This window comes from Triticum aestivum, chromosome 1D (genome assembly GCF_018294505.1).
Source record: "Triticum aestivum cultivar Chinese Spring chromosome 1D, IWGSC CS RefSeq v2.1, whole genome shotgun sequence".
In the NCBI taxonomy this organism is placed as follows: domain Eukaryota; kingdom Viridiplantae; phylum Streptophyta; class Magnoliopsida; order Poales; family Poaceae; genus Triticum; species Triticum aestivum.
This window is the reverse complement of record NC_057796.1, coordinates 52,397,907-52,469,995: the sequence shown is the minus strand read 5'-3', so window position 1 is coordinate 52,469,995 and position 72,089 is coordinate 52,397,907. Positions and strand designations below refer to the sequence as shown.

The 72,089-nt window shown below is 46.1% G+C and overlaps 1 long non-coding RNA gene across 1 annotated transcript; it reads left to right on the top strand.

Annotated features, from left to right (window-relative positions):
• Nucleotides 1-22,480: 22,480 nt before the first annotated feature.
• Nucleotides 22,481-27,276, top strand: LOC123180225 (uncharacterized). The gene is made up of 3 exons (XR_006490781.1): nucleotides 22,481-24,827; nucleotides 25,052-25,777; nucleotides 25,901-27,276. It is a non-coding gene; the product is annotated as an uncharacterized lncRNA (long non-coding RNA).
• Nucleotides 27,277-72,089: the final 44,813 nt, after the last annotated feature.

The following is a 72,089-nucleotide window of genomic DNA, read 5'->3' as shown; positions in this document are numbered from 1 at the left end:
AAGCCCATTTTCTGTCATGATTTTTTGTCATAGAAGTAGGACCCCACCACATCTATGATGATACCGGGTTTTGTCACAATTATCGTCATAGAAGTGTCATAAGTATGACAGAAAAGATTTTCGTTCGGCCCAAAATGTCACGGATGTGTCTGTTTTTTGTAGTGAATCAGATGATTTTTCTCCTGATAAGTTAATTCGGAGCCATCGGTGTAGTGGGTTTTGTCCACCATCTTCCGCACATTCTTTGAAGAATGAAAATAAGCTGTCAACTATTTTGAAATAAACAATATAAATTAGTTAATAACTATGTTTGAGAAACTCACATAGTGGTAGAATTAGAGGCGTATCAACAAGGACCCAAATGTCCATATTGTCTTGCTCGATTTCAGGATCACCAAGATCCATGGTGACAAGCATATCCTCATGAAAACTATACATCTTGCAAAGTGCTTCCCATTTTTTGCAACCAAAATGGGTCACGCTCTCAGAATTGTACAGTTTTACTTCGAAATCCATACCATGATGGGTGCTTAGGTGAATTTTCTTTGTTTCCATCCTTTCATGGTCTTCAAAACCCATCCTCTCCAAGACATAGCTTCTTGCCTGGCATGGGATAAGCTAGTCGAATTGTAAAAGATGAAAATTACACGTTGAAATAGTTGAAGTCGTGCTTTACGGAAAAAACACTTGTCTTCGTTGCGTACCGTTTCAACATCGAAGGTCTCCTCAAGCTTAATGCTGAAGCACCGATCTTCGTCTAGGTGAGGCCTATCGCACAGACCTCGGTCGTTGTGGCACCAGTCGCACTCCCCCGGGAGACTTTCGTTGTCCGAGTACGACATTTCCTATGTTCATAATTCAAATATTAAACTTGTACAATTAATCAAATGCATACTCCTTGCATAGTGCTCTCCAATTTTAGCATTCAAAGTAGGAGTAGTTTTCCTATTTGAGCATTCAATAAGCAAAACCAAATCGTAAAATAAAGTAGTATTCAAATTAGCATGCATTCAATTATAAGCAAAACTACATCATCTATTGCGTCCGTACATCGTCGAATATTATCACTAATACACCTCGAATACTATCATACATATAGCATCGCTAATACAGCTAGAACCGTAGCACCCGACAGGTATCGGCGCGGGCGGTGGACACCCAAAGAGAAAGAACCATCACAGGATCATAGCTCCAGTGAGATCCCTGAAGAACCTGCCAGGTATTGTCGAACCTTCCCTCCAACGCAACCATGTAGAGACGGACGTGCTCGTCCTCCTCGCTGACACGGTGACGTACCACCTCCGCGGTGTCCGGAAGCCTCGACACCGTCACTGGCCCACGCGACCGCCACCAAACAAGGATCGGGTCAACGACGGGCTGGCTCCTCACCAACCTACGCCCCCCGGAAGGTAGCACCTCCCAATACCAGCCCGGCGGAGCCCAGTCCCGGACATGGCCCCTCTGATCAAGCCGGCCTCCTCCGCCGAGTCGAGTCCTCCTTATGAGTTGGTGACGGGTGCCAAAGACGGGCTTCTCCATGTCAGCACGGCACGTCGCCTGCCTATGATTCCACCCTTGTTTTATTTTTGATCTTTTACCCGATAAATTCTATACCTTCCACTAACTTGCATATTTTATGATGTTTATCTTTTTTATTTATTTCATTTGCATTTCATCGTTCCATCAAATAATTTACACCAAATTGAAAATATAAAAATTTCCCAAAAAAATCATTTGAGACTTCCTTCTATTTTATACAATTACTTTTCCAAATTCCTTTTGTGTCATTCCAAAAATCCCTTGCCTTTTTATACGTCAATTTTTAGTTATCAAACTTTGTCTTATTATCCTTTTTTACTCTTCCTCTATTTGTATTTAATAAAAAAGAGAGGAGAATTAGGAGATGGAGAGAGAGGGAGAGACCATCCTAGCAACTAACCCAGGCCGGCCCATTTGGCCTAAGGCCCAGCCCAGCTGCACCTAACCCTAACCTAGCCCGATCGAACCCTTTGCTCGTCTCTGCCGATTGATTCGATCCCTTTCTCCCACCTTGCGCCGTCAGGGGAGGCGCCGCAGGTGCGCGCCCGATCCCCAGCATCCGCCGGCTCCTGCCGACCCCGACGAGGCTGCATCGCCGTCGGCCTCGCTCTTCCTCACCTCACCTCTGTGCTCGTCCTCTCCCGCTGCATCGCGCCGACCCTGCCCGAGCCGCTCTACCTCCGTCCCCATGACGCCCAGTGGCCATTGCCGCCGCAACGGCACCGTGCATCGCGCCGCCGCACCTCCTGCTCGCGCTGTCGTCTGCTGCACCAAGCCCCTCCTTTCTTCCTTCTTCTCTCCCTCACCTCCATGTCTCCTTTGTGCCCATGAGTCATGGATGCCATGGATCCGCCCGGGAATCCACTCTCCGGCCTTCATCATCGTCACCGGCGACCGCCGCTTCGCCTCCCGCTTTTGGATCCGCCTCCTCAACCGCTGCAGTGCACAGATCGGTCCCTGCAAGCTCCAGCCCTTGCCGACGATCTCCGTCGTGAGTTCTTGAAAAACACAGGGTTCTCCATCGATTTGATTCACGCACCCACATCCACCCATCCAGGCGAAGCGAGGTTAGGAGGAGGCAATCGATTTGCTAGAGGGTGACCGTGCTTTGTGGAGTTTTCTAGAAGGAACGATTAGTTTCCAGGGTGGCAGGAGCACTGTAGGTGGCGAATCCATGTGACATGAGCCGTTCGATCCAATAGCATGGACAGCTATAAATGAATTTATTCTTCAGGCGTCGGGTCAAACAAGTGAGATAAGGGTAGATTCAAATATTCAAAAAATGTGTACTATGGTAGTAGAGATATGGTAAAATAAAGTAGTTTTATTAAATCAACTAGTTCAACTACTAAGCACTTACTATAAATAAAATAAAGTAGTACTAACTAAAAATAAACTAGTTTAACTAGTTCTATTATTTATCGACCCCCCCCTCATGTCGAAGTTATCGGGGAGGCGGTATATCGACAACGACATACCCGATAAAAAATAAGAAGAGGAAGAAGAAGAAAAAAAGAGGAGAAGAAGAAAGGAATAGAGGAGAAGATCGAAGAAAAAAAGAAAAAAAAAGGAGAAGAAGAAAGGAATAGAGTCTTCTCCTCTATTCCTTTCTTCTTCTTCTCTTTTTTTCCTTCTTTTTTCCTCTTCTTATTTATTTCTCCACTTCTTCCTCTCCTCTTCTTCTCCTTCTTCCTTTTCTTATTTTCCTTTTTCCTCTCCTTCTTTTTCTTCCTTCTTCCTTCTTCCTCTTTCCTTCCTTTTCATTATTTTACTTTTTCCTCTCCGATCCACTAACCTAGAATCTACTATCCTAAAATGCACTAACCTTAAATATGCACATAAAATGCACTAAATCAACTAACCTTAAATGTAACTTTTGCAACACAATTTTTTTTCTAAATATGCACATATATATGAAGATATATTTACATAAATTAACAAAAAAAATTCTATGAGCAAAAAAAGTCATACATCAATGCATACATATCCATGGATCATACATACATCTGCATATATATAAATATACATACAACATCCATATATACATACATCAATGAATTACAAAAAAGTGTACGAAAAAAAACTAGAGTGCAGGCCGGGGCGGTGGCGCGCGGCATAGCAGAGCAGGCCGGGGCGGTGGCGGCGGCGCGCGGCAAGCAGAGCAGGCAGGGGCGGCGGCGCGGGGGAAGGGAGGGGGCTCACTGCGCGGCGGCGACGAGGCGCGGCAGAGGGCGACGACGGCGAGGTCGGGGCAGAGGGCGGCCACGTCGGGGCAAGGGTGGCGTGGGGCAGCGACGGGGTCGGCGCGGCGTGAGACGGCGTTGGAGGGGCGCGGGACGGCGTGCGGCGACGACGGCGACGGCGAGGCAGAGGGCAGCCTGGCGGCGTCGTCGGGCGGGATCGAAGAACTGAACGAAAATTTTCACAAGCGCTGTTTATATAGACAAAGCATTGGTCCCGGTTGGTGGCACTAACCGGGACCAATGCCCCCTTTAGTCCCGGTTGGTGCCACCAACCGGGACCAAAGGTCTCTTTTCAGCAGCCCAAAGGGCGGGAAGCAGAGGCCTTTGGTCCCGGTTGGTGGCACCAACCGGTACCAAAGGAGAGCATTGGTCCTGGTTTGTGGCACTAACCGGTACCAAAGGTGGGCATTGGTCCCGGTTCATGCCACCAACCGGGACCAATGGCCTTGCACAGCGGCGTGGTGGTGGGAGTTTAGTCCCACCTCGCTAGTTGAGAGCGCCGAACACCTGTTTATAAGCTTCGTTGCCTCCTCTCTCTCGAACTCCTCTGATCTGCAGGCCTATGGGCCTAATCTGACACTATTTGCCTGTGGGCCTGCTGGGCCTTCTGTGGGCCTGAATCCTGGCCCAACTAGCTAGGTTTCTAGTCGTATTCAGACCGTGGTGGCCCAGTAGGTGGCATTTTTTATTTTTTCCAGTTTTTTGTTTTCTTTGTTGCTTTATTTTTTATTTTGTTTATACTTACAACAAAATACTTACTGTTGCTATTTTTATTTATTTTATTAAGGTTTATTTATTTTATTTTATTATAATTTATTTTATTTTACTTTGTCTTATTTTCTTTCTACTTATTTATTTCATAAAATTTTATTTTATTTCATTTTATTTTGTTTCTACTTATTTATTTTATTTTATTTTATTTTGTTTTCTTTTGTTTCTACTTATTTATTTCATAAAAACTTATTCTATTTTATTTTGTTTATACTTATTTATTTTATTTTCTTTTTTGCTTTTTGTATTTATTTTATTAAAATTCTTTTTGATTTTAATGTTTTGAACAGAAAATACTTTGATAATTTTAGTTGCATAAATTCTTTGTAATTTTAGTTTCAATAATACTAGAGGTTTATAAAATGCAACATTCAAAGCATTTCAACAGGCATTTCAACAAAACATTCAAAGCATTTCAACAAAACGGACAATCTGTTTCGAGATATCAGGGTTTCACACGGAAACTCGTCTGTTACAACAGGCATTTCAAATGAACTAGGAAAAGGTTGAAAGTTGGCATGGTATCATCATAATAGTTGTGGAGAGAAAGTCTTCACTTTTTCTTCGGTTGTGTCCTTTACTTATTGCGCCGTAACCATGGATAATCTTCATCGTTTATCAGGATGCTTGGGTCAGCCTTGACTTTGAAGGGAGGAATTTCATGAAACTTTTCATAATCTTCGGACATGTCTGTCTTGCCCTCCACTCCCACGATGTCCCTTTTTCCTGAAAGAACTATGCGGCGCTTTGGCTCATCATATGATGTATTCGCTTCCTTATCTTTTCTTTTTCTCGGTTTGTAGACATGTCCTTCACATAGATAACCTGTGCCACATCATTGGCTAGGACGGACGGTTCGTTAGTGTACCCAAGATTGTTCAGATCCACTGTTGTCATTCCATACTGTGGGTCTACCTGTACCCCGCCTCCTGACAGATTGACCCATTTGCACTTAAACAAAGGGACCTTAAAATCATGTCTGTAGTCATGTTCCCATATTTCCACTATGTAACCATAATATGTGTCATTTCCCCTCTCGGTTGCTGCATCAAAGCGGACACCGCTGTTTTGATTGGTGCTCTTTTGATCTTGGGCGATCGTGTAAAATGTATTCCCATTTATCTCGTATCCTTTGTAAGTCAATACAGTCGAAGATGGTTCCCTGGACAACAAGTACAGCTCATCACAAACAGCACCTCTGAGACGTGTTTCCAACCAACTGCTGAAAGTCCTGATGTGTTCACATGTAATCCAGTCGTCACACTGCTCCGGGTGTTTGGAGCGCAGACTGTTCTTGTGTTCATCGACATACGGGTCACCAAGGTAGAGTTCTGTAGGACTGTGTAGTGTGCTTGAGACCAAGAATGCCCGTCCCTGCATATTATTGAGTCCCCTCCAAGCGTGCTTTTTCCAGTCATTCTCCCCTCATACTGCGATTTAGGGAGACCTGTCTTCTTAAGGCCAGGAATGAAGTCAACACAAAACCCAATGACATCCTCTGTTTGATGGCCCATGGAGATGCTTCCTTCTGGCCTAGCGCGGTTACGAACATATTTCTTTAGGACTCCCATGAACCTCTCAAAGGGGAACATATTGTGTAGAAATACAGGCCCCAGAATGACAATGTCGTCGACTAGATGAACTAGGACGTGCGTCATGATATTGAAGAAGGATGGTGGGAACACCAGCTCGAAACTGACAAGACATTGCGCCACATCACTCCTTAGCCTTGGTATGATTTCTGGATCGATCACCTTCTCAGAGATTGCATTGAGGAATGCACATAGCTTCATAATGGCCAATCGGACGTTTTCCGGTAGAAGCCCCCTCAATGCAACCGGAAGCAGTTGCCTCATAATCATGTGGCAGTCATGAGACTTTAGGTTCTGGAACTTTTTCTCTGGCATATTTATTATTCCCTTTATATTCGACGAGAAGCCAGCCGGGACCTTCATACTGAGCAGGCATTCAAAGAATATTTCCTTCTCTTCTTTGGTAAGAGCGTAGCTGGCAGGACCTTCATACTGCTTTGGAGGCATGCCGTCTTTTTGTGCAAACGTTGCAGGTCCTCCCGTGCCTCAGGTGTATCTTTTGTCTTCCCATACACGCCCAAGAAGCCTACCAGGTTCACGCAAAGGTTCTTTGTCACATGCATCACGTCGATTGAAGAGCGGACCTCTAGAACTTTCCAGTAGGGTAGGTCCAAAAATATAGATTTCTTCTTCCACATGGGTGCGTGTCCCTCGGCGTCATTCGGAACAGCTAGTCCGCTGGGACCCTTTCCAAAGATTATGTGTAAATCATTGACCATAGCAAGTACGTGATCACCGGTACGCATGGCGGGCTTCTTCCGGTGATCTGCCTCGCCTTTGAAATGCTTGCCTTTCTTTCGACATTAATGGTTGGTCGGAAGAAATCGACGATGGCCCAGGTACACATTCTTCCTGCATTTGTCCAGGTATATACTTTCGGTGTCAGCTAAACAGTGCGTGCATGCATGGTATCCCTTGTTTGTCTATCCTGAAAGGTTACTGAGAGCGGGCCAATCGTTGATGGTTACAAATAGCAACGCGTGCAGGTTAAATTCCTCCTGTTTGTGCTCATCCCACACATGTACACCGTTTCCATTCCACAGCTGTAAAAGTTCTTCAACTAATGGCCTTAGGTACACATCAATGTCGTTGACGGGTTGCTTAGGGCCTTGGATGAGAATTGGCATCATAATGAACTTCCGCTTCATGCACATCCAAGGAGGAAGGTTATACATACATAGAGTCACAGGCTAGGTGCTGTGATTGCTGCTCTGCTCCCCGAAAGGATTAATGCCATCCGTGCTTAAACCAAACCATACGTTCCTTGGGTCACCTGCAAACTCAGCCCAGTACTTTCTCTCGATTTTTCTCCACTACGACCCATCAGCGGGTGCTCTCAACTTCCCGTCTTTATTACAGCCCTCTCTGTGCCATCGCATCAACTTGGCATGCTCTTCGTTTCTGAACAGACGTTTCAACCGTGGTATTATAGGAGCATACCACATCACCTTCGCAGGAACCCTCTTCACATTTGGGGTACAACCCTTTTTTGTGATCCTCTAACATGTGATCGAACTTCAGCTTCTCCTTTTGACTTTCGCACTGTGTCCTTGCATCGACAATGACCCGACGGAGATCATCATCATCGGGCACATCGTCTGGTTCCTCTTGATCTTCAGCAGCTTCCCCCGTTGCAGCATCACGGTATTCAGGGGGCACATAGTTGTCATTGTCCTCTTCTTCTTCGCTGTCTTCCATCATAACCCATATTTCTCCATGCCTCGTCCAAACATTATAGTGTGGCATGAAACCCTTATAAAGCAGGTGGGTGTGAAGGATTTTCCGGTCAGAGTAAGACTTCGTATTCCCACAATTAGGGCATGGACAACACATAAAACCATTCTGCTTGTTTGCCTCAGCCACTTCGAGAAAATTATGCACGCCCTTAATGTACTCTGAGGTGTGTCTATCACCGTACATCCATTGCCGGTTCATCTGCGTGCATTATATATAATTATGTGTGTCAAAAGTAAGAAAATTAGACAAGTATCTATCTAAAGTAAGAATTCTTTTTCTTTCAGAAAGAAGATAAGAACAAGAGGCTCACCATGGTGGTGCCGGCGACGAGATCGGCGCGGGCGATCGACGGCGGTGAAGATGGGGACGGGGTGTGGCGGACCGCTAAACCTAGACAAATCTCGGAAAAAATGGAGCTCGGAGGTCGAGCTTCGAGAGGAGAAAGCTTAACTAGGGTGGCTCGGGCATTTCATTGAACACCTCATGTGCATAGGAGGTGAGCTAGAGCACCCAAATGCCCAAATGCCCTCCCCTCGCCGGCCAAAAAAACAGAGTAGTGTGGATTGCTCTGCTCGCCGGCGAGGGGGTATATATAGGCAACTCATTTGTCCCGGTTTGTGGCTGGAACCGGGACTAAAGGCCACCCTTCTGTCCCGGTTCTAGGCATGAACCGGGCCCAATGGCTGTGGGCCAGGAGCGAGGCCCATTGGTCCCGGTTCGTGCCTAGAACCAGGACAAATGGGTCCACATAAGCCGGGACAAATGCCTCCCGAGGCCCGGCCGGGCCCCTGGGTGCATGAACCGGGACGTATGCCCCCCCATGGGTCCCGGTTCTTAAGTGAACCGGGACTAATGGGCTTGGCAGGATCCAACCAAAGCCATGTTTTCTACTAGTGCTAGTAGTGTTGATTACTCCTTGTAGTTGATGCTAGTTGGTTTATTTGGTGGAAGATCATATGTTCAGATCCATTATGCATATTAATACCCCTCTGATTATGAACATGAATATGCTTTGTGAGTAGTTACATTTGTTCCTGAGGACATGGGAGAAGTCTTGCTATAAGTAGTCATGTGAATTTGGTATTCGTTCGATATTTTGATGAGATGTATGTTGTCTTTCCTCTAGTGGTGTCATGTGAACGTCGACTACATGACACTTCACCATTATTTGGGCCTAGGGGAAGGCATTGGGAAGTAATAAGTAGATGATGGGTTGCTAGAGTGACAGAAGCTTAAACCCTAGTTTATATGTTGCTTCGCAAGGGGCTGATTTGGATCCATATGTTTCATGCTATGGTTAGATTTACCTTAATACTTCTGTTGTAGTTGTGGATGCTTGCAATAGTGGTTAATCATAAATGGGATGTGATACGTCTCCAACGTATCTATAATTTTTTATTGTTCCATGCTATTATATATTTTGTTTTGGATGTTTAATGGGATTATTTATACACTTTTATATTATTTTTGGGACGAACCTATTAACCGGAGGCCTAGCCCAAATTGCTGTTTTTTTGCCTATTTCAGTGTTTCGCAGAAAAAGAATATCAAACGGAGTCCAAACGGAATGAAACCTTTGGAAGCGTGATTTTTGGAACAAACGTGATCCAGAGGACTTGGAGTGGACGTCAAGCAACCAACAAGGAGGCCACGAGGCAAGGGGCGCGCCCTCCACCCTCGTGGGCCCCTTGTGGCTCCACCGACCTACTTCTTCCTCCTATATATACCTACGTACCCCCAAACCATCGAAGAGCACCACGAAAACCTAATTCCACCGCCGCAACCTTCTGTATCCGTGAGATCCCATCTTGGGGCCTTTTCCGGCGTCCTGCCGGAGGGGGCATTGATCACGGAGGGCTTCTACATCAACACCATAGCCTCGCCGATGATGTGTGAGTAGTTTACCTCATACCTTCGGGTCCATAGTTATTAGGTAGATGGCTTCTTCTCTCTCTTTGGATCTCAATACAAAGTTCTCCTCGATTCTCTTGGAGATTTATTCGATGTAATCTTCTTTTGCGCTGTGTTTGTCGAGATCCGATGAATTGTGGGTTTATGATCAAGATTATCTATGAACAATATTTGAATCTTCTCTAAATTCTTTTATGTATGATTGGTTATCTTTGCAAGTCTCTTCGAATTATCAGTTTGGTTTGGCCTACTAGATTGATCTTTCTTGCAATGGGAGAAGTGCTTAGATTTGGGTTCAATCTTGCGGTGCTCGATCCCAGTGATAGTAGGGGAAACAGCACGTATTGTATTGTTGCCATCGAGGATAAAAAGATGGGGTTTATATCATATTGCATGAGTTTATCCCTCTACATCATGTCATCTTGCTTAAAGCGTTACTCCGTTCTTATGAACTTAATACTCTAGATGCATGCTGGATAGCAGTCGATGTGTGGAGTAATAGTAGTAGATGCAGGCAGGAGTCGGTCTACTTGTCACGGACGTGATGCCTATATACATGATCATACCTAGATATTCTCATAATTATGCTCAATTCTATCAATTGCTCGACAGTAATTTGTTCACCCACCGTAATACTTATGCTATCTTGAGAGAAGCCACTAGTGAAACCTATGGCCCCCGGGTCTATTTTCCATCATATTAATCTTCCGTCAACAAGCTATTTCTATCTTTGTTTACTTTGCAATCTTTACTTTCAATCTTTATCATAAAAATACCAAAAAAATTATCTTATCAGATCTCACTTTTGCAAGTGGCCGTGAAGGGATTGACAACCCCTTTATCGCGTTGGTTGCAAGGTTCTTGTTTGTTTGTGTAGGTGCAAGGGACTTGAGCGTGGCCTCCTACTGGATTGGTACCTTGGTTCTCAAAAACTGAGGGAAATACTTACGCTACTTTGCTGCATCACCCTTTCCTCTTCAAGGGAAAACCAACCGTAGTGCTCAAGAGGTAGCAAGAAGGATTTCTGGCGCCGTTGCCGGGGAGTCTACGCACAAGTCAACATACTAAGTACCCATCATAAAATATTATCCCTCGCATTACATTATTTGCCATTTGCCCCTCGTTTTCCTCTCCCCCACTTCACCCTTGCCGTTTTATTCGCCCTCTTTTCCGTTCGCCTCTTTTTCGCTTGCTTCTTGTTTGCTCGTGTGTTGGATTGCTTTCTTGTCACAATGGCTCAAGATAATACTAAATTGTGTGACTTTGCCAATACCAACAATAATGATTTTCTTAGCACTCCAATTGCTCCTCTTACCGAAGCTGAATCTTGTGAAATTAATGCTGCCTTGCTGAATCTTGTTATGAAAGACCAATTCACCGGCCTTCCTAGTGAAGATGCCGCTACCCATCTAAATAGCTTTGTTGATTTGTGTGATGAAGAAAGATGTGGATAATGATATTGTTAAATTGAAGCTATTTCCGTTTTCTCTTAGAGATCACGCTAAAACTTGGTTTTCGTCTTTGCCTAAAAATAGTATTGATTCTTGGAATAAGTGCAAAGATGATTTTATCTCTAAGTATTTCCCTCCCGCTAAGATCATCTCCCTTAGAAACGATATTATGAATTTTAAGCAACTTGATCATGAACATGTTGCACAAGCTTGGGAGAGGATGAAATTAATGATACATAATTGCCCTACTCATGGTTTGAATTTGTGGATGATTATACAAAAAATTTATGCCGGATTGAATTTTGCTTCTAGAAATATTTTAGATTCGGCCGCGGGAGGCACTTTTATGGAAATCACTTTAGGAGAAGCTACTAAACTCCTAGATAATATTATGGTTAATTATTCTCAATGGCACACTGAAAGATCTATTAGTAAAAAGGTGCATGCAATTGGAGAAATTAATGTTTTGAGTGGAAAGATGGATGAACTTATGAAGCTGTTTGCTAATAAAAGTGTTGCTTCTGATCCTAATGATATGCCTTTGTCTACCTTGATTGAGAATAATAATGAATCTATGGATGTGAATTTTGTTGGTAGGAATAATTTTGGTAACAACGCTTATAGAGGAAACTTTAATCCTAGACCGTACCCTAGTAATTCCCCTAATAATTATGGTAATTCCTACAACAACTCTTATGGAAATTTTAATAAGTTGCCCTCTAATTTTGAGACTAGTGTTAAAGAATTTATGATTTCTCAAAAGAATTCAATGCTTTGCTTGAAGAAAAATTGCCTAAGATTGATGAATTGACTAGGAACGTGGATAGAATTTCCCTTGATGTTGATTCTCTGAAACTTAGATCTATTGCACCTAAGCATGATATCAATGAGTCTCTCAAAGCCATGAGAATTTCCATTGATGAGTGCAAGGAAAGAACCGCTAGGATGCGTGCTAAGAAAGATTGCTTTGTGAAGGCGTGTTCTTCTAGTTTTTATGAGAATAAAGATAAAGATCTAAAAGTTATTGATGTGTCCCCTATTAAATCCTTGTTTTGCAATATGAATCTTGATGATGATGGGACTAGAGATGAGTCAACTTTAGTTAGAAGGCGTCCCAAAAATTCGGAGTTTTTAGATCTTGATGCTAAAATTGGTAAAAGTAGGATTGAAGTGGTTAAAACTTTAGATAGCAATGAACCCACTATCTTGGATTTCAAGTAATTTAATTATGATAATTTTTCTTTGATAGATTGTATTTCCTTGTTGCAATCCGTGCTAAATACTCCTCATGCTTATAGTCAAAATAAAGCTTTTACTAAACATATCGTTGATGCTTTGATGCAATCTTATGAAGAAAAACTTGAGTTGGAAGTTTCTATCCCTAGAAAACTTTATGATGAATGGGAACCTACAATTAAAATTAAAATTAATGATCATGAATGCCATGCTTTGTGTAATTTGGGTGCTAGTGTTTCCACGATTCCAAAAACTTTGTGTGATTTGTTAGGTTTCCGTGAATTTGATGATTGTTCTTTAAACTTGCACCATGCGGATTCCACCATTAAGAAACCTATGGGAAGAATTAATGATGTTCTTATTGTTGCAAATAGGAATTATGTGCCCGTAGATTTCATTGTTCTTGATATAGATTGCAATCCTTCATGTCCTATTATTCTTGGTAGACCTTTCCTTAGAACGATTGGTGCAATCATTGATATGAAGGAAGGGAATATTAGATTCCAATTTCCGTTAAGGAAAGGCATGGAACACTTCCCTAGAAAGAAAATTAAATTACCATATGAATCTATTATGAGAGCACCTATGGATTGCCTACCAAAGATGGCAATACCTAGATCTATCCTCGCTTTTATGCCTAGCTAGGGGCGTTAAACGATAGCGCTTGTTGGGAGGCAACCCAATTTATTTTAGTTTTTTGCTTTTTGGTTCTGTTTAGGAATAAATAATCCATCTAGCTTCTGTTTAGATGTGGTTTTGTGTTTTAATTAGTGTTTGTGCCAAGTTAAACCTAAAGGATCTTCTTGGATGATAGTTATTTGATCTTGCTGAAAATTCCAGAAACTTTCTGTTCACGAAAACAATTGTTAAAAATCACCAGAACGTGATAAAATACTGATTCCAATTGCAGTAGATCAATAAACAAATTATCTAGATCGTACTATTTTGGTAGAATTTTTAGAGTTCCAGAAGTTTGCGTTAGTTACAGATTACTACAGACTATTCTGTTTTTGACAGATTCTGTTTTTCGCGTGTTGTTTGCTTATTTTAATGAATCTATGGCTAGTAATGGAGTTTATGAACCATAGAAAAGTTGGAATACAGTAGGTTTAACACCAATATAAATAAATAATGAGTTCATTACAGTACCTTGAAGTGGTGTTTTGTTTTCTTTCGCTAACGGAGCTCACGAGATTTTCTGTTAAGTTTTGTGTTGTGAAGTTTTCAATTTTTGGGTAAAGATTTAATGGATTATGGAACAAGGATTGGCAAGAGCCTAAGCTTGGGGATGCCCATGGCACCCCAAGGTAAAATTCAAGGATAACCAAAAGCTTAAGCTTGGGGATGCCCCGGAAGGCATCCCCTCTTTCGTCTTCGTCTATCGGTAACTTTACTTGGAGCTATATTTTTATTCACCACATGATATGTGTTTTGCTTGGAGCGTCTTGTATGATTTGAGTCTTTGCTTTTTAATTTGTCACAATCATCCTCGCTGTACACACCTTTTGAGAGAGATACACATGATTCGGAATTTGTTAGAATACTCTATGTGCTTCACTTATATCTTTTGAGCTATATAGTTTTTGCTCTAGTGCTTCACTTATATCTTTTAGAGCATGGTGGTGGTTGTATTTTATAGAAATTATTGATCTCTCATGCTTCACTTATATTATTTTGAGAGTCTTAAAAAGCATGGTAATTTGCTTTAATTGTGAAATTAATCTTCCATATTGAGTTCATTGAATATCATGAGAAGTTTGATACTTGATAAGTGTTTTGAGATATAAAGGTGGTAATATTAGAGTGTGCTAGTTGAGTAATTGTGAAATTGAGAACTACTTGTGTTAAAGTTGGCAAGTCCCGTAGCATGCACGTATGGTAAAATTTGTGTGACAATTTTGACACATAACGTGTTCTTTTATTGCTTTTCTTATGAGTGGCGGTCGGGGACGAGCGATGGTCTTTTCCTACAAATATATCCCTCTAGGGGCATGCGTAGTAGTACTTTTCTTTGAGGGCTAATAAACTTTTGCAATAAGTATATGAGTTCTTTATGACTAATGTGAGTCCATGGATTATACGCACTCTCAACCTTCCACAATTTTCTAGCCTCTACGGTACCGCGCATTGCCCTTTCTCACCTTGAGAGTTGGTGCAAACTTCGTCGGTGCATCCAAACCCCGTGATATGATACGCTCTATCACACATAAACCTCCTTATATCTTCCTCAAAACAGCCACCATACCTACCTATCATGGCATTTCCATAGCCATTCCGAGATATATTGCCATGCAACTTTCCACCGTTCCGTTTATTATGACACGCTTCATCATTGTCATATTGCTTTGCATGATCATGTAGTTAACATCGTATTAGTGGCAAAGCCACCATTCATAACTTTCATACATGTCACTCTTGATTCATTGCATATCCCGGTACACTGCCAGAGGCATTCACATAGAGTCATATTTTGTTCTAAGTATTGAGTTGTAATTCTTGAGTTATAAGTAATAAAAGTGTGATGATCATCATTATTAGAGCATTGTCCCACGTGAGGAAAGGATGATGGAGACTATGATTCCCCCGCAAGTCGGGATGAGATTCCGGACTAAATAAAAAAGGAAAAAAAGAGGCCAAAGAAAAAAAGTGAAGGCCCAAGAAAAAAAAGAGAAAAATGAGAGAAAAAGAGAGAAGGGACAATGTTACTATCCTTTTTCCACACTTGTGCTTCAAAGTAGCACCGCGATCTTCATGATAGAGAGTCTCCTATGTTGTGACTTTCATATACTAGTGGGAATTTTTCATTATAGAACTTGGCTTGTATATTCCAATGATGGGCTTCCTCAAAATGCCCTAGGTCTTCGTGAGCAAGCAAGTTGGATGCACACCCACTTAGTTTCTTTTGTTGAGCTTTCATATATTTATAGCTCTAGTGCATCCGTTGCATGACAATCCCTACTCCTCTCATTGACATCAATTGATGGGCATCTCCATAGCCTATTGATTAGCCGCGTCGATGTGAGACTTTCTACCTTTTTGTCTTCTCTCATAACCCCCATCATTATACTTTACTCCACCCATAGTGTTATATCCATGGCTTGCGCTCATGTATTGCGTAAGGGTTGAAAAGGCTGAAGCACGTTAAAAAGTCTGAACCAATTTCTCGGCTTGTCATCGGGGTTATGCATGATGAGAACGTTTGTGTGACGATATTGAAACATTGCCTAACTATATGATTTTGTAGGGATAAGCTTTCTTTGGCTATGTTATTTTGATAAGACATAACTGCTTGGTTAGCATGTTTGAAGTATTATTGTTTTTATGTCAACATTAAACTTTTATCTTGAATCTTTCGGATCTGAATATTCATGCCACAATAAAAAGAATTACATTGAAAATTATGCTAAGAAGCATTCCACATCAAAAATTCTGTTTTTATCATTTACCTACTCGAGGACGAGCAGGAATTAAGCTTGGGGATGCTTGATACGTCTCCAACGTATCTATAATTTTTGATTGTTCCATGCTATTATATATTCTGTTTTGGATGTTTAATGGGCTTATTTATACACTTTTATATTATTTTTGGGACTAACCTATTAACCGGAGGCCCAGCCCAAATTGTTGTTTTTTGCCTATTTCAGTGTTTCGTAGAAAAAGAATATCAAACGGAGTACAAACGGAATAAAACCTTCGGGAGCGTGATTTTTGGAACAAACGTGATCCAGAGGACTTGGAGTGGACATCAAGCAACCAACAAGGAGGCCACGAGGCAGGGGGCGCGCCTACCCCCTGGGCGCGCCCTCCACCCTCGTGGGCCCCTCGTGGCTCCACCGACCTACTTCTTCCTCCTATATATACTTACGTACCCCCAAACCATTGAAGAGCACCACGAAAACCTAATTCCACCGCCGCAACCTTCTGTACCCGTGAGATCCCATCTTGGGGCCTTTTCCGGCGTCCTTCCGGAGGGGGCATTGATCACGGAGGGCTTCTACATCAACACCATGATGTGTGAGTAGTCTACCTCAGACCTTCGGGTCCATAGTTATTAGCTAGATGGCTTCTTCTCTCTCTTTGGATCTCAATACAAAGTTCTCCTCGATTCTCTTGGAGATCTATTCGATGTAATCTTCTTTTGCGGTGTGTTCGTCGAGATCCGATGAATTGTGGGTTTATGATCAAGATTATCTATGAACAATATTTGAATCTTCTCTGAATTCTTTTATGTACGATTGGTTATCTTTGCAAGTCTCTTCGAATTATCAGTTTGGTTTGGCCTACTAGATTGATCTTTCTTGCAATGGGAGAAGTGCTTAGCTTTGGGTTCAATCTTGCGGTGCTCGATCCCAGTGACAGTAGGGGAAACGACACGTATGGTATTATTGCCATCGAGGATAAATATCATATTGCATGAGTTTATCCCTCTACATCATGTCATCTTGCTTAAAAAGTTACTTCGTTCTTATGAACTTAATACTCTAGATGCATGCTGGATAGCGGTCGATGTGTGGAGTAATAGTAGTAGATGCAGGCAGGAGTCAGACTACTTGTCACGGACGTGATGCCTATATACATGATCATACCTAGATATTCTCATAACTATGCTCAACTCTATCAATTGCTCGATAGTAATTTGTTCACCCACCGTAATACTTATGCTATCTTGAGAGAAGCCACTAGTGAAACCTATGGCCCCCGGGTCTATTTTCCATCATATTACTCTTCCGTTAACAAGCTATTTCTATCTTTGTTTACTTTGCAATCTTTACTTTCAATCTTTATCATAAAAATACCAAAAATATTATCTTATCATCTCTATCAGATCTCACTTTTGCAAGTGTCCATGAAGGGATTGACAACCCCTTTATCGCGTTGGTTGCAAGGTTCTTATTTGTTTGTGTAGGTGCAAGGGACTTGAGCGTGGCCTCCTACTGGATTGATACCTTGGTTCTCAAAAACTGAGGGAAATACTTATGCTACTTTGCTGCATCACCCTTTCCACTTCAAGGGAAAACCAACGCAGTGCTCAAGAGGTAGCAGGATGCTTGTCCATGGAAGGGCAGTACCCAAGCACCGGTCCACCCACATATCAAATTATCAAAGTACCGAACGCGAATCATATGAACGTGATGAAAACTAGCTTGACGATAATTCCCATGTGTCCTCGGGAGCTTTCCTTTATATAAGAGTTTGTCCAGGCTTGTCCTTTGCTACAAAAAGGATTGGACCATCTTGTTGCACCTTATTTACTTTCATTACTTGTTGCTCGTTACAATTTACCTTATCACAAAACTATCTGTTACCGATAATTTCAGTGCTTGCAGAAAATACCTTGCTGAAAACCGCTTATCATTTCTTTCTGCTCCTCGTTGGGTTCGACACTCTTACTTATCGAAAAGGCTACGATAGATCCCCTACACTTGTGGGTCATCAGGGGGGCACCCGAGGTGGGCACAAACCACCAGGGCGCGCCAGGGCCTCCTGGCGCGCCCTGGTGGGTTGTGCCCCCCTCGGGGCACCCCCAGGTGCAACCAGGGCCCATTGCCTTTCTTCTAGCCCATAAAAATTCTCCAAAAAGTTTCGGGGCATTTGGACTCCGTTTGATATTGATTTCCTGCGATGTAAAAAACATGGAAAAAATAGCAACTAGCACTTGGCACTATGTCAATAGGTTAGTACCAAAAATGATATAAAATGACTATAAAATGATTATAAAACATCCAAGACTGATAATAAAACAACATGGAACAATCAAAAATTATAGATACGTTGGAGACGTATCAGCCATGATCATGCACTAACCGCGACAAAATCGAGCTCGCAAACTATACCGACGTTGGCTTCATCGATGGTGTCTATCACCTGGAGCAACCCTATCCACCCCCTCCCAATTATTGTGATCAAGCCGCTCGATGACGCTTTCCATCCCCCCCCCCCCAAGTCTCTACCTCTTTGTTGTCCCAAGCACCGAGTTTGACACCTAGAGCACACATGTTTCCATCCTCACCATAGCACACGGCCTTCCTCGGCCCAACCACAATGTCTCGGAGATTCTCCTCATCCTCCTCGGTATTCTTGCCGAAGGAATCGGCGAGTGAACCCTCCATTCAGTCGCGTCATGGTCGTCTTCCTCACCTCTGGTCAACCACCATCTCACCCCAATCTCCTCCTCCAGCGGCCCTAGCTTCTTCTTTTATGTTTTCTGTAATTGCATCTAGCACTCCTTGTAGGTTTTGGTTGATTTTGCCAAAAGTGATCAAGGAACTAATGTGTATTTAAGTGCATACAAAGGGATTAGACCTGAGGATTTTGTTTTAACCAAGGATTGTGACCCGTAAAATGTTATGGGAATATTGAAGGCTTCGGTGCACCCTTTGATGAATTAGCCGAGGAACTAGAATGTGAAGAGTTAGCTAGTTTATAGTTTCTTTATTATTCTTTGAGTCAATAGGAAAAACTATGCTATTGAGAGGGTCCAAGCGTTACTAAGACAGTGTGTCTTCAGTTGTGCTTAATCGAACCTATTTCTTCAGAGTTGAAGACTTGGAAATTTCCTTTTCAGGCAAAGTCTTCAAGCTTGCGTGCTGAAGGTGATTCTTTAGTACATGTGGGTTTAAATTCTTCGCTGAGGAGTTAGGGAACTGTTGTAAGTTTATCCTACCTTGGGGAATTTGAGAGTTCAAATTTCTGAATGTTGAGATAGCTCGCAACAGCATGTTGGTTGGCACATCCCATCGAACTATCACTTCGGCCCTCGGGTTGCGACCCCGGCTATAAATAGCCCTTGCCTCCACAATAAGTTATTTGGTTGCTCAGCCCGTTTCAAAACAAGTTGTCTGAGCATCCTGTCCTTTCGAAGAATTCGAGTGAATCCCAAGTGGGGAAAAACCCAGAGCCTAAAAACCTAAGTGGTTAAGCATCATTGAAGAAACTGATTGTAGTTCACTGAAGACGTGTTACTGTTGAAGATTGTGCATCTTCCATGCAGTTAGGTGTTCCCAGAACCTCCAACATGTGGACTAACTGAAGAACAAATCTGTGAAAGATTGGAGGTCGCCTTGAAGATCCACCACACGTGATTGGGTGATGTCTAAGTGATCTTAGCTCAAGGAGAACAGGGGGAGTCTTCAGTGACGTCAGAACTCTGTCTCAGCCCCTACAACTAGGCGCAAAGTTGTATCAACAAATCCATTGTCTTCATTATGCTTACAAGTTATAATTTATGCATCCTATGTTTTTTGCATATTCCAAAGAATTGCTTCTCTCCCCTCTCTGAAGATTTTACTAAATACTTCTATATTCCTCTGCGTATCACTATGTTCTGTATTTTGTGATGTTGTGCCGAAATGTGTATGCCTCTTAGTTAGACTATGCTATCCCTTCTATTACTTGGTCGTCATGCTATCCTTTGTACCGATGTCTCCATTTTCAGTTCTGATTACATCCCTACCTAAGGCTTCAGCTTGATTGTTGTATTTTTTTCTTCAGTATTTGCACTATAATTCTTCATACTTCAAAAAAATGTCATAATCTCCCGTTCACTTTCCCCTGTGGTCGATATACTTGATCTTAGAATTGTTATCAAAAAGGTGCTCCCTTGACTATGTGTCTTTTGGTTTAACCGCCTAGAGTTTTTTAGTATGTTAACTATAGGAAGAAACTACCGTGGGTCTACGCACAAGTCCATCTTGGATGGAAGTGACTATCCGTACTAGAAGCACCAAATGTGTCGGCATATCAAAGGCGTCGATGTTGAGCTATGGAGAATTATCTTTGAATGTTTTGTCATCATTGGAGAAGACCTTCTCACTCATGAGGACTGAAGAAATATTAATCGTGATGCACAAGCTCAAGATCTTCTCTGTGATTGCATGACTAAGGAGCAATTTAATCGCATCAACAAGTTGAAACTGCAAAGGGAATTTGGGATGTGATGTTTCAGGTCAATGAAGGTGTTTTCACTCGGTGTGAGACCAGAATGGTCATTCTTCATAGCCTCTTCAATCACTTGAAGAGAAATTACTATGAAAGTGTTCAAAACACATATTGAAGACTACTACTATCACCCATGAGATGCAAGGTCTTGGTACAAGGGACATCACTAATCATGATGTTGTAAAGAAGTTGCCTTAGATCCCTTGATGAATTATTTGATGCTCCTGTCCTCATGATCCAAAGCTTGTTGGACTACAAAACTATAAGGGTCCCAAATGTCCCCGAAAGACTTAATACTCATGAACTGCACATGTACGACGAGAAACCCCAACCTTACCGTCCCAACGAGACGGCGGGAATCTACGTCAGAGCTTAGTTGACTCTGTCTTGACGGAAGAATTCGAGGAGGATCGAAGCCCAAAATACCCAACTTGAAGATGAAGCGCTATCATTCGCTCGAGAGCCGTCCTCAAGGACTAAAAAAATTCCAACCTAAACTACTAGCCAGGGTCGAGGCACTAGGATTTGCCTCCCCATCACCAGCCGCCAGAGCGTCATGCAAAGGAGAAGCTAATCCACGAGCCGACCGGTGAAATTTGAAAGGGAGGTGAACTTTTTCCAGATCTCTATGCATGAGTGAAAGGAAACAACTTTGTGCATGCAGCATATACATCAACATTCATACTACACGATGATGGAAAATTGTGACATGGTCACGCAAGTAAACTGAGACATGAGAGTATCTACGGTCGGGCGTCTTAAACCCGCCTCAAACGCCCGGATGGACAGCCCGGTCAGTAGCCGGTCACAAAAAAGCAACCCAGACGGGCACCTCAAACAGGCCTTAAACGTCTGGCTGACCGACCCCCCTCATATCCATCTCAAATGTAGGGCGGATATGGGGGCGCCTGGACGCGTCTACCACGTCAGACCAGGCCCACGCTAGCCCACCCGATCTCACATATATCCATCCCCATCCGCTCACTGATCAAACCCTAGTCACTTCACTCCACTCCCCTCTGCCTCACAAGCTCCCTCCGGTGACCTCTGGCCTTCTCCGACATGGCGGACAGGGGGTGCGACCACGACAAGTCAAATCCGTCGACTGGGGTGTCGCCCCGTACGGTTTGGAGGAGGCAATGGTCATCCGCATTGCACTCTGTCGCTCCCACGAGGACTGCCCCCGACCGACAGTGGGATCTGTCCGGCATGACTCTATTGTATCGGCGCATCGGGCCCTCGGATCCTCTGGGGAGCCTTCCAATCTTCCTTTCCCCATCACCGGTTCACTAGAGTATGAGTCCTACCGGGATCGGTGGGCCATCGTGGGAAGGAGAGGATGAGGGCTGCCAAGGCCCGACTCGCTGCCGACATGATAGCAGCGGAGGCGGTGCGCTGCAGCAAAGGAGGAAGCCATCCGAGCCCGCACTGTAATGAAGCGGCAACGGAGGAACATGTGCGCCCTCGTCCGAAAGCAGAATCGGGCCTTCCGTGCCATGGCCGGACTGCCCCCCAAGGAAGGAGAAGGAGGACATCGACTGGTCAGACAGCTCCGGCGACGAGTAGATCCAACTCGATTCATACTGTGTCTTCGACCGCTATTTCCGCGAGAAGGACGGCAAGGGCGGCGGGAAAGGCAAGGGGAGCCGTGGATGATCTTCTCCATAGCTGGCATATAGTTAAACATGCCAATTTTTGATATACATACCCTGATGTGGTACGTAGTTGCATGAGTTTGTACGGATTTGAGGTGTGCTAATTGAAGTGTCCGGTTGTGAGAATAGAAATTTGAGGCATGACCGCTTAGTGTTCGCGGACGTGCCCGGGTGCATCCGTGGGTGTTTGAGGGGCCGGATTTGTCAAGTCCGGCTGTAGATGCTTCCCTTATATGCTATGCTAGTACCATTTTAAGATGAAAACACGAAATTTATCCAAATCCAGGGCAACGTGACTCCCATCTTTTCATGCGAGAGGACCAAAGTATAGAATTAGTTCGTTATATTTAAATCAGCTTTGTGTGTAATCGATGCTTGATGCACAAGTGAATTGTGCAAAACGAAGGGAAGAGCTTTTGCTCGGCCGGCCGCTTGTACAAGTTGGCTTGGAAATGACCTCCTCGCTGATGTGCCGCATCTGCCTCCGCCACCGCCGCTCCTCCTCCTCCACCTCACTGATGTGTCGCCTCCGCCTACTCCGGCGCCGCTCCTCCTCCACCTCCACCTCCACCTCCCCGCGCCCACGCCCCTGGTCTCCCCACGCCGCCTTTGCCGCTGCCACACAGCGGGTCAGCGCTGGGACGTTCAGCCCGGAACACGCACACCAACTGTTCGACGAATTGCTACGGCAGGGCACTCCGGTCCCCGATTTCTCGCTGGACGGCTTCCTTGCCGCTCTCGCCCGTGCTACGTCATCGGCGGCCTGCAGAGATGGCCCCGCCCTCGCGCTCGCCCTCTTCAACCGCTTATGCCGAGAAGAAGCTGGCCCGCGGGTGGCGCAGCCCACAATCTTACCTACGGCGTCCTCATGAACTGATGCGTCCGCACTCGTCCGCACTCGGGCTTGTTTTCTTCGGCCGTCTCCTCAGGAGGGGCCTGAAGACAAACACGATTGTCTTCAGCTCCCTCCTCAAGTGCCTCTGTCACGCCAAACGGACAGACGAGGCTGTCAGCGTGCTGCTTCATAGGATGTCTGAGCTTGGTTGTGTGCCTGATGCCTTCTCATACACCATTGTTCTAAGAGCTTATGTGATGGTAGCAGCAGCCAGCGGGTGCTCGACCTGCTCCAGATGATGGAGAAAGGAGAAGGTGTCTGCTCTCCCCTGGCGTGGTGTTATATACCACGGTCATCCACGGCCTCCTTAAGGAAGGGGAAGTAAGCAAGGCATGCAGTCTGTTCGATGAAATGGTGCAGCAAGGGGTTGTGCCTAATGTGGTGACATACAACTCGATTATTGATGCGCTGTGCAAGGCTGGAGCGATGGACAAGACAGAGTTGGTCCTTTCGGCAGATGGTTGATAGTGGCATCTAACCGGATAACGTGACATATACTAGCATGATACACGGATATTCCACGTTGGGCCGGTGGAAAGAAACGGGCAAAATGTTCAGAGAAATGACAAGCCGGGGTATCATACCAGATGTTGTTAGTTGGACCTCATTCATGACCTCCCTCTGCAAGCATGGAAGAAGCAGAGAAGCTACTGGAATTATTGATTACATGTCTGCCAAGGGCCACAAGCCTAATATTGTCTCGTACTCTATTCTGTTTCATGGATATGCTACAGAAGGATGCTTTGATGATATGATTAATCTCCTTGACTCAATGGCAACCAACGGTATTGTTCCCAATCGCCAGATTTTCAGCATTTTAGTTGATGCGTATGCTAAACGTGGAATGATGGATGAAGCTATGCTCATATTTACTGGAATGTGGGAACAAGGAGTGATCCCAGATGTATCCAGATGGGGACAAGGAGTGAGTCCAGAGTCTACAATTTTTAGGCTGGCTGATGCTTTGAACAAGTTCAGTCAGATGATTTCTATTGATATAAAACCGGACACAGTTGTTTATCACTCCCTAATTCAGGGTTTCTGCACACATGGCGATTTGGTGAAAGCAAAGGAGTTGGTTTATGAAATGATAAACAAATACATTCCACCTCCTACCGTTGTGTTCTTCAGTTCAATAATAAATAGTCTATGCAAAGAAGGAAGGGTTACAGATGCACAAGATATCTTCAACTTGGTTGTTGAAATAGGTGAGAGTCCTGATGTCTTTGCTTTTACTTCACTACTTGACAGATATTGCCTAGTCGGCAAAATGGAGAAAGCATCACAAGTTTTGATGCAATGGTATCAGCTGGCATTGAGCCTAATGCATCCACCTAAAGCGTAATGATAACAAATCTTTTGAAAGAAGGATCAGTGGAAGAAGCTGAAAGTTTGTTCTCGTCAATGGAGAAGAGCGGTTGTGCTCCGGACTCTCGTCTTATAAATGATATCAACAGAATATTATTGGAAAAAGGTGAAATTGTCAAGGCTGGAGATTATATGTCTAAAGTTGATGGCAAGGCCATCTCACTTGAAGCTTCGACTACTTCATTATTGAAATGTCTCTTTTCAAGCAAAGGGAAATATCCGGAACAAATAAATTTGCTCCCTGTAAAGTACCAGTTTTTCAATGGAGTCAGTTGATGCCCCGGACTCAGCAGACACACATTGGCATGGTTTGGAGCTCCCTCTCAACGATGTCGACATGAGTTCTCTTCCTACAGACATGAACATCAATACTCACCAAGATCGAGCTGGGTGTTTGGTGCCACCACGGTGTTTTAGCCCAATGCGTGTGGCTGCTGGGCGTGCATCATATGGACATTGCCCATAATTTGCGCCCCATTTCGACTCTCAAGGTTCACATCCTCTTCTCTTAAAAATATGCCAGGGTGTAGTATCCTTTTTATTCTTCTGTTCCTCTTTTGAGATGTTCATGTTTACAGTTAGTTGCATGTATCATTATACAGCAGAAAAACTGCAAGGATCGAAATTATATTTCTAAAGTCAATGGCAAGGCCATCTCACTTGAAGCTTAAACTGCTTTGTGCTTTGTTATTGACGTGTCTCTTTTCAAGTACAGGGAAATATCATGAACAAATTAAACCGCTCTGAAAACTACCGATTTTTCAATGTACTCGGTTGATGCACTGGACTCAGTAGATAGACGTTGGTTTGGTCTGGAGCTCCCTCTCAATGATGTCAACATGTGTCCTCTTCTATGCGCTCACCAAAATCAAGCTGGGTGATGGTGTCACCATGGTGTTCTGGTCTGATGCGTGGACTTTGCCCCTAATCTCCACGCCATTTCCGCGTGCAAGGTTTGTATCCCACCTTCCTCTTAGGAATAGGCTTGGGGTGCTAGTGGGTTCTACGACCTTTACATGACATATATAAGCATATGCCATAGTGAGTTCTGTAACCTTTTGGATCGAGGACGGGCTATAAGGCCTTGAAATTGAGCCATGTCACCTTTATGGGACAAGAGTGCCATTTGAAGTTTCTAGTTTTTGTATGACAATTCAGCCCTAATGTGGCAAAAGTCAGGGGTTATACCATTGCAGCTTTTTGCATCGTGTTGGTTCCACTAGAGGTCTTTTCCCTGATCATTGGCTTTGCCTGTTGATCAAACATAGCTTAACTGTCAGATAGCAATCTTGCCGCAAGCATATTTTTCAGATAACCTCCAACTATCCCTTTCAACGCCAATGGTCGAGCAGAGGCTTCCTCCAGTAGGCACATTGCTGCCATGACCACAGCCTGGATGAAATCTCCAGTAGCCTGACCTCTAGGAAGAGGGTCGTACTAGGTACCCCGCCTTTTCCCTGATCGTTGGCGTTGCCTGTTGATCAAACATAGCTTTTAACTGTCAGAAAGAAATCTTGCCGCGAGCATATTTTTCAGATAACCTCCAACTATTGATTTTACGCAGGGAAATATATTCTGAGCATTTATGGCAATCAAGCACATTTGTAACCAGAAGGTCCATAGCCAGTTAATTAAGATTTGATCACTTGCTAGTCTAGTGAAATCGACAGTTCTTCTTCCCATGATCAACTCAAGTTGAAAAACCATGGAACTGCACATGTCTGTCTTGGTAGTAAGCTATCTAATGTATTCTGGAGCGCATTTCCCATGACCTGAGTTAGTGAATTCAGATGTGTGTCTTTTCCCGACAGGTGCCAAGATGTGCAAGCCTGATGACTTGGATTCAATAGTTGTGTGGGACATCCTCATTCTTATACACCAGCTGAGTGGTATTTGATCAGAAGTGTTATCTCATATGACAACAACTCAACTTATAACCTCCTGATGATGACAATATTGAAAATAATGCTGTAATGTTGTCTGAATATCTCAGTTTTTTGGGCCGAACATGACGTGCTGGAATCCATAGATCTTTCTGTTAATTTATTATGATGTTGATACTGAGCACTGGAACTTGAATGTGTCACTGAAGAAGACTAGCACTTTTACCAGGCAGGTGGTCTGCAAGAGGCCCAGCATCATTACGTCCAGACCACTATATGCCTGGACTGGATGGTGCCTGGAGTTGGCCTGATAGTTGCTTGGTTTGTGGCCTGAGAAAAAAACTGCTTGCCTGGCCTGGTGCTACACCCGAATGATTAGCCTGGTGAGGATAAATAAAGTACGATGCTTAGCCCAGGCAAGGTTATTAGCCTGGACGAGGCGTCCGGTTTGTTGCGCCTGGATGTGCTGCATGCTAGCCTGACACATAAGACAAGGGAGGTACAGTTTGCTTTTTAAATAAAATATTCTTCTAATCATTAAATGGCAGAGTAGGCCAGGGTATGAAGCAAACACCCCCATGCGAGGCTTGCCTGGCCAGGCAAAAATCTTGAACTTTCCAGGAGGCAGCAAAAAAGTTCAGGCATGGAGCCCAGGGTGGCAACCAAACTAGCCCTAATGCCTGCAAGAGGCTCCACAATTCTGATCAGATTCCTCACGGGGACGCTCCATATCGTGCTGAGATGGCGGCGTTCGCGACCACGACCTCCTCGGGCTCCTTCTCGACTTCATCTTCGTCTCGGGATTGAACCACGACGAGAAGCGCTTCATCTTTCAGCACTGTATATGAATCCTCCAACCCCTTTGCCTGTCATATTCTTCTCTTACAATTCACAAAGCCACCCCCTTATCCCCGCTACGAGATGTCCAACCCATGTACATTTTTCAGTACTCCTCCTTTGCCTGCTCAATGGCAGCAAGGGAGAGGAGCGAGTTGTGTCCAGCCTCTTCCGTTTCCTTCCTTGCTGAATGATGATCCTGTATACAGGCCATTAGGAGATTGGCCAAACTCTTTTTCTTTGTGCGGCAAGCGTGATACCTGTGGAAAGAGTGTCATCATGTCGATTTGCTTTCCGGGCCAGGAAACCGGGCTCTGATATTTGGAAGGCCCGCTTCTCTGAAGATGTATGCCCTCGGGGAGCAGGTGATGTGTCGCGCCCTAGAGGTTTGGACTTCTGTACGTCGCCTTGGCCTCTGGTCTGCTGATCAGAACTGCATTTGCACTCCGAACTGTGTCTATGACAGATGGCGGTAGTGCAACCAGTAGGACTAGTGATCTGTTGGTGACATGTCAACTACTGCTGTTTGGAATGTCTTTTTTCTTGCTCCAGCATTCTTATAAATGGTTTTTGAGTTGGGCATGATGAAAGCGGGTACAATGGCACTACTTAGAAGCTATTATGTCCTGTCTTGGCTTTAGCAATAAGCTTGTGCGACTGATGACTCCCTCCATCCCTGGCATCGCCAAGACTAATGGGTAAGTTTTGTCGCATCTTAATCGAACCGCATGCGGAGCTCGGCTCCTAAGAAAATAATAAGAAATATCTAGTTTTGTTTCATAAGTGGCGAGCCAAGGAATAAGAATACCGCCCCTGATCTGTATTTCAAAAGCGGACTCAGCGCTGCAAGAAATAGAATTATGCATAGACTGACTTGTAAAGAAAGACGAACCGAACAGTGCTAAGCAAAGAAAAACTCTCTTATTTCTATGCTCGATTCAATCTCTACTCATCTGCTTTTAGTTCTACTTTCTGTATACGAAGCCCGAGCTTTTCGAGCTGCTCAGTTCTCGCTATGTTGGGCAGCCCGAAAGCCGTATCCTTCCTTTTTTTTACAGGCCAGTGTATCTAGTAAACAGAAAAAACTGCATCCTTGGCCTTGGGGAGGATATCTGTCGTTGGATGTAGCACATATGATTGTACTTCTTGGATCTGTTGGCGATCCATCGAGGAGATGGAGAGAGACTGTGGGCGCTCTCACTGGTCACTGCCGTCCTTTTCAGCCTGCAGTACCGGTGCAGGACAGGCACGTTGTGGCCACCGCACCAGCAGCCGCCAGCCCAGGCTCACTCTCTCAGACTCGCTCTCTCTCATTGGCTACCTATCTATAAGTGCGTTGCCATCATTATTAATCTTTCCATCAACGGCATCTATACTCTCCATGCACCCCGTCAGCGCCACCACTAAGGCCAACTCCACGTCCGTTTTATCCGGATTTTGTCCGTTTGAAATTTTCATCAAAACTAGTTTACAACCCAAATATTTGTCTGAAAATTAAAATAGTTTTTCAACCCAAATATTTGAAATTGTCTTTAATAAAATAGTTTTACAACCAAATCGAAATTGTCTTGACTGAACATAAAATGAACCAATACATCTATTGGTTGCCAATGTGATCCCACACGTGCTCAACCAAGTCATTTTGAAGATTCAAATGAGTGTGCCAATCACGTATCTCACGGTGAAATTGGACAAACTGTTCAAATATGGCCGGGTCTTGGTGCAGGGGCTCAATATTTTCACCTTGATAATCAAATCCTTGGTCGAAGATACTCTCTTCACGCTCGTCCTCGACGATCATGTTGTGCATGATCACACAAGCAGTCATCACCTCCCAAAGCTTCCTTTCATCCCATGACAGTGCAGGGTTTCGAAGATACCCCACCGGGATTGAAGCACACCAAAAGCACGTTCCACATCCTTTCCAACACTCTCTTGCATTTGGGCAAATCTCTTTCTCTTCTCACCTTGGGGTTTCGAGATTGTCTTCACAAAAGTTGACCACTGAGGATATATACCATCAGCTAGATAGTATCCCTTGTTGTACTGGTGGCCGTTGATCTCAAAGTTGACAGGTGGGGAGTGACCTTCTGCAAGCCTCGCAAAGACTGGAGAATGCTGCAGCACGTTGATATCATTGTGAGAACCTGCCATGCCGAAGAAAGAATGCCATATCCAAAGATCCTGCGATGCCACTGCTTCTAATATGACAGTGCACCCGTTGACATACCCCTTGTACTGGCCCTGCCAAGCAAATGGGCAGTTCTTCCACTCCCAGTGCATACAATCTATGCTGCCAAGCATGCCTGGAAAGCCTCTAGCTGCGTTGGTCGCCAACAATCTCTCTGTATCAGCGGCAGTTGGCTGCCTCAAGTACTCTGGGCTAAACACCTTGATCACAGCCTGGCAAAACTTGTACATTGACATTAGACATATTGTCTCACTCATACGCACATACTCATCCACCAGATCGCCTGGAATACCATACGCAAGCATGCGGATGGCCGCGATGCATTTCTGGTAAGAGGAGAATCCAAGCTTGGCAAGAGCATCCGTCTTGCACTCGAAGTATGGGTCATGAGCAACCACTCCCTCTCAGATACGATTGAACACATGCCTTGCCATACGAAAACGGCGACGAAATTTATCTGGCTTGAAAAGCGGAGTGTTCGCAAAGTAATCGGCATAGAGTAGGGCGTGGCCTCTCTCCCTGTTGCGGTTCAGGTTGGGAGCACGGCTAGGGACTGACCCCCTGTACCGAGGAAGCTGTCGTTGAATGTGGTCGTGAACGACCAGTGCAGCCACCACAAGATCTTCATCATCCGACGACGAATCGTCCGATGAACACAGGAAGTGATGGAAGAAAAACTCGTCTCTACTGTCCATACCTTTGTGGGCAAAATGTCGAACACCTTGCGGTCGTGGTGGCGAAGAGGCCGCGATGATCACCTCGACGCAGCAGGGGTGGTTGCCGGCCGGCTACTGGCCGCTCTGGAGCTCTCGTCGGAAGCTGCCGAGGCCGCCGTGGTACGTCGCCGGCGGTCGTGTCCCCTCTGCCACCGGCAAAGACGGCGACGGCCAAACCTCCTCCGATCGACGGCCAAAACTACGGCGAAAGCGCGGGTGTGGTGGCGGCCATGTCGAGACGTGGTTTGGTAGGGACGGTCGGGGGCTGCGCGGTGAGGAGGCGGTCGAAGAATAGTGGCGGCGCCGGTGGCGGGGCGGGGCGGGAGAGAGAGGGTGGAAGCGTTGGGAGCGGGGGGATTGCTAGTGTCCCCGACAGGCGGGCCACGGGGGAGGACAAGGGCGTGCGTCGAGGCCGTCCGCGCACGTCCGTTTCACCCCAAACCGAGCGCAAGTTTGGGCCGGGGATGGGTCGAAAACAGACGGAATCCGGACATTTGTCCGTTTGAGGCTACGCGTTGGGCCGCGCTATTCGTCCGTTTTACCCCAAACGAACGCGCGCGGATAGGATGGGGTCGCATGGTGGAGTTGGCTGGCCACGAGAGGACAAAAAAGAATACGGAGTACGTACGTACGCCGGAGAGGCGCCCTATCCTCCTCGCCTCGTACAAGGTACCAAGTCCACGTGACCGACCGGACCAAAGAAGCCCCGACAATAATGATCCCGCCAAGAATCCTCGCCGGGTCCGGCTGGCTGGGCCGCCTTGCCCTTGCCGACTTCGTCGACAATAATAAAGGCCGCCGTCTGTGAGGTGCGTGGCGCGGGGCGTGCCTCCTGCCTGTCATGCTCATGCTCATGCCATGGCAGCTCCGACGGGTGAGCCGACATTCATGCATCATCGTGCACCAACCCACCAGCCAAGTTTCGGCCCAGAGGAGAGCTCTCCCGCGCCGCGAGCTTCGCATTCATGTGGTTCAGTGCTGTTGACATGTAGGAGTAGGATGTAGCACATCTAGGGATGGAAACCAGTACTGCTACCAGAGATACTGACGTTGGTCAATAAATTAGCCCTTCTCTTTTGGGGACATTGAACGGGACACGCGTGCGACGCCTTTGGATCGCCGGTCCATCACCATAGCACGAGTAGAGTAGGAGCCTCCCATCCATGAAGATGAAAGAAAGGAAGGGGCGAAAAAAAGAACCACAAAGTTCACTGACCGACCATCGCTCCCGCCCCTTCCTTCCATCCATCCAATGGAATTACGCGGACAGCGACTCCACACCGCGCGGCACTCCAGCACACGCACGACAGCGACGCCTAGTCTGAGGCTCCGAGCTCTTGCACATTCCTAGGCCCCAATTATCACACTAGGAACATACATAAAGAGGTGCAGTGATTGCAATTTGGCGATTAATTCAGGCCAGTGCCATGATGTCGTCGTGGAAGCAGTTAAAATCCGGGCGGGTTTAGTTTTGCCATTTCGCACTGGCATTTTAAAACTATCCTGCTTTCATGAGGCAGTAGCCGGAGAATTCACATGCTCCCATGATCCAAATTTTAAAAAGTCACATTTAGATGTTTAAAAAATTCTGAAGAAGTTCCTGAATGTTCAAACGACATATGTTTATAACACCTAAAAAGTTTAGATCAAAATTATTTGTGAATGTCCAAAAGACCAACTCAAATCCTTAAAGAAAATTGTTTTAGCTTTGATCTATGCCCTCGGGAGTCTTTAGATTAGCCTTGTGAGAAACAATGTTTCAAAATGGTTTGGTCTCTACCAAAACTAGCTAGGGTTTCAACTAGTTGCTTTTGAATTTTCATCCTTGTAGGCAAACAATCAAGAAAAACAAAGTCAATCACAAACAGTTCTGAGCAATCGTAAGTATTTCCTAGGAAAATTTTAGTTCCCTAGAAATTTTTTAGCATACCAGATTTGGGAAAAGTCAGGGACGTGACAGCCGGTGAGGCTTGTAGCGCCTGTCAGACGGGCGCTACATCGTGTAGTGTAGCGTCGACGCAGTGGACGCTACCCAAAAGAGTTAGCAGAGAGAATTAGTTTCACCCACAATTTTTTTGTGAATTTATTTCGCCTCGGGGTCAATTTTTGTTCATTTTGTCGAGCCTGAGCCTCCCATCCATCCATGAAGAAAAGGAGAGAATATCCTATGGAAGGTTTCAAAGAAAACTTCGTGGAAACCTCATTTAAAAGTTCTGAAAAAATCTGAGAAGAATTCAGGATGTTTAGAGGGTGATGTTCTATTACCATGCAAATTTTCAAGTTCAAACGCAGTGACGTGACGTGTACTGTTTCGACTATTCAATGCTGATTTTGTTTTTTTTCGTACCTCGTAAATGCTATTGTGTTTGAACTTGGGAATTTCACATGGTACTAGAACATCACTGTGACACCCCCGATTCAATCGTACACTAATCATACACGCAAACGTGTACGATCAAGATTAGGGACTCACGGGAAGATATCACAACACAACTCTAAAAATAAAATAAGTCATACAAGCATCATAATACAAGCCAGGGGCCTCGAGGGCTCGAATACAAGTGCTTGATCATAGACGAGTCAGCGAAAGCAACAATATCTGAGTACAGACATAAGTTAAACACGTTTGCCTTAAGAAGGCTAGCACAAACTGGGATACAGATCGAAAGAGGCGCAGGCCTCCTGCCTGGGATCCTCCTAAACTACTCCTGGTCGTCGTCAGCGGCCTGCACGTAGTAGTAGGCACCTCCGGTGTAGTAGGAGTCGTCGTCGACGATGGCGTCAAGCTCCTGGCCTCCAGCATCTGGTTGCGACAACCAGGTAGAATGGAAAGGGGGAAAAGAAGGAGAAAAGCAACCGTGAGTACTCATCCAAAGTACTCGCAAGCAAGGATCTACACTACATATGCATGGGTATATGTGTAAAGGGCCATATCGGTGGACTGAACTGCAGAATGCCAGAATAAGAGGGGGATAGCTAATCCTGTCGAAGACTACGCTTCTGGCAGCCTCCATCTTGCAGCATGTAGAAGAGAGTAGATGGTAAGTTCACCAAGTAGCATCACATAGCATATTCCTACCCGGCGATCCCCTCCTCGTCGCCCTGTTAGAGAGCGATCACCGGGTTATATCTGGCACTTGGAAGGGTGTGTTTTATTAAGTATCCAGTTCTAGTTGTCATAAGGTCAAGGTACAACTTCGGGTCGTCCTTTTACCGAGGGACACGGCTATTCGAATAGATAAACTTCCCTGTAGGGGTACCACATAACCCAACACGCTCGATCCCATTTGGCCGGACACACTTTCCTGGGTCATGCCCGGCCACGGAAGATCAACATGTCGCAGCCCCACCTAGGCACAACAGAGTGGTCAGCACGCCGGTCTAAATCCTATGGCGCAGGAGTCTGGGCCCATCGCCCATTGCACACCTGCACGTTGCGTGGGCGGCCGGAAGCAAACCTAGCCTAGCAGGCGTTCCAGTCCAATCCGACGCGCGCCGCTCAGTCGCTGAAGTCACGAAGGCTTCGGCTGATATCATGACGTCGAGTGCCCATAACTGTTCCCGCGTAGTTGGTTAGTGCGTATAGGCCAGTGGCCAAACTCAGATCAAATACCAAGATCTCGTTAAGCGTGTTAAGTATCCGCGAACGCCGACCAGGGCCAGGCCCACCTCTCTCCTAGGTAGTCTCAACCTGCCCTGTCGCTCCGCCACAAAGTAACAGTCGGGGGCCGTCGGGAACCCAGGCCCACCTCTACCGGGATGGAGCCACCTGCCCCTTCAGCCCCCATCTCCGAACAATATCATAAGTAATGTAACAGTATAAAGTATGTAGCGTATGCCCGTGATCACCTCCCGAAGTGATCACGGCCCAGTAGTATAGCATGGCAGACGGACAAGAGTGTAGGGCCACTGATGGAACACTAGCATCCTATACTAATCAGTAGGATAGCAGGTAAGGGTAACAACTGTAGCAACAATGATAGGCTATGCATCAGAATAAGATTAACCGAAAGCAGTAACATGCTACACTACTCTAATGCAAGCAGTATAGAGAAGGAATAGGCGATATCTGGTGATCAAGGGGGGGGGGGCTTGCCTGGAAGCTCAGCCGAGAAGGAGGGGCCGTCGTTGATGTAGTAGATCACAAGGGTATCGGCAACGGTCTCGGAGCCTACCGGAAAGAAGTAACGGAGGGGGAACACAGTAAATAACATAGCAATCAAATGTAACACAAAGCAAGATGCGGCAATACGTTGTGCTAGGGGTGACCTATCGCAGGGATAGGTGATACCGGCGAAGGGGGAACATCCGGGAAAGTATTCCCAGGGTTTTGCGTTTTCGGACAGATGAACTGGAGGAGGAAAGTTGCGTATTCGCTATGCTAGGGATGTGTGGCGGATGAACAGACTGCGTATTCGGATTCGTCTCGTCGTTCCGAGCAACTTTCATGTACAAAGTTTTCCCATCCGAGCTACGGTTTATTTTATATTAATTTTAAAAGATTTAAATCATTTTAGGATTTATTTAATTATTTTAAAACAACATTATCCAGAACAGTGTTTGCTGACGTCAGCATGACGTCAGCAGTCAACAGAGGTGTTGACTGGTCAAACTGATGTGTGGGCCTAGTGGGACCCACTTGTCATACACTGTTAGGTTAATTAGGGTTTAGGTTAAACTAATTACTGTTTAATTAAACTAACAGGTTAATTAGATTAATTAAATAGGATTATTTAACTTAATTAATTTAGTTAATTGATTAATTAAATTTATTTATTTTTTATTTTTTATCTAAAAACGTTCTGGGCGGGCCACTTTTGGCAGTGGCCTAAAGGGCCAAACCGGGGCGGGTTAGCGGGCGCGCGGGCGCTGGGCGGAGCCGGGCGTCGCGTGCTAGCCCGCCCGATAGGGCACCACGGCCAGGAGGCGAAGGGCGCCGACGCGTGGCTCGGCGCCGGCCGCCATGGCCGGAGCGGGGCGACGCGGCGTGGCCAGACGAGGCCGACCGGAGCGCAGGGGGTCGGTGGAGTGGGCGCGGGGCACAGCGGTCGCACGGACTCGCGGGCGCGGTCGCCGGCAGTAGCGGCGAGGGAGGAGAAACAAGGGGAAGGCCAGGAGGGGCGCGAGGCGCAGCGGGGCGATGCTGGGCAGCAGCAGTGGCAGCGGCTGGCAAGGCCCGGCGAGGCCGGCGGACAGCACCCGCGCGGTGGCGGCCGGAGCGGGGCCATCGGCGGGGCAAGGAGGGCGGGGGCGCGGGCTGCGGTACCTGTGGGGAGGCGGCAGCGCGCGCTAGAGGAAGGCAAAAGCGGCGGGGGTTGCTGCGGGGTGCAGCAGGAGCGGGGGCTCGGCGGGAGATGCAGCTAGAGGCAGGAGCGGAGCGCGACGGCGGGCGTGCACGGGGCGCACGCGTGCGATGGCCGCGGCGACGAGCGCAGGGCGCGCGAGCGCGGGGCAGAGGGGAGGGGAGGAGCGAGGCGGAGGCTCACTGGGGCACTAGGGGTTCGGGCAGCGGGGGTCGAGGAGGACGTCGGGGACGAAGAGGAGGCAAGCCGTTGAAGAGGAGGAGGCAGTCCGGCGGGGGAAGCTCCGGCGAGGCCGCGCTCCGGGCGGCGGCGTCCAGCGGTCTCCTCCTCTCGATCCCGATCCAATCGGGGGAGAGGGGGGAGATATTTCGGGGGGGGGGGGGGGGGTATGGGGTGTGGGCTAGGTCACGTAGTGGGGGTGAGGGGGTATAGCCCAAGGGGTGGGCCGACCAGCTGGGTGCCCAGTTGAGCCAAACAGCCCAGGCGGAGGGAGTTTGCCTTTTGTTTTTATTTTTGTTTTTGTTTACAGTTTTGTCTTTTCTTTTTATTTAATTTTCTTTTCTATTTTATTTAATTTTAGCTTTTATAGAATACAAAAGTTGTACCTAAAAGAGCATTAATAATTATGCCACTACCACAATTAGCTCCGCAACTAAAACAAAATAGTTTAATATTTTATCAATTTGAAAAGGGTAGTTAGTTAAATGTTTTGCTGCTGTTTTAAATCTTTTAGTGCACTTAAACCTTTTATAAAATTGTGGTTTCTGTACAATAATTACCTATGCATTATTTGGCAACACCCCAACATTTTAGTTTTAATATTTGAAAATATTTTATTGTTTGCTTGATTTTAAATTTGAATTCGAACCGGTTTCGAACTAACGCGAGATTAGCAACAGTAATCGAGGTGACGTGGCATCATTAACGTGGGATTACTGTAGCCTAACTATCCGGGCGTCACAATCACACTCTTAACGTCTCATTTTTTTTAGATTTTTTCGAAACTTTAAAACATCGTTTCCTTGTGGTTTTCATCGGTTTCCACTGAAACTGTAATTCCATGTGATAATTTCTCGAAGAAAAGGAAGAGGGAAAAAAATCCACAAAGTCCACTGACCGGCCATCACTCCCCCGCTCCTTGCTTTCCTTCCTTCGCATGGAATTACGCGGACAGCGACTCCGCACCGCCCGGCACGAAAGCGACGCCTAGCCCGTTTCTAGCTTGCTTGCACATTCCTAGGCTAGTAGGTCCAAATTATCACTTCTCTGAAAATCGCACCACTGCTCCATACAACTCATGCAGAGGTGCATCAATGGCAATTCATTCAAGCCAGTGTCACGCATGATGTTGCGTGGAACCTGTTGAAATCCTGGTGGATTTGGAAATTTGTCATCTGGCACGGCATTTTAACACTTGGACCGTCATGTGTGTGTATTGCATTACATTATCCGGTAGTCGGGGGAGCTCACTCACTCTCTCATCTGGTGATGTCGGCGAAGCTAGCTGCCATTGCCATCTCACGAAGGTGGCGACGGCGAGGCCGCCATCCATGCATGTGTTGTGCGAGACGTCCTGGCAGGAATTTTTGTATACGATTGAAAGCGGCCAAATGAGGTACAGGGACCTGCCGCCTATCCGTCGAGACCAACACACGCTTCATGGAGGACGTGGACGCGCGCCGCACGCCAGTTTTCTTCGACGGAAATCGACCTATGCCGTGCCGCGCGGCTGGGCCGCCGGGCCCACACGCAGGCCCGCAGGTGGGACCCCCTCGGCCCAGGAGATAGCGACGTCCACGTAGGCAGCCATCTATTTATCCATGCTGACTGACGTTGACGATTCCAACCTCGTGGCATCAGTTCATGCACGCTCACATCTACTCCCTCCGTTCCTAAATATAAATTTTTAAGAAGATTTCACTATAGACAAGCAAAATGAATGAATATACACTCTAAATGCATCTATATACATCCGTACGTAGTTTATAGTGAAATCTCTACAAAGACTTATATTTAGGAACGGAGGGAGTACTTTACTTATGCTATGATTATCACCACTTTGTGTACGATTAGCAGTAGTTTTAGCCAACAACAGCATTATCCATTTAGTAGGATTAGTGCTTGGTAGCCAAGCTAAGTTATTTAGAAGATCAACACAGCTGATTGAATCATGGGTGACTTTCGGTTGGTGGCATGAATAATCATGGACGACTTCGAGGACAATTGTATAAAGCAGCATATCACCACGTACTACCACTAGAAGAGAAAAGAAGACAATATCGCTCAATAGATTAGTACATCTGCCAGTCAGCCACCCAGCCGGTCCGGCCGCGTCCTTTTTTATGACGAAGCCGTGGACTGGCCGGTCCACTTTCACTTCCCCACACCGTCCTCACTACATTGTTCCCTCCATGCCCGACACCAAACCCTAGCCGCGCCGCCCCACCTCACTCACCGCCGGCCGTCGCGATGGGCTTCTGGAAGTGGGTGCCGGGCAAGAAGGGCAAATTAACACGACCATGAGGTAGGCTCGTCGTCCGCCTCGTCGGGAAGCGTGACCACGAACTCCACGCCGGCGGCGGCATTCATGATCTCCCCTCCGGCGGCTCCGGCGCACTTCCTATTGAATTCATGCACCGACCAGTTGCTCCAAAACTCCGAACTGATGAAGGGAGGTGGGCAATATATTTCAACACTCCCTCTCACGTCTAGACTATTTTAGTCCTTAGACGTGGGATCGATGTAGGCCGCAGAATCGTTTTATTTAATACTGCGTTGGCAGGGTCTTGACTCAAGACATCTTGGCTCGGATACCATATTGAATTCATGCACCGACCGGTTGCTCCAAAAGTCCGAACTGATGAAGGGAGGTGGGCAATATATTTCAACACTTCCGACCATACGTCAAGGTGGACGTCGGCACTCCGTTGCCGTGGTCCGATGTCCACCTCCTCAATGGGTGGCATCGGCCGCGCCCGCCTGGAAGAGATCACCCACTGGTGCGCCCACATCCCGCGCCAGTACCTCGCCGACCGGCGCTACGACATCGACTCGGCACTCTAGGACACTTTGTCCCATGACGAGCACGACATGTGCTAGCAAACCTACTTTGTCGGCCATGCTTGTAGCCCGCCCCGCGCTTCGCGTGTGCGCGAGGATAGCCCACCCAGAGTGTGCGGCCTGACGCCGATGCCCTCTGTCTCCCCGTCACTGCCACCACCGACAGCTTCCACCATGACGACTGAAAAGGAGGAGCGGCCGGTGCGGGCTGTCATGGAGGAGTCCGAGATGTTGGAAATATGCCCTAGAGGCAATAATAAAATCGTTATTATCATATTTCCGTTCATGATAGTTTATTGTTCATGCTAGAGTTGTATTGACCGAAACTTAAATACATGTGTGAATACATAAACTACACCGTGTCAAAGATGGTTGAGGTTTCCTAACCATAGACACGAGTTGTCATTTGATAACAGGATCACATCAATGGTAGAATGATGTGATGGACAAGACCCAACCATAACCTTAGCATCAGATCGTTTAGTTTATGTGCTATAGCTTTCTTAATGTCAAATACACATTCCTTCGACCATGAGATCATGCAACTCCCGGATACCGGTGGAATACCTTATGTGCTATCAAACGTCACTTCGTAACTAGGTGATCATAAAGGTGCTCTACATGAAGGAAATATGCCCTAGAGGCAATAATAAAGTTGTTATTTTATATTTTCTTATATCATGATAAATGTTTATTATTCATGCTAGAATTGTATTAACCGAAAACTTGATACATGTGTGGATACATAGACAAAACACCGTGTCCCTAGTAAGCCTCTACTAGACTAGTTCGTTAATCAAAGATGGTTAAGTTTCCCAACCATAGACATGTGTTTTCATTTGATGAACGGTATCACATCATTAGGAGAATGATGTGATGAACAAGACCCATCCGTTAGAATAGCATATTGATCGTTCAGTTTTATTGATATTGCTTTCTTCATGTCAAATACTTATTCCTTCGACTATGAGATTATGCAATTCCCGGATACCGGAGGAATGCCTTTTGTGCTATCAAACGTCACAACGTAACTGGGTGATTATAAAGATGCTCTATAGGTATCTCCGAAGGTGTTTGTTGGGTTGGCATAGATCGAGATGAGGATTTGTCCCTCCGAGTATCGGAGAGGTATCTCTACGCCCTCTCGGTAATACACATCATAAGAAGCCTTGCAAGCAAAGTGACTAATGAGTTAGTTGCAGGATGATGTATTATGGAACGAGTAACGAGACTTGTCGGTAACGAGATTGAACTAGGTATGAAGATACCGACGATCGAATCTCGGGCAAGTAACATACCAATGGACAAAGGAAATTACGTATGTTGTCATAACGGTTCGACCGATAAAGATCTTCGTAGAATATGTAGGAGCCAATATGGGCATCCAGGTTCCGTTATTGGTTATTGACCAGAGAGGTGCCTCGGTCATGTCTACATAGTTCTTGAACCCGTAGGGTTCGCACTCTTAACGTTCGATGACGATATAGTATTATATGAGTTATGTGATTTGGTGATCGAATGTTGTTTGGAGTCCCGGATGAGATCACGGACATGACGAGGAGTCGCGAAATGGTCGAGAGGTAAAGTTTGATATATAGGACGATGGTATTCGGACACCGGAAGTGTTCCGGAGGATACCGGGTACATATAGGGTCACCGAAAGGGGTTCCGGGCACCCCCGGCAAAGATATGGGCTTATTGGGCCAAGGGGGGGACAGACCGGCCCACAAGGGGCTGGTGCGCTCCTCCACCAGGCCGGCCAGCCCTAGGGAAAGGAAAGGGGGGAGGGCAAGTCCCTCCTTCCTTACCCTCCTCAGGGGACAAAGGAAGGGGGGTGGGGGGCGCCACCTCCCCCTTCCTTCCCCTGGCGCCTATACAAGGAAGGGGGGGGGGGAACCAGGGCAGGAGCCCAAGTGGGATTCGGCCCCACTTCGGGCGCCCCTTGGCCTCTCCTCTCTCCCTCCCACCTATATATATGAGGAGGGGGGCGCTTAGAACACACAACATCAATTGTTAGCCGTGTGCGGTGCCCCCCTCCACAATTTACACCCCGGTCATATTCTCGCGGTGCTTAGGCGAAGCCCTGCGCCGATCACTTCACCATCACCGTCACCACGCCATCGTGTTGACTGAACTCATCTACTTCCTCGACACCTTGCTGGATCAAGAAGGCGAAAGGACGTCATCGCGCTGAACGTGTGCAGAACTCGGAGGTGCCGTACGTTCGGTGCTTGATCGGTCGGAGCTAGAAGTTTGACTACATCAACCGCGTTGTCAAACGCTTCTACTTATGGTCTGCAAGGGTACGTAGACTCACTCTTCCCCTGGTTGCTATGCATCTCCTAGATAGATCTTGTGCGAGCGTAAGAATTTTTTTGAAATTGCATGCTACGTTTCCCCACAGTGGCATCAGAGCCAGGTCTATGCGTAGATGATTTGCACAAGTAGAACACAAAGAGTTGTGTGCGGTGATAGTCATACTGCTTACCAACAAAGTCTTATTTTGATTCGGCGGTATTGTGGGATGAAGCGGCCTGGACCAACCTTTCATGTCCACGCACATGAGACCGGTTCCACCGACAGACATACAACTAGTTTTTCATAAAGGTGGCTGGCGGGTGTCTGTTTCTCCTACTTTAGTTGAATTGATTTTTACTGCGGCCGGTCCTTGAAGAAGGTTAAAACAGCAAACTTGACGAAACACCGTTTTGGTTTTGATGCGTAGGTAAGAACAGTTCTTGCTAGAAGCCCATAGCAGCCACGTAAAACTTGCAACAACAAAGTAGAGGACGTCTAACTTGTTTTGCAGGGCATGTTGTGATGTGATATAGTCAAGACATGATGTGATATACGTTATTGCATGAGATGATCATGTTTTGTAAAAGTTATCCGCAACCGGTAGGAGCCTTATGGTTGTCTCTTATTGAATGAAATGCAAACGCCATGTAATTGCTTTACTTTATCACTATGCGTTAGCGATAGTTGTAGAAGCAATAGTTGGCGAGACGACCACGACGCCACGACGGAGATCAAGGTATTGAGCCGGTGACGATGGAGATCATGACGATGCTTTGGAGATGGAGATCAAAAGCACAACATGATGATGGCCATATTGCCACATATTTTGATTGCATGTGATGTTTATCTTTTATGCATCTTATTTTGCTTAGTACGGCGGTAGCATTATAAGATGATCCCTTAACTAAATTTCAAGGTATAAGTGTTCTCCCTGAGTATGCACCGTCGCGACAATTCGTCGTATTGAGACACCAAGTGATGATCAGGTGTGATAGACTCTACGTTCACATACAACGGGTGCAAGACAGTTTTGCACATGCGGAATACTCGGGTTAAACTTGACGAGCCTGGCATGTACATACATGGCCTCGGAACACTGGAGACCGAAAGGTCGAACGTGAATCATATAGTAGATATGATCAACATAGAGATGTTCACCATTGATGACTACTCCGTCTCACGTGATGATCGGACATGGTTAGTTGATTTGGTTCACGTATCAATTAGATGACTTGAGGGATGTCTATCTAAGTGGGAGTTCATTAGTAATTTGATTAATTGAACTTAAATTTATCATGAACTTAGTCTTGATAGTTTTGCATATCTATGTTGTATATCAATAGCTCGCGATATAGCTCCAATATATTTTTTATATGTTCCTAGAGAAAAGTTGAAAGATGATAGTAGCAATGATGTGGACTGGGTCCGTCATCTGAGGATTATCCTCATTGCTGCACAGAAAAATTATGTCCTTGATGCACCGCTAGGTGACAAACCTATTGCAGGAGCAGATGCAGACGTTATGAACGTTTGACAAGCTCGGTATGATGACTACTTGATAGTTTAGTGCGCCATGCTTTACGGCTTAGAACCAGGACTTCAAAAACGTTTTGAACTCCACAGATCATATGATATGTTCCAAGAGTTGAAATTGGTATTTCAGACTCATGCCCATGTTGAGAGGTATGAGACCTCTGACAAGTACTTTGCCTACAAAATGGAGGAGAATAGCTCAACCAGTGAGCATGTGCTCAGATGTCTGGGTACTACAATCGCTTGAATCAAGTGGGAGCTAATCTTCCAGAGAAGATAGTGATTGCCAAAGTTCTCTAGTCACTATCAGCAAGCTACTAGAACTTCGTGATGAACTATAATATGTAAGGGATGACAAAAATGATTCCCGAGCTCTTCGGGATGCTGAAATCAACGATGGTAGAAATCAAGAAAGAGCATCAAGTGTTGATGGTTAACAAGACCACTAGTTTCAAGAAAAAGAGTGAGGGAAAGAAAGGGAACTTCAAGAAGTATGGCAAGCAAGTTGCTACTCCCCTGAAGAAACCCAAAGCTGGTCCCAAGCTTGAAACTGAGTGCTTCTACTGCGAAGGAAATGGTCACTGGAAGTGGAACTGCCCCAAATACATGGCGGATAAAAAGGATGGCAAAGTGAACAAAGGTATATTTGATATACATGTTATTGATGTGTATTCTACTAGTGTTCGTAGTAACCCCTAGGTATTTGATACCGGTTCAGTTCTAAGATTAGTAACTCGAAACAGGAGTTGCAGAGACTAGTTAAAAGTGAGGTGACAATGTGTGTTGGAAATGATTCCAAGATTGATATGATCACCATCGCACACTCCCTCTACCTTCGGGATTAGTGTTGAACCTAAATAAATGTTATTTGGTCTTTGCGTTGAGCATGAATATGATTAGATCATGTTTATTGCAATACGCTTATTCATTTAAGTCAGAGAATAATTGTTGTTGTGTTTACATGAATAAAACCTTCTATGGTCATACACCCAATGTGAATGGTTTATTGAATCTCGATCGTAGTGATACACATATTCATAATATTGATGCCAAAAGATGCAAAGTTAATGTTTATTGCAATACGTTTATTCATTTAAGTCAGAGAATAATTGTTGTTGTGTTTACATGAATAAAACCTTCTATGGTCATGCACCCAATGTGAATGGTTTATTGAATCTCGATCGTAGTGATACACATGTTCATAATATTGATGCCAAAAGATGCAAAGTTAATGTTGATATTGCAACATACTTGTGACACTGCCATTTAGGTAATATTGGTGTAAATCGCATGAAGAAACTCCATGAGATGGACTTTTGGAATCACTTGATTATGAATCATTAGATACTTGCAAACCATGCCTCATGTGCAAGATGAGTAAAACTCCGTTCTCCGGAACAATGGAGCGAGCCAATGACTTATTGGAAATATATAATACATACCGATGTATGCGGTCCAATGAGTGTTGAGGCACGTGGTGGGTATCATTATTTTCCGACCTTCACAGATGATTTGAGCAGATATGGGTATATCTACTTAATGAAACACAAGTCTGAAACATTTGAGAAGTTCAAAGAATTTGAGGGTGAAGTGCAGAATCATCGTAACAAGAAAATAAAGTATCTACGATCTGATCGCGGAGGCGAATATTTGAGTTACGAGTTTGGCCTTCATTTAAAACAATGTGGAATAGTTTCACAACTCACGCCACCTAGAACACCACAGCATAATGGTGTGTCCGAACATCGTAACCGTACTTCATTAGGTAAGGTGCGATCTATGATGTCTCTTACCGATTTACCACTATCGTGTTGCGGCTATGCATTAGAGACAGCTGCATTCACGTTAAATAGGGCACCGTCTAAATCCGTTGAGACGACATCGTATGAACTATGGTTTGGCAAGAAACCTAAGCTGTCGTTTCTTAAAGTTTGGGGTTGCGAAACTTATGTCAAAAGGCTTCAGCCTGATAAGCTCGAACCCAAATCGGAGAAGTGCATCTTCATAGGATACCCTAAGGAAACAATTGGGTACACCTTCTACCACAGATCCAAAGGCAAGATCTTTGTTGCCGAGAATGGAACCTTTCTAGAGAAGGAGTTTCTCTCGAAAGAAGTGAGTGGGAGGAAAGTGGAACTTGATGAGGTAATTGTACCCTCTCTCGAATTCGAAAGTAGCACATCAGTGAAATCCATTCCCATGATGCCTACACCAACTAGAGAGGAAGCTAATGATGATGATCATGAAACTTTGGATCAAGTTACTACTAGACCTCGTAGGTCGAACAGAGCACGTTCCGCACCAGAATGGTATGGTAATCCTGTCCTGGAAGTCATGTTATTAGACCATGGCGAACCTACGAACTATGAAGAAGCTATGATGAGCCTAGATTCCGACAGATGGCTTGAGGCCATGAAATCTGAGATAGGATCCATGTAGGAGAACAAAGTGTCGACTTTGGTGGACTTGCACGATGATCGGCAAGCCGTTGAGAATAAGTGGATCTTCAAGAGGAAGACGGACACTGATGGCAGTGTTACTACCTATAAAGCTTGACTTGTCGCGAAAGGTTTTCAACAAGTTCGAAGTGTTGACTACGATGAGAGTTTCTTACTCGTAGCGATGCTTAAGTCTGTCCGAATCATGTTAGCAATTGCCGCATTTTATGAAATCTGGCAAATGGATGTCAAAACTGCATTCTTTAACGAATTTCTTAAAGAAGAGTTGTATATGATGCAACCAAAAGGTTTTTGTTTATCCTAAAGGTGCTAACAAAGTGTGCAAACTCTAGCGATCCATCTATGGACTGGTGCAAGCATCTCGGAGTTGGAACATACGCTTTGATAAGGTGATCAAAGCATATGGTTTTATACAGACTTATGGTGAAGCCTGTATTTACAAGAAAGTGAGTGGGAGCTCTATAGCATTTCTGATATTATATGTGGATGACATATAGTTGATTGGAAATGATGTCGAATTTTTAGATAGCATAAAAGGATATTTGAATAAGAATTTTTCAATGAAAGACCTCGGTGAAGCTGCTTACATATTGGGCATCAAGATCTATAGAGATAGATCAAGACGCTTGATAAGACTTTCAATGAGTACATACCTTGACAAGATTTTGAAGGAGTTCAAAATGGATCATTCAAAGAAGGAGTTCTTGCCTGTATTGTAAGGTGTGAAGTTGAGTAAAGACTCAAAACCCGACCACGGCAGAAGATAAAGAGAGAATGAAAGGCATTCCCTATGCCTCAGCCATAGGTTCTATAAAGTATGCCATGCTGTGTGCCAAACCTGCTGTGTACCTTGCCATGAGTTTGGCAAGGGGGTACAATAGTTATCTAGGACTAGATCAATGTACATCGGTCAAAATTATCCTTAGTTACCTTAAAAAGGACTAAGGAAATGTTTCTCGGTTATGGAGGTGATAAAGAGTTCGTCGTAAAGAGTTACGTCGATGCAAGCTTTAACACTGATCTAGATGACTCTAAGTCTCAATCTAGATACGTATTTAACGTGGGAGCAATTAGCTAGCCTAGCTCCATGCAGAGCATTATAGACACAGAAATTTGCAAAATACATACGGATCTGAATGTGGCAGAGCCGTTGACTAAACTTCTCTCACAAGCAAAACATGATCACACCTTAGTACTCTTTGGGAGTTAAGGACATAGGGATGTGAACTAGATTATTGACTCTAGTAAACCCTTTGGGTGTTGGTCACATGGCGATGTGAACTATGGGTGTTAATCACATAAAGATGTGAAATATTGGTGTTAAATCACATGGTGATGTGAAATAGATTATTGACTCTAGTGCAAGTGGGAGACTGAAGGAAATATGCCCTAGTGGAAATAATAAAGTTGTTATTTTATATTCACTTATATCATGATAAATGTTTATTATTCATGCTAGAATTGTATCAACCGGAAACTCGATACATGTGTGGATACATAGACAAAACACCGTGTCCCTAGTAAGCCTCTACTAGACTAGCTCGTTAATCAAAGATGGTTAAGTTTCCTAACCATAGACATGTGTTTTCATTTGATGAACGGGATCACATCGTTAGGAGAATTATGTGATGGACAAGACCCATCCGCTTGCATAGCATATTGATCGTTCAGTTTTACTGCTATTGCTTTCTTCATGTCAAATAAATATTCCTTCGACTATGAGATTATGCAACTCCCGGATACCGGAGGAATGCCTTGTGTGCTATCAAACGTCACAACGTAACTGGGTGATTATAAAGATGCTCTACAGGTATCTCCGAAGGTGTTTGTTGGGTTGGCATAGATCGATATTAGGATTTGTCACTCCGAGTATCGAAGAGGTATCTCTGGGCCCACTCGGTAATACACATCATAAGAAGCCTTGCAAGCGAAGTGCCTAATGAGTTAGTTGCAGGATGATGTATTACGGAACAAGTAAAGAGACTTGCCAGTAATGAGATTGAACTTGGTATGAAGATACCGATGATCGAATCTCGGGCAAGTAACATACCGATGGACAAAGGTAATTACGTATGTAGTCATAACGGTTCGACCAATAAAGATCTTCGTAGAATATGTAGGAGCCAATATGGACATCCAGGTTCTGCTATTGGTTATTGACCAGAGAGGTGTCTCGGTCATGTCTACATAGTTCTCGAACCCATAGGGTCCGCACGCTTAACGTTCGATGACTATATAGTATTATATGAGTTATGTGATTTGGTGACCGAATGTTGTTTGGAGTCCCGCTCATCACGGACATGACGAGGAGTCGCGGAATGGTCGAGGGGTAAATATTGATATATAGGACGATGGTATTCGGACACCAGAAGTGTTCCGGAGGATACCGGGTACATACAATACAAAAAAGATACACTTCCGTGATGATACGTGTTTGTCACACTAGGTCATGTTTTCTGTCATGCATGTACATCCATCATGACGATTTTATGATAGAGTCGAGATAGTCATACGTGTGCTGTCGTAGAAGTGTTCCATGACATTACCAAAATTATCATCACGGAAGTGTCCACTTCCATGATGATAAATCTTGCGTCATGGAAGTGCTTTCGTCAAGGGTGACCGACACGTGGCATCCACCGTAACGGGTCACCGTTAAGCTATCGGGTCCGGTTTTGGATCCGAAAACCTGTTAACAGCCCGGACCAATGAGGATTTTCCACGTGTAAAATTGTCATTGGCCGGAGGAAACACGTGGTGGCTCACCGTTGGGACAGATGTCATCCATTCATTGGACAGCAGGCGCCTATGATAGGTCGACACGTGTCACGGCCCAACAGAGGCCCATTCTGGTGAAAAGGCCAGCCCGTTTGACTTGGTCAAATGGTAACGGGTCAGCCCACGGAAAGCCTGTTCCTATATAGCCCATTTACGGCCCGCTAACTCACGGCCCGTTACGGCTTATCAAAATTAAGCCCAGTAGCTTCATGTGGGCCGTCCAATATGATTCCAGCCCATTGTAACTTCCGACCCATGTATGTCCCATGATGTCTTTCGGCCCATACGAGGCCATTTGTTACTCTTGGCCCATTAACGGCCCGTAGTGAATCTGGCCCGCAATGAACAGTGTATCGCTTCATACCCACTAACGGCCCATTATTCCATTGGGCCGTTTCTAACCCATGTTATCTTTCGGCCTTCTCAGGGCCCATTTATTCTTGGGCTTATTTCCAGCATTTGGTTACTTACGGCCCGTTACTGGCCTTTTCTGCTTGTGGGCCAAATTCAGCCCGTGGTTACAATCGGCCCGTTTGCGGCCCGTTAATCCGTTGGGCTGTCTTCATAGTGTCATCAAATACAGCCGATTAACGAGGGCCCGTTATTGCCGGCCCATGAACGAACGATTCCAAATCTAGCCCGTTTACGGCCCATAATGCGGTCTGTTATTGGCCCATGTTTGGCCGATCGATGCTACGGACCGTAGAAGGCCCATTGATGCTACGGCCCGTAGAAGGCCCATTGTTTCTACGGCCTTACAAGGCCCGTTATTTCTACGGCCCGTAGGAGGCCCATGGTAACTACAGTAAATATTTAGCCATGGTTATTTTGGCCTGGTTTAAAAAAAAGGTTATTGTGGCCAAACCGCTGAAAAAGAACTGCACTGACTACAAGCAAACAAATAAACAAGACAACAAGGAAATAAATAAGCAAGCAACTTACGCTAGGGTATCACAGCTATTACACATATTACATCCACTGGGCATCAAAGTTCGCCACCAGTGCAAATATAGGGAACAAAGCAGCATATCATATACATTGGTTGTCAAAATTGGTGACCAGTGCAAATAAATGCCGCAGCAAAACAAGTCCAGAACTGAAGCCACTTCAGAAGATATCAAGAAACAATATCCTGGGTACCCATAATGCTGGCAAGATGCTTAGCAAGCTTATTAACTTTCTCTTGTTTGGCGCTTAAATCCTCCAGCGCTTGCTGTTGCACCAGAAAGTATGCATCTGAATTCTGCAGGGACTTCCTCAGTCCTTTAGCTTCCAGTTGTAGCACATCTGATCGATGTATTTCAACTTGAAGTTGAGACTCAAGAAGACGAACTGATTCAGGCAGCAAGTTCGAAGAGCTTGTGCTAGCAGTAGTGGCCAGTAACTCAAACACTACATCAAGACATGACTTTTGGGTTCTCTCACTGTCGTCAAGATAGTTTTTATCAGCTTTCTTGGAGACCAACAAGGATGTCTCACTATCTTGAACCTTATCTGCATTACATCCTTTACCATTGCATAATGGGGTACTGGTCTCCAATATTTTGTCCGCATTCTAAAAGAGAAACAAGCAGACACATCACAGGTTTACCATGTTGTATATGAAACTCATTTTGGTAAATCAGTTCAGGAGTAAAGTGGACATGATACAGCATGAAACAAACATATATCTATGTACCATGGTCACTTTATGGTCTATATCATTCTAGTTTTTGTTGCCAAATCAAGATAGAGACACAGTTCAAATAATATTTGTTCAAGACAAAGCAGAATAGACAGAATATAAGTGTGGGAAACTATAGAGCAATAACAACACTTGTAATGTGCATGACATGAGAACATAACTGCTTATTCTATTGAAACTGAAATCAACATAGAGCAAGTTACAACAACAAACCAGTTAAAGAAACGGGTTTAAAACATACCTGTTGCGCCGTTGGAGTTTCAATTCCATCCTTCAAATTTGAAAATAGTTGGTATGAGTAAATACAGTGATGCAAGAACAAAGGAGTATGAACCATAGCTACAGAACCTGACCCGAGAACAATTCTTCTTCTCCTTTAAGCGTTGAGATGGGATTCGGAGTGGTGGTCCTCGTGCTTTGGGCACTGTAGTTCCCTTACTAAAAGCTCATGTTTGGGTGCTCTGTGGTGGAGACGATGCCGTGTCAACTGGAACTGGGTTACTATCTGCTGGGGTTGGGGTTAGAAGGGCTGTAGCTGGTTCTCTGTCCAACTGGGTAGGGGTACAATTTGCGAGAGTCTGGGTTATGTGTGGTGGGGCTGGTTCTTGGGCAAGTACAACCGTGGTTCTATCTGCATCAACTGGCAGCACTATCTTTCCTGAAGACCGTGTTGTTACTCCCTTAGATATTGCCATCACCCTCTCCAATTCAAATGGCTGATAAACAAGAAAAGTAATTGAATGTACAGACATTGTATGATAGACAGGTGCAATCGATACTGGGGAATAAAAGATGGCATGAAATAATTCACATTTATGTTGTCTAACCAAATAGGATAGCATGACACAATTTCGCATATATGATGGCTAACTAAACAGGATAGCATGACACAATTTCACATTATGATGGCTAACTAAAAAAGATGGAAAGACATAGTTCAAAATATGATGACTATGTAAACAGGATGACATGATATAACTATATAATGTGTTTATTAAATAGGTTGGCATGCCATAATTCACATACATGCCGCCTATCGAAACATGATAGCATAATATAATTCATGGATAGAATGACATAATTCAAAATATGATGACTGTAAACACTAAACAGGATGAGATGATATAACTATATGATGTCTTTATTAAATGGGTTGCCATGCCATAATTCAGATAAATGCCGTGTATGTAAACATGATGGCATGATATAATTCAAATATATGATTTACATAGTAAGCAAGTAAGCAGATGGCAATCCATATATGATGTAAAAACTAAGCAATGCAAGACAACATGCATGACATGAGTAATATAACCCTGCCAAGTTTGAGCATAGACCTCAGGGGGGAAATAGGATTGGTCATCACTCTCTGAATCCTCCTCTGAGGAGCTCTCTGTAACCAGCAAGATGTCTGCTTCAGCAGGTAGCATTGTCTGCTCTGAATACCTTGTTTTCACTCCAGATACTTCCATCACCACTTCAAATGGCAGATGCACAGGAAGAGTAGTTGAATATACAAACGTTGTCGACAAATGGAACACGTAATACAAAAAAATGATAGCATGATATAATTCACATACATAATGAATTGCTAAACAGCATGGCATTGCATAATTCACATATATAATGCCTTTGCAACAAGATAGCATTGGATAATTCACATATATAATGTCTTGCAACAAGATGGCAATGCATAATTCACATATATGGTAATTAGACACTAAACAGGTGGCATTCACACAAAGCATGTCTAAACTAATCAAATGACATAACAATGCAAGACACCATACGCACGATATGAGCAACATAACCCTGCCAAGTTAGAGCATACACCTCAGGGGGGAAATAGGACTGGTCATCTCTCTTTGAATCCTCCTCTGAGGAGCTATCCGTAACCAGCGAGATATGCGCTTCGTCAGATAGCATAGTCTGCTCTGAAGACCTTGTTTTCACTCCAGAATTTTCCATCACCGTGTCAAATGGCTGATGCGCATGAAGAGTAGTTGAATGTACTAACATTGTTGACAAATGTAATACGTAACGAAAAAAATGGATGGCCTGATATAATTCACATATAAGATGACTGGATAAGCAGGATGGCATTGCAAAATTCACATATATGATGCTTGGCTAAACAAGATGGCATTGCATAATTCACATAAACGATGAATAAACTAAACAGATGACATTCACACAAAGCATGTCTAAACTAAGCAGATGACATATTTGATGTATAAAGTAAGCAATGCAAGGCACCATATGCATGATATAACAAACATCAGCATGCCAAGTTAGAGCGAAGACCTCAGGGGGTAAATAGGAGTGGTCTTGTCCTTCTGAATCCCCCTCAGAACAGATATCTTCCTCTCGATCACAATCCGAAATGGGTGGAGGGGGGCTGCCTTTGCGCCTACCATGGAGCGACGTCTGCATGAAATTTTATTGCCATGCAAGGCTCGTCTCTTTTGCTCTACATGTTCAGTTCCATTGTGTACAATAACTGACATGCATAGGAATAAAACATAGTGAGATTATGTAAGGAGTGCATGCAGAAATCCAGAGTGATGGTAGAAACCTATGGATAGACCCAAAACCAATGATAGCAGGTAGATAATGGCTTCAGTTAAAAATACAGATAATGGCTTCTTTATTGTTTGTTTCCCACCCAACATGAAACTCATAGTAGACACCAGAGATTAACCAGATAGTAGATAGATACTATTGATTGCGGCCCCGATATGTACCCCACAACCATTTAAAAACTCAAGTTTGACCATTAGTTTGGAGCTGACTCAGAGTCTAATCGGTGAACAGGACGATAAAGTAGCACGTAATATTAAGCGATGCATAACGTAAGCAGACACGAAAGAGTGCGACCTCTCTTGCGGACCCATGTAGTCCTCGAGGTCATCTGCTCGGTTGATGATGGTAATGCAGTTGTCATGGCTGCCAGCGGCGGGGAAGAAGATCTGAGGCGGCGAAAGACAGTCTGGTGGCCGAGTCCCTGCTGTGCTGGGCCCTTCTGTCGTTGGAGCAGCTGAGCTGGGGTGGACGACGGCGCAGCAGGAGCGGGACAAACCACACAAGGTTTTCTTTGACAACTATCAGTAAGAGAAGTAATTCTGTAAGGGCTCGTTTGAATTGGAGGATTCTAACAACGCAGGGATAGGAAATACACTGTAATAGGATAGGAATGCACGTGCAAAACAGAGAATTTAAGAACGCAGGATTTCTGCCAATCTGGGTGTTTGGTTCACAAGAATTGGAAGATCACAGGATGCAAAGAAGCATGGTGAGATTAAGTCAAACCACAAGAAAATGTACGGTTATAATGCTATTATGCTACTATCTCTTAGTCTTGTGCTTCATGAATAGGAATTTGAAAAGGAGGACAAGTGGATATTAAAATTCCCACGGTTTTTCTTTCAAGGAGACACTAAAGGAACAAATTCTACAGTTTTCCTTTGCTCCATTCCTTTGTACCAAATGCATGAATAGTAGTACCATAGGAAACTTTCCAATTCCTATGTTTTTCCTTCACTTTTCCTTTCAAGCACTGACGATTCTAGCAGGCAGGCTTGAGCAAGGAAAAGCCTACACTCAAAAAATGTTTGTGTGCTACTTCTACTACTTTGGACCCAGGCCACTGCCCTACTAGCTCAACTCCCAGGCCCATCGACAAATGCATAGCTCAAACGCGCAGAGATAAATAATGATGGCGTTCAAGAGGGTCCATCACGGATAGCTAAGTTGCCTGGTATCTCACTACTTGTCATATAGTAGGATAAACTAATCGTATTTCACATTACCGCGTGTGCTCAGTGGACAATATATATAACATGTAGAGTAAAAAGGAGATGCAACAAGTGTACAACCTCTTTGGCGAAGCCATATCGATCTCAGCGTGATTGGGTTGGTCGGTGAGGATGATCTGGCTGACTTGGCTGTCGGAGGAGGGGAAGAAGATCTTAGGCATCTTGAGATGGAGCCCGGGGTACTGCTCTGCTGTGATGGAGGGTTTGGTCGTGGAGCAGCTCCGGTGAGTTGTACGACGCCGAGGTTGAAGCAAGACAGGAGAGACAACGTTAACCTGAGTGGAATTCTAATAGAATCTCCAATAGATGACGTAAAATACATAACCACAAAGTGCTAGATGTAAAATACATCAGCCGCTCATCTCTGAACTTAACTGTCGAAACTGAATTTAACTGTCGAAACCAAACTTAACTGTTGAAACTGAATTTTGCCGTCGAAACTGAATTTTACTGTCGAAACTGAACGCACTAATAGCAGAAAAGCAGTAGCAACAGCAGTAGCAGCGCGTGCGAGAGCCGGGGCAGTTGGTTGTGTAGCAGCATTAGGTGAGGCTACACACCAGTCAACTGAATTTTTCATCTCTGGCCAGTCGATTTTCCAGCCGTTGGATACCAAATCAAGGGCCTGTAGTTCATCTTCAACCTCCACCCCCCTGAGCCGCCAGCCACCACCGACCGAACCGCCGCGCCCCATCGCCCGCGGCCGGCGGTGCGCCGCCCCGCCCACCCCGAAACCACTCCCCACCGCCGGTCCGCCGCCACCCGGGCCATCCCTCTAGCCCCCCCCGTCCTGAGCTTTTTCTCCGCGATCCCCACGCCACCGCCCCACCACCGCCGGCGACCACTGCCCCACCCTGAACCCTAAGATAGATAGTGGGGTACCTCTCCGGCGATCCCTCCTCCCCGCTGCGACTGGTTCTTCCTTAACTCCGGCGAGCCCCCCCACCCCCTGAAAATCGACTGACCCAAAAGTCGATTCAGTCGACTGAAGTGTAGCTAAATTGGAGCAGCATTGCAAGCAAGAGCAAGAGCGAGAGCAGCAGCGCGCGCAAGAGCAAGAGCAATAGCAAGAGCAAACCACGCAGGGGACCGAGAACAAGAGTAGAGCGGCAGCGCAAGAGAGAGCTAAAGCATCAGCATCACCTACTGATGTGGACGTCGCCCCCGAGGGAGCGACTGTCGGTGTCAAAACCGGCGGATCTCGGGTAGGGGGTCCCGAACTGTGCGTCTAAGGCGGATGGTAACAGGAGGCTGGGGACACGATGTTTACCCAGGTTCGGGCCCTCTCGATGGAGGTAATACCCTACTTCCTGCTTGATTGATCTTGATGATATGAGTATTACAAGAGTTGATCTACCAGGAGATCATAGAGGCTAAACCCTAAAAGCTAGCCTATGGTATGATTGTTGTTGTCCTACGGACTAAACCCTCCGGTTTATATAGACACTAGAGGGGGCTAGGTTTACACAGAGTCGGTTACAAGGGAGGACATCTACATATCCGTATAGCCAAGCTTGCCTTCCACGCCAAGGAGAGTCCCATCCGGACACGGGACGTAGTCTTCAATCTTGTATCTTCATAGTCCAACAGTCCGGTTGTCCGAGGACCCCCTAATCCATGACTCCCTCAGTAGCCCCTGAACCAGGCTTCAATGACGATGAGTCCGGCGCGCAGATTGGCTTCGGCATTGCAAGGCGGGTTCTTCCTCCGAATACTCCATAGAAGATTTTGAACACAAGGATAGTGTCCGGCTCTGCAAAACAATTTCCACATACCACCGTAGAGAGAATAATATTTCCACAAATCGAATCTGCCGACACATTCTGCAGCATGACATCACGCTACGGCCCGGTAATTATTCGAACCGTTTTTTTCAACCAGCCGCTGCACATATTGCGAGGCGGTTTTCTTGGCACGTCTTGTCGAAGCAGAGATCGTGTCCCCTTATCACAAGATTCTCATCAATATGGGTGTGGGTAACCCAACCGCCCCATCAATTATGGCGCTTGGGGAATAAGCGAGTTTACCAGGTAGGTGGGGAGGCGTATAGCTCCTTCTGCCCTTATAAAGGGACAAAGATTCCCCCTTTTCACCCATGCCTTCTTCCTCCTTGCTCATCCATTCTTGCGCACTCGAGCTCCAACACCCAAGTTCGCGTTTTTCTCCTCAAACCACTCCAAGCATGTCCGGAGCAGGAGGCAAGTGGATGGTCTCCTCCGTTACGGAGGAGAACATCATAAAGCTGCGGGGAGCTGGATATCTGGCCGCGGATATTGCACACCGGCTGCCAGATGCGGGGAAGATTATCCCTACCCTAGAACCCCATGAGAGGGTGATTTTCCTTACCCACTTCGTCCGTGGACTGGGATTTCCCCTACACCCATTTGTCCGCGGGCTCATGTTCTACTATGGGCTGGACTTTCACGATCTGGCCCCCAATTTCATCCTCAACATCTCGGCGTTTATCGTCGTGTGCGAGGCCTTCCTCCGCATCAAGCCCCACTTCGGCCTGTGGCTGAAGACCTTCAATGTTAAACTGAAGGTGGTGGTCGGCCAGCAAGCGGAGTGCGGAGGCGCCATGGTGGGCAAAATGCCCAATGTCACCTGGCTCGAAGGCTCCTATGTGGAGACCATAAAAGGGTGGCAATCGGGGTGGTTCTACATCACCGAGCCGCGCGACACCAACTGGGTGGCGGCCCCCGAATTTTGATCCGGAATCCCCATGCGGCTCACCTCCTGGAAAGAGAAGGGCCTATCCTGGGGTTCCCCGGTAGAGCTGACCGGACTCCAAACATGCATCAAAAACATGATGAGCAAGAAAATCAAGCTCGTCAACGTGGTCCAAGTCATGCTCTTCCGTCGGATCCTCTCGTGTCAAAGACGGGCATTCAATTTGTGGGAGTTCGACCCGGCCGAGCACCAGATGCTGCGAGAGCTCTTCGACACGACGCACAAGGATGTCTGGAGGGTGCTGTTCAAGGGCGCCGAGGTACCTCCTCCCCTTACCGAGGACCGCGGACTCAGCGCGAAGCGCCCTGCCAATCCGGTAAGTCTTTTATATCCCATAAGATGTTCATTTTCCCCAGTATAACCACGCGCGGGATCTAAGCCTCCACGCCATTTAACAGGACTGGGTAGCGACAGCGGAGCAGATCGATTGTCCGGCTCCTCTGCCCGAAGATCCAGCAGATGCTCTCCTAACGGAGATGCTGGTTCCGGCACCTTATGAGGTGCCGGAGAAGAAGGCCAAGAAGAAGGCCACGGGGACCAGGAAGGGTCTCCGGCGCAAGGTTATATCTGACTCATCGTCCAAAAACACCGAGGCGCACTCCTCCCACGAAAACGAGGAGGAAGAAGAGGAAAGTTCTCCCCCAGCCGGGGGAGACAAGAAATGGAAGGCCGCCCCGGCTGGGGTGGCTGAAGGGTCCAAGAAGGGAAGGACCCTCCTTCCGGACAACTCCACCACCGCCGCCTACAGCAACGACGAGTAGTTGCCCAGGGATAAGCCCCTGGCGAAGTCGTAAGTATGCGGATACCATACTAATTCTGGTATGTTTCGTTTTGTTGCTTCTTATCATGCTGAACATGATCACACAGCCCCTCCAAAGCTCATATCGGCGTATCCTCTTCGGAGGAGTCTTTGGGCGAGTCGGAGATGAACAGCGATTCACTCCCGACCGCCTCCTCCCCCACCCTATGGACGACGCCGAGGTGTTGTCTCAAAGGGAACAGAACCAAGGGGGGACAGTTCCGGAAGCGCCCCAAGGCGACATTCCAGGTGCTGGGCGTACGAGGGGCAAGACTCCCCTGGGCCCCAACGCCGGGGGCAGCAAGTCTAGCCCCAAGCCGAATACGGCGCCGGAACCTCCAATGGTTCTGGATTCTGTCAGGCAACCCCTCGTTAAGGGGGGCAAGCCGTCTGTGCCGATGGCCTCTGTCCATCCAGAGGCATCGGACAACTTGCTGGAAGCGCTTCCATTGATGAAGAGCACATCACCATTATGAGTGCGGTGGTCAAGAAGATTCAGTCCGCCAAGAGCGGACTGACTGAAGCCTGTGCCAGCCTCCTAACAGGTTTTGAGGTAAGTAATCAAATTATAAGAAAATATTCCGGCATAGACAGTAGCCCCTGATGCTCTGTTTGGCGTTCGCGAAGGAAGGCCGAATAGAGGATCAAATAATAATCGCAGGAGTATAATCATAATATGTCTATGTGTATATGCAGGCTTCACTGCTGGCCGCTGCCGCACGTACTGCGGAGGTCGTCGCACTAAAGCGGGACCTTGAGCGGTCCAAGGAAGAGCTCGGCCTTACCAAGAGGCAGCTCGAAGAGAACTAAGGTAAGTGATACCCCGTCTGTATATTAGAAAAAGAAAAATTTGGTTTTAGAATAATAGGATCGTCATGAATTTTGCTAGGGGCCACGACCGAAGTGGCGGCCCTGCAGAAGGTGCTATCCGAGGCCGAAGACAAAGCGGCCAAGGAGCGCATCGAGCGAGAGAAACAAGAGTCCCGAGTAGGCAAGGTGCAGCAAGAGCTCCAGGCTCTCGTCAAGAAGCACGAGTCCTTGGAGCTTGACTCTAAGACGCAAGGGTCGGAGCTTGCGAAGGCCCTCGAAAGCGCACAACATGCCAAGACCGAAGCCCAAAAAGCCCTCCAGGAAATTGAGGCGATTAAGAAGATAGCGGCGGGTAAGGCATTCATTATGCAAAGCAAGCATGTTAAGGAAACTTTCTTTTTACTTACCCGAGTTCGGAGCTCTCCCGGAGCGTTCGCAGATCTACCCCGCAGTGTGTCAGATGCCGCGGAGTTCTATCGGCCCGAGGAGGGGAGCTCGACAGAGAAGTCGTTCCGGTCTCAGTATACTCGGACCGAACACCCAATGCCCTTGAGCGACCAGCTGAAGCAACTGGTCGAGCTCCACAAGGCGGCCGAACAGGCCATGAAGGGTCTTATAGTCCGGATGTGGCCTGGCGAGCCCTTGCCTGACAGCTACTTCAGTCTGGTGAGGCGGGTTGTGAATGCCTGCCCACAGCTTGAAGTCATAAAGCGGGCCGTCTGCATCGAGGGTGTGCGCAGGGCTTTTGGCCGGGCGAAGGTGCACTAGGCGAAGCTGGACGCCGAAAAGCTGGTGAAGGAGGGGCCGCAGGAGGGCAAGGAGCATTGCCACCTCGAAAAGTATTATGAAAGTGTCCTGAAGGGTGCTCGCCTTGTGGCGGAGTAATGTGCTAAGGATGTAATATTTGAATAAATGTACTCATGTGATCCTGTAATGTGAAACGAGTTCATTTGCGCTATGCAACGCTTGTGAATTTAAATTATTACCTTATGTGCGGCCGTTTATAAAATTTGAGAGTTGGCCAGTCGTCGGCTTCTGCCCCCATGTAACTAGTACTGAGGTGTTCGGGATAAATCTGAGCACTCTTTATCCCAATTTCGTGTCCTTCGAGGGAGGTGTTCAACGCAACGAACCAGGCAATCGGACTATAAGGCTTTATCACTCTCACTTAGCCATAGAAGTCTACAATTTTAAATTTTGGCGAAGCCCCTAGTATTCGGAAGGCCAAATTTGGGGCGCTATATATGCCTAAGTCGGACAAGGCCGACTCCTCGCCCGAAGCGGAAAAAGTCTTTAAGGACTTGAGACCTCTCGAACAACGACCAACTCTCGCCTTATCATGACAGTCAATTTTTGGCTTTCTCTACTGAGGTGCTCATCCGGAAGAACCGGGACACAATCGCAGTAGTTCTCCCAGTGCTACCTTAGCCGATATTGCGGAACGTAAGGTACCAAAACATGGGAGCCGGGCAAACCCAACTATTGACCCAAGACATGATTCGGAGCTGATGCATATAATGCTATAAGTTCGGGGTGCCGCACTGTCGAAAGTGTTCGGACTTCTCACGCCGTATTTATGGGGTATAGTGAAGCCCCTGGCGTACTGGTCATACCAGAATGTACGGGTGCAAATTGTCGTAAATAAACAGACCAGGGAAAAGAGAAAGGGTAATGCAATAATAGACTAATGCTCTGCATTGTTATTTAAATAATACGTCGAAGCGTACTGATACAAGTTGTGCAATAAGCAAAAAATAGGACTATTTGACATGTCCTATCCAAGGGCAAGCTGCGTATGGGTATTTAAAACAGGTATTCGATCGTTATCAGAGACCACGTGGGAATTCCCTTGTATGTCCTAGCTTCTCGCCTCCTTGGTATTTCCTTCCCGTAATGCGTCCAGGAATCAGACTGCCGAAAAGGGTTTCCAGAGAATAAGGTCCTGAAAGAGAGAAAATGATAAAGGTATACAGCCCCTGGGGCGGTTGAGCCGCATTGTGGGACGTGTAGGCCGTGCCCCCGCCTATGCCCATGGTATTTTTAGTGCGTAATTATGCACGCGCGACATAGATTTCGTCGCTTGACTGGGACTAGGGCGGAGGCCGAATTGCTAGGCAAGCTCTGAACGTGCCAGGCAATCCTGTTGCAGGTTACTCCGGACTCGCTCGAAGGTGTCCGGGGGCTTTATTGCCGAATTGGCGGTTTGCCTTAAAAGGCTGCTTTGTGCCTCTGCTGCGAGGGCCGCAGTGTGCTCCTCCGTGCGGAGCGAGCATTCTGTGTTTCCATTGACTGTTATAACCCCACGAGGTCCTGGCATTTTGAGCTTGAGGTATGCATAATGCGGTACCGCATTGAATCTGGCAAATGCAATTCGTCCGAGCAGTGTGTGATAGCCACTTCGGAACAGGACGATGTCGAAGATTGACTCCTCGCTTCGAAAGTTGTCCGGAGATCGAATACCACTTCCAGTGTGATTGAGCCCGTGCAACGGGCCTCTACACCTGGGATGACTCCTTTAAAGGTGGTTTTAGTGGGTTTGATCCTCGAGGGGTCTATACCCATTTTGCGCATTATATCCTGATAAAGCAGGTTCAGGCTGCTGCCGCCGTCCATAAGGACTCGGGTGAGGTGAAATCCGTCAATGATGGGATCAAGGACCAATGCGGCAGAGCCGCCATGACGGATACTAGTGGGGTGGTCCCTACGATCGAAAGTGATCGGACAAGAAGACCATGGGTTGAACTTTGGGGCGACTGGCTCCATCGCATAGACGTCCCTTAGTCCGCGCTTCCGTTCCCTCTTGGGAATATGGGTTGCGTATATCATGTTCACCGTTTTCACTTGGGGAGGAAATTTCTTTTGTCCTCCTGTGTTCGGCGGCCGGGACTCTTCCTCATCGTCGCTGTGCGGCCCCTTTTCCTTGTTTGGTACTCAACTTGCCGGCCTGCTTGAACACCCAGCATTCTCTGTTGGTGTGATTGGCTGGCTTATCGGGGCTGCCGTGAATTCGACACGAGTGATCGAGTATGCGGTCCAAACTGGACGGGCCCGGGTTGCTTCTTTTGAACGGCTTCTTCCGCTGACCGGATTTAGAGCCACTGAAGCCGGCATTGACTGTCGTGTCTTCAGCGTTGTCACCGTTGTTGCGGCGCTTGTGTCTGTTGCGACGTGGTCTGCCGTTACTATCTGTGGCATCTGAATTGCCATGACTTATTGATGTGTTGTTGCTGCGAGCCAGCCAGCTATCCTCGCCCGCACAAAAGCGGGTCATGAGTTTCGTGAGGGCTGCCATAGACTTCGACTTCTCCTGGCCGAGGTTCCGGGCGAGCCACTCGTCACGGATGTTATGCTTAAATGCCGCCAAGGCCTCTGCATCTAGACAGTCGACAATTTGGTTTTTCTTAGTTAGGAACCGGGTCCAGAATTTCCTGGCCGATTCCCCTGGCTGCTGAGTTATATGGCTCAAGTCGTCAGCATCCGGTGGTCGCACATAAGTGCCCTGGAAGTTGTCAAGGAATGCATCTTCCAAATCCTCCCAACTACCAATGGAGTCTGCTGGCAAGCTATTCAGCCAATGCCGAGCTGGTCCTTTGAATTTTAGTGGGAGGTACTTGATGGCATGTAGATCATCACCGCGAACCATGTGGATGTGGAGGAGGAAATCCTCGATCTATACCGCGGGATCTGTTGTACCATCATATGATTCAATGTTTACGGGTTTAAAACCCTCTGGGAATTCGTGATCCATTACTTCATCAGTGAAGCATAGGGGGTGTGCGGCGCCTCTGTGCCGGGCTATATCGTGACGCAGTTCATACGAGTCGTGTCTGCCGTATTCGGCCCAACCGGATTTGCTTCTGGTATATCCGGCGTGACGGTCATCGTCCCGCGTTGGGGTGCGCCCCCGTGATCCGTAGATCGATCTTGCATGTTTTGCTTTGTTTTCCAATACGTCTCGTGGGTCCCGCGTGTTGCCCCGGGCCTTGGTATTTTTGCTTGAACGGCGGCGGGGTGCGGGCTGGACTTCGGGCTGATATGCCTCTCTGTCCCGGCCACGAGGTGGCGGATCAGCCGCATCATACGCTGGTGATGTAGGTTTCAATGCTTCCTCCTCGAGTTGGGGTAGCAGCCTGCGCTTTGGGTAACTCTTGGTTGGGCGTTCGAGTTCGTATTCCTCGGCCGCAAGGACTTCAGTCCATCTATCCGCTAGCAGATCTTGATTAGCGTGAAGCTATTGTTGCTTTTTCTTCAGGCTGTTTGCTGTGGCTATAAGCCGGCGCTTGAAGCGCTCCTGCTCGATGGGATCCTCAGGCACGATAAATTCTTCGTCGCCGAGGCTCACCTCGTCTTTGAAGAGAGGCATGTAATTGTCATCCTCTGATTCTCCGTCTGCTGCCTGTTTCGGAGGGCTAGCTTGTTCATCCTCCCGCTCAAGGTCTGGCTAGAGGGGATTAACATCGTCTTCGGCACTATCCGGAGCGTTATTGTCTCTTGTGCCGGTATCGCTACTTTTGCTATGGCGGAACTTAGAGCGGCGCCGCTGACGTCGGTGCTTGGATTGCTTCTTGGAGGGATTATCCTCCGTTGTCTTATTGCCATCCCCTTCTTTGGGGGTGTCCACCATGTATATGTCATACGATGAGGTGGCAGTCTAGCGCCCTGTGGGCAGTGGTTCTTGTTCGTCTCCTGCATCGTCATCCATACCGTCGATGTCTTCGGAGCCGAAGTCGAGCATGTCGGTTAGATCATCGACAGTGCCTACTAAGTGGGTGGTGGGTGGGGAGCTAATTTCTTCGTCGTCCGCATCCCATTCTAGCCGGACATAGTTCGGCCAAGGGTCTCCTGACAGGGAGAGAGACCTCAACGAGTTTAGCACGTCGCCAAAGGGCGAGTGCTGAAAGATATCTGCGGAGGTAAACTCCATGATCGGTGCCCAATCGGATTCGATAGGCACGGACGCAGGTGGTTCGGAGCCCGTGGCCGGGGACGAATCCAAATGTCCAGCAACACGGGTCTCATCAGAGGTGAAGTCAGTATTTGGCTCTATCGCCGCTGAGTGTGTGGCCTCCGTGGCGGGGTCCATCCACCCGTCCTCAGATGGCGCAATTTGTTCCTGATTGAGGGCCGGAGAAGTTGCAGGTGTGATCTCCCGAGCACTGTCCGACGGTAGAGCTAAGTCGCGCTCGTCGTGATTGTGTGGCGCACCTGACATGGGCTCGAATCCGTCGAAGATCAAGTCTCCGCGGATATCGGCAGTATAGTTCAAGTTTCCAAACCTGACCTGATGGCCAGGGGCGTAGCTCTCGATCTACTCCAGATGGCCAAGAGAGTTGGCCCGCAGTACGAAGCCGCCGAATACAAAGATCTGTCCGGGGAGGAAAACCTCACCCTGGATCGCATTATTGTCGATGATCGAAGGGGCCAACTAGCCTTACGGTGACGGCATAGTGGAACTCTCAATGAAAGCACCAATGTCGGTGTCAAAACCGGCGGATCTCGGGTAGGGGGTCCCGAACTGTGCGTCTAAGGCGGATGGTAACAGGAGACGAGGGACGCGATGTTTACCCAGGTTCGGGCCCTCTCGAAGGAGGTAATACCCTACTTCCTGCTTGATTGATCTTGATGATATGAGTATTACAAGAGTTGATCTCCCACGAGATCATAGAGGCTAAACCCTAAAAGCTAGCCTATGGTATGATTGTTGTTGTCCTACGGACTAAACCCTCCGGTTTATATAGACACTGGAGGGGGCTAGGTTTACACAGAGTCGGTTCCAAGGGAGGAGATCTACATATCCGTATTGCCAAGCTTGCCTTCCACGCCAAGGAGAGTCCCATCCGGACACGGGATGAAGTCTTCAATCTTGTATCTTCATAGTCCAACAGTTCGGCCAAAGGATAGAGTCCGGCTGTCCAAGGACCCCCTAATCCAGGACTCCCTCAGCGACGCCGTGGAGGAAGTGGCCGGCGATGCCGCCGTGGATGGAGCTGCACCGTGTTGGCTGATAAACCCACAAGTATAGGGGATCACAACAGTTTTCGAGGGTAGAGTATTCAACCCAAATTTATTGATTCGACACAAGGGGAGCCAAGGAATATTCTCAAGTATTAGCAGCTGAGTTGTCAATTCAATCACACCTGGATAACTTAATATCTGCAACAAAGTAGTATGGAAGTAACGGTAACGGTGGCAAAAGCAACAGTAGTAGTTTTGTAGTAATTGTAACGGTGGCAACGGAAAAGTAACTAAGCAAAGATCAATATGTGAAAAGCTCGTAGGCAATGGATCAGTGATGGATAATTATGTCGGATGCGATTCCTCATGCAATAGTTATAACATAGGGTGACACAGAACTAGCTCCAGTTCATCAATGTAATGTAGGCATGTATTCCGAATATAGTCATACGTGCTTATGGAAAAGAACTTGCATGACATCTCTTGTCCTACCCTCCCGTGGCAGTGGGGTCCTATTGGAAACTAAGGGATATTAAGGCCTCCTTTTAATAGAGTACCGGGCCAAAGCATTAACACTCAGTGAATACATGAACTCCACAAACTACGGTCATCATCGGGAGTGGTCCCGATTATTGTCACTTCGGGGTTACCGGATTATAACACATACTAGGTGACTAATGACTTGCAAGATAGGATCAAGAACTCACATATATTCATGAAAACATAATAGGTTCAGATCTGAATTCATGGCACTCGGGCTCTAGTGACAAGCATTAAGCATAGCAAAGTCATAGCAACATCAATCTCAGAACATAGTGGATACTAGGGATCAAACCCTAACAAAACTAACTCAATTACATGATAAATCTCATCCAACCCATCACCGTCCAGCAAGCCTAAGATGGAATTACTCACGCACGACAGTGAGCATCATCAAATTGGTGATGGAGGAAGGTTAATGATGACGATGGCGACGGATTCCCCTCTCCGGAGCCCCAAACGGACTCCAGATAAGCCCTCCCGAGAGAGTTTAGGGCTTGGCGGTGGCTCCATATCGTAAAACACGATGAATCATTCTCTCTGATTTTTTCTCCCCGAACATGAATATATGGAGTTAGAGTTGAGGTCGGTGGAGCCTCAGGGGGCCCACAAGACAGGGGGCGCGCCCAGGGGGTAGGCGCGCCCCCACCCTTGTGGACGGGGTGTGGGCCCCCTGGTCTTGATTCTTTTGCCAATATTTTTTATATATTCCAAAAATATTCTCCGTGAAGTTTCAGGTCATTCCGAGAACTTTTATTTCTGCACAAAAATAACACCATGGCAATTCTGCTGAAAACAGCGTCAGTCCGGGTTAGTTCCATTCAAATCATGCAAGTTAGAGTCCAAAACAAGGGCAAAAGTGTTTGGAAAGTAGATACGATGGAGACGTATCAACTCCCCCAAGCTTAAACCTTTGCTTGTCCTCAAGAAATTCTGTTGACAAACTGAAAGTGATAAAGAAAAACTTTTACGAACTCTGTTTGCTCTTGTTGTTGTAATTATGTAAAGCCAACATTCAAATTTTCAGCAAAGATTATGAACTAACCATATTCACAATAACATTTAGGTCTCATGTTTACTCATATCAATGGCATAATCAACTAGAGAGCAATAATAATAAATCTCGGATGACAACACTTTCTCAAAACAATCATAATATGATATAACAAGATGGTATCTCGCTAGCCCTTTCTGAGACCGCAAAACATAAATGTAGAGCACCTATGAAGATCAAGGACTGACTAAACATTGTAATTCATGGTAAAAGAGATCCAGTCATGGTCATACTCAATGTAAATTAATAGTAATGGATGCAAATGACAGCGGTGCTCTCCAACTGGTGCTTTTTAATAAGAGGATGATGACTCAACATAAAAGTAAATAGATAGGCCCTTAGCAGAGGGAAGCAGGGATTTGTAGAGGTGCCAGAGCTCGGTTTTTGAAATAGAGATAAATAATATTTTGAGGGGCATACTTTCATTGTCAACATAACAACCGAGAGATCTCGATATCTTCCATGCTACACACATTATAGGCGGTTCCCAAGCAGAATGGTAAAGTTTATACTCCCTCACCACCAACAAGCATTAATCCATGGCTTGCCCGAAACAACGGGTGCCTCCAACTAACAATAGTCCTGGGGGAGTTTTGTTTGCAATTATTTTGATTTGGTTTGAGCATGGGACTGGGCATCCCGGTGACCAGCCATTTTCTCGTGAATGAGGAGCGGAGTCCACTCCTCTTGAGAATAACCCGCCTAACATGGAAGATACAGACAACCCTAGTTGATACATGAGCTATTCGAGCATACAAAACAGAATTTCATTTGAAGGTTTAGAGTTTGGCACATACAAATTTACTTGGAATGACAGGTAGATACCGCATATAGGAAGGTATGGTGGACTCATATGGAATAACTTTGGGGTTTATGGAAGTGGATGCACAAGCAGTATTCCCGCTTAGTACAAGTGAAGGCTAGAAAGAGACTGGGAAGCAACCAACTAGAGAGCGACAACAGTCAGGAACATGCATTAAAATTAATCAACACTGAGTGCAAGCATGAGTAGGATATAATTCACCATGAACATAAATATCGTGGAGGCTATGTTGATTTTGTTTCAACTACATGTGTGAACATGTGCCAAGTCAAGCCACTCGAATCATTCAAAGGAGGATACCACCCTATCATACCACATCACAACCATTTTAATAGCATGTTGGCACGCAAGGTAAACCATTATAAACTCCTAGCTAATTAAGCATGGCATAAGCAACTATAATCTCTAATTGTCATTGCAAACATGTTTCATTCATAATAGGCTGAATTAGGAACGATGAACTAATCATATTTACAAAAACAAGAGAGGTCGAGTTCATTCCAGCTTCTCTCATCTCAATCAGTCCATCATATATCGTCATTATTCACTAGTAGAAAAAGGGTCAAATGTCAAGCACATTAGTGCCGGTTTGCTTTTGAGCCGGCACTAATGTGTGCATTAGTGCCGGTTCCAACGGCTAGCCGGCCGCTTTCATTAGTACCGGTTCGTGGCCGACCTTTAGCACCGGTTCGTGCCACGGACCGGTACTAAAGTGAGTGGTGGCAGGATGTTGTCACTCCGGGGCACCTCCAGCACCTTTAGTACCAGTTCGTGGCACGAACTGGTGCTAAAGGTCGTCCTACATAAACCCTTCGTCCACCCGAGCTCGCTCTGTTCTTCCCCTTTCCCCTCTGTTCTTCCCCTCTTCCTCTCGAGCTCATCACACATTTTGCCCAAAATTTGTCAAGATTTGCAGGCCCCCATCCATTCAAATGATCACAAAGGTTAGCAACTTTGTCCTTTCATTTCTCATTGCTAGATTAGCTCTTGCAATGCTTTGTATAGTGATTAATTTATGAGTTTAGTAATTTGGGAGGAAATATATGTGCTAGTATTTGATTTATATGCAATTTGAGGTAAAAAATAACACTTAGTTTGCATATGTAGGTGTGGTTTACTTAGTGCCTTCTAAATCTCCGTCGTAACCACAGTCGATCGCCCGCACCATTCCGTCGCCGGCACCACCTTGTGGTGAGCCTCTTGTGCATGAATGTTTTACATTACCAAATTGATGTTTGTGTGATTTGGATATATAGTTACTCGTATAATTATCTTACCCGTACGTTGTTTGTCATACATAGTGCCATGGTTTTGATATCCGTCCCCGTCGGCCCTCGTCCTTGTTATGATTCAGATGTGGTATATTCTCTTTTAAAACTAGTTGTTGCATTTCGTGTTTATGAAAAATTATGCCCATCAAGTTGACATAGATATTTTTGTCTAGGAGGTTTGTGAACCGGAAATTCCAACTGACCCTATTGTCGAGAGGTTAAATTTAGTTGAAAGAGAAAACGAGTATTTTAAAGAAAACTTGAAAAGAATTGAGGGGGAGAAGATGGAATTGGAGTTGCATGTTGCCGATGTCGTCGATGATCACAAGATCAAGATGGAGAAAATGCGCTTGAAGATTAGAAAGATTAGAAAATATGCCATTGATAGTGAGGCTTGGTATCATTATGCTGTTGAATCAATTGTTACCTTAGTTGCGATCTTGATCGCATTTGTTGTTGCATTTAAATTCTTTAGTTAGAGAGTTATTTGTTTGTTGCATTTAAGTCTTGTATGAACTTTATGTATGAACTTGTATTAATTTGGTCTTTTCGGTGTTATGTAATGAAGATGAGCCGACAATGGATGTACGATGACCGATGCTCTCCCGAGTTCATTAATGGCGTGCAAACTTTTCTGCTTGTGGCTGAGGCAAACAAGCGGGCGGATGGTTTTGTGCCTTGTCCATGTTTAGTCTGTAAGAATGATCACAATTACTCTACGTCAAGAACCATTCACGTCCACCTGTTTAAGTCCGATTTCATGCCCCACTATAATGTTTGGACCAAGCACGGAGAAAGAGGGGTTATGATGGAAGACAATGAAGAAGAAGAGGACGACGACAACTATCCTGGCCATGGGTTCCCTGAATACGATGATACAACAATGGGGGAAGAAGTTGAGCCGGCAATGCGGGAAGAAGCTGAAGAAGAGGCATCAGATGAGCCCGCTGATGATCTAGGTTGGGCCATTGCCGATGCAAAGAGAAACTGTGCAAGTGATTTGGAGAAGAAGAAGTTGCAGCGCATGTTAGAGGATCACAAGAAATTGTTGTACCCGAATTGCGAAGCTGACAAGAAAAAGTTGGGCACCACACTGGAATTGCCGCAATGGAAGGCAGAGAATGGTGTATCTGACAAGGGATTTGGAAAGTTGCTGGTAATGATAAAGAATATGCTTCCAAAGGACAACGAATTGCCCGAGAGTACGTACGAAGCAAAGAAGGCTGTCTGCCCTCTAGGGTTAGAGGTGCAGAAGATACATGCATGCCCTAATGACTGCATCCTCTACCGCGGTGAGTACGAGGATTTGAACGCTTGCCCGGTGTGCGGTGCATTGCGCTATAAGATCAGGCGCGATGACCCTGGTGATGTCGAGGGCGAGTGCCCCAGGAAGAAGATTCCTGCCAAGGTGATGTGGTATGCTCCTATAATACCACGGTTGAAACGTTTGTTCCAAAACAAAGAGCATGCCAAGGTGATGCGATGGCACAAAGAAGACTGTAAGAACGACGGAAAGTTGAGAGTACCCGCTGACGGGTCGCAGTGGAGAAAAATCGAGAGATAGTATGGGAAGGAGTTTGCAGATGACGCAAGGAACGTATGGTTTGGTCTAAGCGCAGATGGCATTAATCCTTTTGGGGAGCAGAGCAGCAACCATAGCACCTGGCCTGTGACTCTATGTTTGTATAACCTTCCTCCTTGGTTGTGCATGAAGCAGAAGTTCATTATGATGCCAGTGCTCATCCAAGGCCCTAAGCAATTGGCAACGACATTGATGTGTACCTAAGGCCATTAGTTGAAGAACTCTTACAGCTGTGGAATGGAACAGGTGTACGTGCATAGGATGAGCACATGGGGGAAGAATTTGACCTAAAGGCCTTGCTGTTCGTGACCATCAATGATTGGCCTGCTCTCAGTAACCTTTCAGGACAGACAAACAAGGGATACCGCGCATGCACGCACTGTTTGGATGATACCGACCGTATATATTTGGACAATTCTAGGAAGAATGTGTACCTGGGACATCGTCGATTTCTTCCGAGCAGGCATCCCGTAAGAAAGAAAGGCAAGCATTTCAAAGGTGAGGCGGATCACCGGACGAAGCGTCGCCACCGTACTGGTGCTGATGTACATGATATGGTCAAGGATTTGAAGGTAGTCTTTGGAAAGGGTCCTGGCGGACAACCTGTTCCGAATGACGCTGATGGACGCGCACCCATGTGGAAGAAGAAATCTATATTTTGGGACTTGCCCTATTGGAAAGACCTAGAGGTCCGCTCTGCAATCGACGTGATGCACGTGATGAGGAATCTTTGCGTGACCTTGGTTGGCTTCTTGGGCGTGTATGGGAAGACAAAAGATACACCTGAGGCACGGGAGGACCAGCAACGTATGCATGGAAAAGACAGCATACATCAGGGTCATGCCAGCTACGCTCTTACCAAAGAAGAGAAGAAAATCTTCTTTGAATGCCTGCTCAGTATTAAGGTACCGTCTGGCTTCTCGTCGAATATAAAGGGAAATAATAAACATGGCAGAGAAAAAGTTCTAGAACCTAAAGTCTCATGACTGCCACGTGATTATGACGCAACTGCTTCCGGTTGCATTGAGGGGGCTTCTACCGGATAACGTTCGATTAGCCATTGTGAAGCTGTGTGCATTCTGTTGGGTAACGTAGTAATTTCAAAAAATTTCCTACGCACACGCAAGAACATGGTGATGCATAGCAACGAGAGGGGAGAGTGTTGGCCATGTACCCCTGTAGACCGACAGCGGAAGCGTTATCACAACGCGGTTGATGTAGTCGTACGTCTTCACGATCCGACAGATCAAGTACCGAACGCACGGCACCTCCGAGTTCAGCACACGTTCAGCTCGATGACGTCCCTCGAACTCCGATCCAGCCGAGTGTCGAGGGAGAGTTTCGTCAGCATGACGGCGTGGTGACGATGATGATGTTCCACCGACGCAGGGCTTCGCCTATGCTCCGCGACGGTATTATCGAGGTGTAATATGGTGGAGGGGGGCACCGCACACGGCTAAAATATCGTATATCAAGTGTGTATAGAGGTGCCCCCCTGCCCCCATATATAAAGGAGCAAGGGGTAGGCCGGCTGCCCTAGGCGCGCCAAGGAGAGGGGGGGGGGAGTCCTCCTCCTAGTAGGAGTAGGACTCCCCTTTCCTAGTACAACTAGGAAAAGGAGGGGGGAAGGAAAGAGAGGGAGAGGGAGAGGGAAAGAGGGGCTGCGCCCCCCTCTCCTAGTCCAACTAGGATTCCTCATGGGAGGGGGCGCGCCACCTCCTGGCTGCTGCCCTCTCTCTCCCCTCAAGGCCCACTAAGGCCCAATACTTCCCCGGGGGGTTCCGGTAACCCTCCGGCACTCCGGTTTAATCCGAAACTTCTCTGGAACACTTCCGGTGTCCGTATATAGTCGTCCAATATATCAATCTTTATGTCTCGACCATTTCGAGACTCCTCGTCATGTCCGTGATCACATCCGGGACTCTGAACAACCTTCGGTACATCAAAACATACAAACTCATAATATAACTGTCATCGTAACGTTAAGCGTGCGGACCCTACGGGTTCGAGAACTATGTAGACATGACTGAGACACCTCTCCGGTCAATAACCAATAGCGGAACCTGGATGCTCATATTGGTTCCCACATATTCTACGAAGATCTTTATCGGTCAAATCGCATAACAACATACGTTGTTCCCTTTGTCATCGGTATGTTACTTGCCCGAGATTCGATCGTCGGTATCTCGATACCTAGTTCAATCTCGTTACCGGCAAGTCTCTTTACTCGTTCCGTAATACATCATCCCGCAACTAACTCATTAGTCACAATGCTTGCAAGGCTTATAGTGATGTGCATTACCGAGTGGGCCCAGAGATACCTCTCCGACTATCGGAGTGACAAATCCTAATCTCGAAATACGCCAACCCAACAAGTACCTTTGGAGACACCGGTAGAGCACCTTTATAATCACCCATTTACGTTATGACGTTTGGTAGCACACAAAGTGTTCCTCCGGTAAATGGGAGTTGCATAATCTCATAGTCATAGGAACATGTATAAGTCATGAAGAAAGCAATAGCAACATACTAAACGATCGGGTGCTAAGCTAACGGAATGGGTCAGGTCAATCACGTCATTCTCCTAATGAGGTGATCTCGTTAATCAAATGAAAAGTCATGTCTATGGCTAGGAAACATAACCATCTTTGATTAACGAGCTAGTCAAGTAGAGGCATACTAGTGACACACTGTTTGTCTATGTATTCACACATGTATTATGTTTCCGGTTAATACAATTCTAGCATGAATAATAAACATTTATCATGATATAAGGAAATAAACAATACTTTATTATTGCCTCTAGGGCATATTTCCTTCAGTCTCCCACTTGCACTAGAGTCCATAATCTAGATTACATAGTAATGATTCTTACACCCATGGAGTCTTGGTGCTGATCATGTTTTGCTCGTGGAAGAGGCTTAGTCAACGGGTCTGCAACATTCAGATCCGTATGTATCTTGCAAATTTCTATGTCTCCCACCTGGACTAAATCCCGGATGGAATTGAAGCGTCTTTTGATGTGCTCGGTTCTCTTGTGAAATCTGGATTCCTTTGCTAAGGCAATTGCACCAGTATTGTCACAAAAGATTTTCATTGGTCCCGATGCACTAGGTATGACACCTAGATCAGATATGAACTCCTTCATCCAGACTCCTTCATTTGCTGCTTCCGAAGCAGCTATGTATTCCGCTTCACACGTAGATCCCGCCACGACACTTTGCTTAGAACTGCACCAACTGACAGCTCCGCTGTTCAATGTAAATACGTATCCGGTTTGCGATTTAGAATCGTCCGGATCAGTGTCAAAGCTTGCATCAACGTAACCACTTACTATGAGCTCTTTGTCACCTCCATAAACGAGAAACATATCCTTAGTCCTTTTCAGGTATTTCAGGATGTTCTTGACCGCTGTCCAGTGATCCACTCCTGGATTACTTTGGTACCTCCCTGCTAAACTTATAGCAAGGCACACATCAGGTCTGGTACACAGCATTGCATACATGATAGAGCCTATGGCTGAAGCATAGGGAACATCTTTCATCTTCTCTCTATCTTCTGTAGTGGTCGGGCATTGAGTCTTACTCAATCTCACACCTTGTAGTACAGGCAAGAACCCTTTCTTTGTTTGA